The 72,089-nt window shown below is 44.6% G+C and overlaps 1 long non-coding RNA gene across 1 annotated transcript; it reads left to right on the top strand.

Annotated features, from left to right (window-relative positions):
- Positions 1-47,254: 47,254 nt before the first annotated feature.
- Positions 47,255-71,746, top strand: LOC138107419 (uncharacterized). Its single transcript, XR_011149509.1, has 3 exons — positions 47,255-47,372; positions 53,197-53,275; positions 71,465-71,746. It is a non-coding gene; the product is annotated as an uncharacterized lncRNA (long non-coding RNA).
- Positions 71,747-72,089: the final 343 nt, after the last annotated feature.

The raw sequence follows: 72,089 nt of genomic DNA, 5'->3' as shown, positions 1-72,089 counted from the left end.
ATTCATCAATCTCCTAGGTTTTACTATTTTATCCTAACTTAAGATAGTTTGAAAAAGTGTTAGCAATATTATAATCATACCTTATACTTTTACGTACAAAATTATTACATACAAAAATGTAAGAATTTAGTTAATAATATTAAATGGAGCATAATATAGAATTAGCTATTGATTCTGGTAGAAACCCTGTTATTATTTCAATTTATGTACTTCTGGAATCATTAGTATCCTCATTTGTTGGATTAGGTACCACACTCATATATAAAAAGTATATAAAATGATTACATATCAAATCCAGATTCTGATTAATAACAATATTATAATAACAGGGTGTAACAATAAATTCAGAATGCCCATCATTGTTTGAGGTCATCAAAACAAGTCATCCCACAGTGATGTTCTCTATCCCTTTTCACCCTCTCTAGGACAACAGTGAATTTTCCCCATCATGATGGACAGTGATTAATGTTTTTTGATTATCCTTTTTCAGCTGTACCAGTTTGTGTAGACCAGAATGTTCCAACAGTTTTTAACCAGGGTAACGTCCATTCCCACAGGTGCTAATGCATGACAACACCACCTTCAAGCTGTAGAGGGACCCTTGTAGGCAGGTACCTACTGTCCCCTGAGATCTGTTGTGTTTGCAAGTCCACACTTCAGCAGCCTCCAAGGATATTATCCACTGTAGCGTTCCAGGTGTTACCATCAGGATGATGACCAGGAGCAGCCATTGATCTGTAAAATAAAACAATATATATCTTGGCAGATGTGCCAGATGGGATAGGTTAATTTCGTCAGTTCAGAATGGGGGAATTATCCATTCACTGATTCTGTGCTAGTGGCCATTAGAATCTGTAGCCACCCAGGCTAATGGTCCTCAAGTGTCCATTAGAGTCATAGGTACAGTCCCAGTTTGGGGTAGTTTGATCTTGACTGGTTGGAACACCTTTAGGTTGTCCTGGAAGGCTTGACCATTGGCATGAGCTTTGACCCATCATATGTGGAATGGTTGGGACTGAACCTGTGAAAATAACCATTTCCAATCTTCCTTCTGCCACACCTCTTTTCCATTTACCCGCCAAACTAATGTTTTCCATTGACACAACCACTGGCACCAGCCCAGATTGCAATAAGAATCAACATATACTGTCTTTCTTTCTCTCTTACTGCCAGCAATACAGCTTTTAACATTCCCACCAGTGCACTTCCCATTCCTTCTTCTACTACTTCCATTCCTGTCTAAATGTTAGAAGCAACTGCTCTGTACTTCCATTTACCATCAATGCATTTGGCTGAGACATCAACAAAACAGACATCTTTAACTTCAGAGTCTGATGTCAATGCAGGAACATCAAGTATAGGACTAGGTTTATACGGCTGTTGTGAAGCCAGCATATCTGGGGTCACAGCTATTTAATTTTGTAGGTTTTGTTGTCCCTTCAGTTATATCCATATGATCCATGGGTCCTGAGACATGCAAACCATTTGTGTACTGTTGGTCTTAGTGCAATCCCATCTGGTGAAGCACTGCCCTTCTTAATACTAACAGGTTAAAAGGTCCTTGGACTTGCAAAGGTTGATGCTGTTGACTTTTTCTACTTGTTTAAGAGCTCAGATCAGATCCCTTTTCCCAATCAATATGTCTCTTACAATGTATCCTACAATGCTGTGGAGCTCAACCTTAGTGGTTGGTTGCGTCCATGTGGACTTTCCTGGAACATACTACAATAAGTCCCATGTTCAGCAAAACCCCATTCAACTATTATGGGACCATTGGGATGAACAGGACCTAGTCATTGATATGTTTTTAACTCTTCTATCAGTGTTTGCAAAGCCCGTTTGTGACTATCAAGCCACTCCCAGGTCTGTTTTTTCCTCATTAACATCTTGCTATTATAAAAAACCCAGGAACATTTCTTCAGTATCCCAAAGTACCCATGATCTTTTGAAGTTCCTTTTTAGTAGTAGGAGTGGGTATAGCATCCAATCTTGTAATGATTCCACATGGGATTGCAGCCTGACCAGCAACCCACCAGGTTCCTGGAAATTTTACCTCTTTAGAAGGGTCTCGGCATTTAGGAGAGGCATTTCCATCCCCTTGTCATTTAATTTATTCCATATATCCTGTGCTGTTGTTCTTACTGCATCTTCCTCTTCACCTGCTGTCAACACATCATCAGTGTATTGATAGATTTGTACTCCTTCCAGGATTTTTATTTGTTGAAGGAGTTCAACTAAAGCATTGAGTGCTACAGTAGGTAAATACTTACCCTGTGGGGCAGGCAATTAAAGGTGTATTGTGTTCCCTCCCAAGTGAATGCAAATTTGGGTTTGCCTTCTTCCTGAAGCAGAACCATGAAGAACATGTCTTTTACATTGAAAACTGCTATCCATTTATGTGCAGCTGCTTGCAGAGCAGCAGTGAGATTTGCAATATTTGGGACAGCTGCACTGAGTGTTTCTGTGTTAGCACTGAGCTGTCGATGACGAGTTGTTAAGCGCCAGCTCCCATCTGGTTTTCTTAGCAGCCAAACAGGGTTATTATATGGGGAATGTGTCCTAAATATATTACCCCTTTGTTCTAAATTTTTAATTTATTCATTTACCCCTTCTTTGGCTGCAGGAAGAATAGGGTTTTGCTTGATATTAGTCACAGCAGAAGCAGGTAAAACTGGAGCAATTTTTAATAGATTAGTTTTTCTTTTTTTTCCAGAAAATGTACTATATGGAGCTTTTGTGGGCCCAAATGAACAGACATTCCTGTTGGGCAATTGCCAAACTTTTCCTTTAATTTTATCCTAAAATGTTTTCTTCATGATCTGCAATTGCAGAAGTGTGTGAGGTCATTCGTTTTTCCTCAGGCAACCATGAACAGACTTTGACAGTATAACGTGGTAATTAATTTGTTCATTGAACCCTCTTAGATGGATTCTCTTTCTTTTAAAACTGAAGTTTAATTTCTCAGCATTTCTGGGATGATCAAAGACAGCTGAGTTCCTGTGTCAATTAAAGCTCAAAGGTTTTTTTCTAGCTCCTACTGGTAAGTAGATATGGAGCCCACCCTTATCAGACCATTGAAAGAAAAGAATGTCCTGGGTGTTAAGGCCCAAAATTCACCCAGGGCTTACAGGTTGTTTCCCTTTTGTGTTTCAAAAGGGTTGGGGGTGTGTTTTTCCTGCGGAGGCTTTTCGCTACACCTCAGTATCGCTTTGACCAAGTCTGCTGTCACCGCGTTGGGCCGTCCCCGCGGGCGGCACGGGGAATTCCCAAAGCCACTGTGTCCTCCACAGCTCCTTTCGCTGTTCTCGCAAGTGAGCGGGAGACTTTGATTTTTCTTTTCTTCCGGGTGGGTTCTGTTTAAAAGTCCTCACCCATCTTTCAGGAGGTCTCTGCATTCCAGACTCTGGGGTGCTTTCAGTAGCCCGGGTTTGCTCTCCAGAATGATTTTCCTAGCCCATTTCTCTTGCATAGTTCACCATGTCGTGTAAGAGATCTGCGCACATAGGGATAACTCTCCTTGGGGCTTCTGGCTCTTGTAAAGCTCCATTATATATTACATCTTTTCTGATTTCATCTCATCGCTGCAGGAAATACATTTTTAGTATTGTAGGGGCTCCATTTAACAGAGGTTTTAATAAATTAGGGTCCACCTCTGTGGAGATCGGAATGTCTGCGTGTGCTCCTCTGTGCATTTCATCAACTGACCTTATGGGTATGGAAACTGGCTCTCCTCTGTCCAGAATATGTATCCCACCTGCCCAATATGCAACCCTGCTGGTTATTGAATGGAGTTCATTGGCAGGCTCAGGTCCCAGGTTTAATAAGACTCTTGAACGCCAGAACCCGGAGCTCTCACACCCATCCAGCAAAATTCCATCTCCTCTGGAGAGACTCACTCTCCACAAATACTCAGTGGCTGACTCCCCTGGTTTTTGTTTATATTTGTCATGTATATTTATCCATTGCAGGGGATCTCAGGGAGAAGTTCTGGCTGTGTTCCTCTTCTGAGCTCCTTGAGGTCCTTCGGACACTTTGGGTTTAGTTATGGGACTCCTTTTTAACTCTGGAACCCCTTCCTCTCTAAGAGGTGGGGGTTTAATTTTTTCATTGGAGTCCCATTCAACCTCATCAGCATTTTCATCAGGGCTTTCCCAATTATCACCATCCCAGACCGCAGGTGAAACTATCAATTCTTGTAATTTTTTAACAACAATAGGTTTGGGGGGTTTTAATAATGCCAATTTTAATACTCCTTCTAAGTTTTTTTGTCTTTTCCTTAGATTCTTTTAACTGTTTTTTCAATCGGTCATTTTGATACTGTAGAGAAAGTTCTACAAGTTTTCTTTCTTCTATTTCTTCTCTCAGATTATTAGTTTCTTTTAGCATTTGTTCTCTCCATTGCCATGCAGCCTTTAGGCATAATCCCAGTGCATGACAGATAATAGCTTTTCCTTTTTTATCTTTCAGTGATCGTTTTGTATCTAATTTCTCCTGTATCTTTTCCCACTCATACCAATTGTCCACAGGCCAGAGATCATCAGCATCAATGTGTATGCTATACCTCCATAAATATTCTGCAAAACCTTTTGTCTCTTTCTCAAAATCATCTGCCATCCTGACAAGACTACACCAAACTGTCGTGGGTGGATTATGAGCTTCAGCCAAAGTTTAGTAAAGAAGCTCTGCTGCCGAGCCATGAGAGGACTCCCTTGCCTTCTAAACCCCTCAGAGAGAAACTTAGGGGTGGCTGGATCCAATCTCAGCCTCACAGTCTGTCAGCAGTTTAAACAACTTTGTCCAGCAGAACTGAAAGATGGCAAATCAGTTTTATTTATATAAAATTTACTATTTATTACGACAAATTGTTGTAACCGCTGGACTCTGCCTAGCAGGCTGCTGTTCCCTGAGAGCTCAGCTGGAGTTACCCAAGGCCATGCGACCAGTCACATCCCGGAGTCCATTTCGGACAGCCCCTCGATCTGGCTCCAGCAGCCAGCAGCGTTACAATGCTGTGGTGGTAAAGAAGGCAGAGAAAGGTCTCCCATGAGGATTTGAGATGGTTTTAATCACACCTGGTCCCCACGATGTTCAGAGGTAGAGACACAGCGAGGCCTGGGTGCGGGGTGGTTTTGTCAGGGCCCCGGGGGCGGTCCCTGGGCGGGGTTGGGGTACAGGAGCAAATAGGGAGAAACCAAGGGAGTGGCCAGGGCTAGGGAGGGAACAGGGGGAACACACAGAATCATGGGGTTAGCAGGCCACCGCAACAAAAAATTAGACAAAAGATCTTCCTCAGAATTATTTATATATGGTATGAAAGTTAAAACTACTAGTAGTGTACAATATAATATAGTGCACGATACTAAAGCAATTATATTAAAGCAATTATATTAAAGCTGGCAAAAAGAAACAATTTTCACGTAGAGATTGATGTAACTCACCAGTATCAAAAGCCGTGGGCAGGTCTCTTTCTCTTAACCTCGAGGAGTATCCTTGGTGGGTATTCCCAAAACCCAAGGGAGGAATCTCCACACACACACCAAGGAGGAATATGTTAGAAGAACATTCCTATTTGCAAGTGGGACTGGACTTTTATAGTATAAACACAACCAATTCCCCATTTTAGAAAGAGGTGATGCAGGTCCTGTGCTGCCCAGGGCTCCCCCACACCCTCCCGAGGCCCTGCCTGCTCCTTTCTCTTCCAAGTGGGACTCGGAAGATGTGACGGAGCAGTGGAGCTGGCGGCCCTGCGGCTCAGCCTCGCTCTCTGTGCCCAGGCGCCTCCAGAGTGGTTGACTGTCAACCATGTGTCTCCAGGTCAGCTGTGTCAGAGTAGCCCTTTTAGATAAGGATGCTTTACCGTATCTGCCACATCTTTACCTCATTATCAGGATGAATCAGAGGGGGTTTAGAGTAACTCAACATCAAAAGTAGCACGACTCCCCTCCCCCCTTCACTACCCCCAGACCACCACTGATGGCCTTGCAAACAGGGCGTTGTTCGGGTTCCTTGACCACATTCCAGGACAGAGAATCCTGCTTCAGCAAGGACCTCTGCTGACCACCAGAGGAGCAGCTGTGAGGACACAGCCCCTGCAAGTGTTCAAGGCCAGGCTGGATGGAGCAACCTGGTCTAGTGGAAGGTGTCCCTGCCCATGACATGGGGGTTGGAACTGGATGGCCTTTGGGGTCCCTTCCAGCCCAAGCTGTTCCATGATTCTTTGATTATTGCTCTCTCTGGGCCTTTGCCTGCTATTTTCCTCCTGCATTCCTGGACCCATGGCAACGAGGTCTGATACTGGTGACTCTGATGATACTGAACACCCTACTCCTCTCACTCCCCCCCACAAAAAGAAAATTAGGTATATGAGATAGATCCTGAACACCAAGTATTGCTGCGTGCTGTGGCTGGACTCACCAGCAGGGTTTGGAGGGATGTCAAAGCTCTCTCAGTGATCTCCCCATCATTACCACCACTTCGACAGCCAGTCTGGCTGGAGCATCACTCCTGGCAGAATCTGCACAGGAGAAGGATGCTGGAGCCTTCCTCCCTCTCTGCATCATCAGACCCCACTCAGGGAATTGCTGAGGCCAGAGAGGGGACTGGGCTTCCCCAGAATTTGCAAAAGAGCTGAGTGGAGCCAGGCTTAGGAGCTGAAGGAGCAGTTTGGTCAAACAGCCCTTTCTGAAACACAACATTCTGTGGCACTGACCTCTCTGAAGGCAACGTGCAGCAGACCTACAACAAACAGGCATCCACAGTCACCCCCATACCCAGTAGCCTGAGAGGCTCAGCAAAGCTGCAGTATTTCCTCTTTTCTGCTCCATCCTTTCTGCTTCTCTTCAGGAGTACAGCCAAGTCCCATTCCTACCTGAAAGCAAATAAGACCTTATTTCGTAACTCAAAAAGCAATGACAGGATTAACTCTTCTCTAATCCTTCTTCTCTAAGAGGTACTGAATTCCCTTTTCATCAGGCAGACTGCAGTTTGACTGCCTTCACCTTGACTAACCCTCTACTTCAACGCTCTTTATCCTCTATTTTGATTCCTTTGCACCTCCTTTAAGTCTCTGCAGTTGCCATGTCGTTTCAAATATGTTACCTGCTTTCAAATGGGCCTCATTTCCACTGCTTGAGTTGTTTGAACTTCCAACAGGGACTTGTTAAGCCAAGCCTTATTAACATCACACAGCACAGACCTAAGAGACTTTGCCCTCACCACATCACCATCAGACACTGGGTTCAAGAGAGTGAGGGGCAATTGCCACTCATGCTCAGAAGGCAGCAGTCCTGACACACTGGGTGCTAACAATAAGTATACAGTCATAGCTGGTTACCTGAGTACTGTCAAGTTCTCTGTAGAATCCACAGGGAGAGACCAGAACTTCCAGAGGACAATTCAACCTTCTTAAGATATATATTGTTTTCTGTTTGTCTTCATTTCCTCAGTCTCATCTACCTTCCTAAAGATTTCTGCAGAACTGTAATTTTGTTCAAGGTGGCATTTAAGGTAAAATATCCATGCAAATTAGATTAGTTCTGGATCGTTTGATCCCTTCCCAATTTCTGAGCAAACACTGCCAACCATTTTCAGAAGTGCCAACACCTGATGAACAAACCACTGTTATCCTTGCTGTTGCAGACTTCTTGTCTCCTGAGACGTAAGCACACAGCCAGCATTATTCTACACCAGTTAAATAACCTCATTTCACAGGTAGTTTACACCAAGGGAAAGCATATCAACAGGTGTTTTAATATCTGAAAATATAATTTCCAGTTTGGAAAAGTGAGATCTCTGGGAAGTGGCATTAAGGAAAAGGTAATTAATGCAACTAAAGTGAAGTTTACACTGAGTTTTGGGCTTAAATTCATAGAATAAGCATTTGTGGGAACCAGACTACTTTTGCAGGTGACACAATACCAGGCTGCTGACAGTGCTCCATGTCCCCCTGCATCCAATGCCTCAACAGCAGCCACACATGCATGCCTGGCACAAACCAAGGGTGTTGCTGTCAGCAGCATTTATCATAGCACAGTGTCTGTGCTCAGGGACATACAGGCAAAGCTGATATTCATCCTCTGCATGAGAGTAGTCAGAGTTTTCACTTGGGGAAAAAGTCCTGTTTTCTCTACTTCCTTTGGCCCCTATTCCACAAAACTTGCACCCACAGCTTCTCTATGCAGGAATGCTTTAACTCACAACAGTAGAAGGTTATTTCAGGTGAGAAACCTCCCCGTGACTCCCATGGGGTTATAAGGTTGGGAGACAAGGCTCTAGGCTTGTGAATGGTGGAGGTTTTCAACCCATTAAGTTTGGAGGGAGAAAAATGAGAAAACAGCAGCCTTCGTCAGGGCTGGGGGGTGAGAGCCTTTCCCTCTCACCTCAGTGAGTTGTGCTGTCCCTCTGGGATCCATGAGGATAAGGATGGACTGGACAACAAGGATATCTCTTCTGGGAAGGCAATTTGCAGTTTATCCTTAGTTATGTCAGGTGAAAATGAAATGTGTCTCAAGAGGGCACAGCCTTGCCTACCTATTTAATTACTGCACAGGGATGTGCTTCAGGCAGCTTTGTAGCTCACACAACAGGTGATTTTGTACAATATGGAAGCGAAATCAGTGACCAAACTCCCACGGTCAGAACTCTCCAAGAGCCAGCTGCCACCTCTGGATGCACAGACTCATTGCAGTATTGCCTTTCCGTGTCCCAGGGGACACACAAACATTGGTGACAGAAGATCTCAGGACACAAGGTCACATAAATCTGGGCTGCACAAAAAGCCCATCAGCCGAGCCAGGCTGCTGCAATGAACCTACAGTTCCCGACATTTACTGTTCCAGGGCAAAGCAGCCATAAATGCTCCATTTAAATTCTGGCTTTGAAAGGCTTTTATTTAAATCCAGACAGACGCTGCTGAAACCAACACAAATGGCACAAAGACACACGGCTGCCTGGCATTTTCCCATGTGATGTTCCAGTTACCCCCTCAGAATATGTGAAACCCAGTGTCCCATTTACCAGAAATGGTCTGGCAGGGCTGAATTGGCCATGACTATTTATGGCAAAGGCCTCTCAACTCAAAGCATCCTCTCAAAACGCAGCACACAGAAACCTGCTTGTCCCCAGAATGGGGGGTACTAACCACAGTGCTAATGAATGCAGATGCCAGAGCTGACTCTCACCCTGCTAAATGGCCTGTGAAGTTGGGTATTTTACTTTCTGGGCTCAGGACGGCACAGAAGTAAGGTGTGGCACTTCTCATGCCAAGAAGAAGCCCTGTGGCCCCCTTGCTTTTGGAGGGCATGCCAGGAGCTTGTGGTGCTGGGAAGCTGCAGCAGTAGCCCTCGTGGTGGGACTGGACTGGATCCCACGACAGAACCACAGCTCCTGCCTCGAGGTTTGCAGAATAATAGTCCTGTTAATTAATGATTAAACCAGTATCTCTGCAAACTCTGATTGTTTCTGGTTTGCAGTTGGCATGGATTGTGGTTTGTTGCCCTTTTTCTTCTAAATCGGTCTTAAGGTGTTCTCATCTTACTGAACTCTTTTTCATTAAATACTTCGTTCTTATTGAACTGACGGCCCAGCCTGTCTGAGTTTGATTTCTACTCACTTATTAATATGCTTAACTAAGTATTGCAAATAAAGGGAAGATGGGTAAGGGCAGTTCCAAGTTGGTGAATTGATTGTGGACCTCTTCCACCTTCAATCTTCAGCTGTTGCAGCACAAAAACTAATCTTCCCTGTGAAATTGAAACACAAGAGCCTATGTTGTTTATGAGACTGTTATCCTCAAAAATGAGGAGGTGATGACCAAAGCTGAAGGAAGGACAGGCTCTCCCTCATATCTCCGCAGGATGGAATGCAGACATGAGGAGAAGAGAAGGATCACCACTGAACTTTAAAGCCTAAAAATACCTAAGTCAGAGAAAGGTCTGTAAATCCTTTGGCCCTTAAAGATGTCGAGCCTTGTAGTAAGAGAGAACAAAAGGGCAGTAGGAGCTGGACAAACCTTGCCAAGTATGGTTGGAGCAGAGATGCAGGGGTATTCCTGCTGCCAGTGCTGGGAACAGTTGTGATTTACAGCCTCCCCAATGCATCTGTGCTTGCAGGGACACAGGGGATGGCTGGGACAGGGAGAGCACCAGGCTCTCATCTGCCTTTGCACTGCAACACTGGGCAGGAGCAAGTCCCAGTAGTGGCCCAGAGGCTGATGTTAGGGAGTGCCACATGCCTGCATATCTGCAGTGGTAGCTGATGCCTTGGCAGCCAGATGATTTTTAGAAATACTGTGGAAGGGACTAGAGAGATAGGTGCTCTCTGGTTTTCATTCTGGTCCTTCAGCTGCAGGCTCAGGAGAGGCTGCTTCACCTTGAACTTGGTCTTCTGACCAGTGAAAGTGTTCATCTATCAAGACTGGATCCAAGGCTTTGTGCTGCGACATTAAACAAATGGAGGTAAAACCGTTGCTGAGAATCAAAAAATGAGCCTGAACTGAAGTAGGCTCTTTTTATTTAATGAAAATGGGCTTTTCATGAGGCGATCAACCCCCAGTGGCAGGCTGGGGTGGCAAGTGCCCCACCAGATGGGAAATGCCTGGCCCTGGCCCCAAAGCCCATTAACACCCCTGGTCTGTGAGCAATGCCTGGACCCCCACCAGCAAACATCCCAATGTCTGTGTGTCCCAGTGACATGCACCCATTGCTTCCCAGCAGCCTTTTTAACATACTTAATCTCCTTAGCCAGGAAGACAGCTGTGTAAGAAGTTATGTGTTTGAGCAGCCCAGAGTGGGAGGTGTCCTGTTCCCCAAGATGCTGGCAGAGAGCACTGTCCCTAATGACTCCCTGCGGGAAGCAGTAGAACATGCTGACCCAGAGCAGGCAGCAGCCAGGACAGCAGTGTCTCTGGGGAAGATTATTTTAGTGTTTTCGAAGCCATTGAGCTTTGGTTGAACTCAGCCAGTACCAGAATTCGATGGGACGAGAAGTGCATCCTGCTGACAATGAAAATTAACCTATTAATGGATTTTCTGCAACCTGAAAAGTGCAAAATAACTTATGAACCCAAAGTCTTCTTATTAAAACCAATCTGGTCCATTTCTTCCACACAGCCAACTTTTTTCCCCAAAAAGTACTTAGTTTCCTATTACCACAAGACAGGAAAGTTTAGCTGTGGTTAGAATAAGCTTCCCTGATTCACTTTTAGTTATCCTGGCTGTAGCCTCCTTGCACAGAGAACATGATTTAAATTAGCAAGAAGACATGAGCATGAGCTTTTTTTCTGAAAGCCTGTGTGCTCTCCAAGCAACTTTTAAGAGCACTTCCAGTGCTAGCCTTTAAGAGAGACTTTATCACACTGAGATTAGAGGATTAGAATTTAAAAAGAGTTCCTAGACAAGCCTGGAAATATACAAAAAGGTGAAGAAACATGTTAGAAGAAGAAAAAGAAAATATCCATTGTGAATGTGGCAGCATCTGTTTCTAAAAATTGTAGAAGAGAGTGATGTTCAACACAACCTGATAAAGTGTTTCTTCCTTTATCCATTATGATTTGAGAAACAGAAACCATCCAAAATGAATTTCATCTGTCTGGATTAAGTGGGCTGCACGGGAAGTTCTGTTTTCTGTCCCTGAACGTCAGGCATTACACAGCATGAGTGTTCCCAGCAGATCCTTGGCATAAGCCTTGATTACCTTTCAGCAGGAAAGCCTGCTCGCCCCGGCAGTCGCTCTGCCCAGGGGGCACAGTGCAGGTGTAAAAATGCAGAGGAATAAGCAATTTCAGCATTGTGATACAGGATTCTTGATAGCTGAACCTGTAGTTTATTAATGGGATCAGATAAGAGGCTTAGAGCCTGCCTAGGTGAAGGAGGTATTTTTGCTAATGAAACTCCATGTAAATCCTGCAAGTGCCTTGGGAAGCCTTCAGGCAAATTTGATTCCGCTCCTGGTACTATTCTTCTTCTGGGGTCTGTTTAGAAAATATGCAAGTACATAAATATATACCCAAAGCAGGTAGGTAATGACAGCTCTGTAAATGAAAAGGGTCTTTTTTACCTCTCTGAGGTATGGATCTGGCTGGTGCCCAGGATAGATGGTGTCCAGGGGGTGTAGGAACTGAACTGTAAGAGGTACAGATGCTCTTCGATGGTGTAGTCAGGGAGTTTGCATCAAGAGGATTTTACCAGGGCAGGACTGTGAACCTGGGATTTAAAACATGCTCCTGGTACCCCTCCTGCTTCCGGCTCTCTTCTGGTGACATCTGAGTGTTGGAAAGAAAGCTTCCATTGAGCATGGAGAAAACTTTCAAACAGAAGGGGAGAACATCATCCAGCTGCATCTTCCCATGGTGACCTCCCATGCAGGCACCATCCAACACAGGTGACAGTAACAGCACTTACCTCCTCAGCCAGTTTCAAGGCAGGAACAAACACAACTAGACCATCCCTGGTGAAGACTTTTCTGACCTGCTCTTTTTTTCCCCAGTGCAAGAGGTTCAGGATCTCTCCAGGACTCTCAATCCACAGCTTCAGCACTCTATCATTAGAAATATTTTCCTACTATCTCATACAAATATTGTTTGTGGCAGTCCCATCAAATATGTTTTGCCTAGTGCTACCAGCCAGACAGAAAAAGTTGCTTGCTGTCCTCCATGCCATATTCAGAGACTGCTCCACACTCCTATCCCCTCACCCCTCTCTTTTCCAGAGGAACTTGTCTGTCAGTGTTCCTGGCTCACATTTCTTAAACCTCTGTCACAGCTGCCCATCCTGGACAGCAGCCAACCTTTAGTGCACAAACCCAAGACTCATCAACAAAGAGCAGACCAAAATCACAGCTAGTGATGCTCTTACCAATACAACCCAGAATGCATTTTCCCTTTTATTTAATGCATTTTCCCTTTTATTTCACATTTCATATTCTATCTAATAAAAACTTGTGCTTGGGGATGTTTGGGTTGGGGTTTGGTTTTTGTTTGTTTGTTTGTTTGTTTTTGGGAGGGTATGTTGTTTTCCTGCCTCCTTGGTATTTGCACATTTGAACCTCCCTTCCCAAATTCAACATTTTATTTCATTCAACTTCACTGGTTGTGCTTTTCCCCTGACTTGCAGATTGTTTTGAGTCCTGCTGAATACCTCAAGTAGATTTGAAAACTTCCCTTGGGAGGCTTTATCCCTTCACAAATGAAAGTGCATCCTTTACTCCATCATGAACTCAAAGTAAAAAAAAATTGACTAAAACCTGCAGTTTTTTTAGAGAGCAAACTATTCACAGCTTGCTCTTCAGTGCCATAAGCCAAGAAGTTCAGCACCCACCTTGTTATGATTTAATCTCTTTCACATTCTCTTAGATTGTATGTAAGAACATCATCTGGCCAGGACAAAAGCATTTCTGGAGTCATGATGCCACATAGCAGCTACTTTTCCCCTGTTCTCAGGACCAGTTACCCTGTCAAAGAAAGGAGTCAGGCTGGACTCATGTGACTTGTTCCTGAAAAATCTACGTCTGTCATATTTGCATTTTATTCTGCTGGTGCTTATAAAGTTGTAAATACTGCATAGAATCTTGCTAGGTACCAAAGCAAGTCTGTCTGGTCTGGCTTCTCTCCATCCACAACTTTCTCCTTTTTCTTCTGATGTTTGCTCTTCTCTGGCCTGTTGGGATCTCCCCTTCCACCCTCATTTTGCACTCAAAGATAATTGTTCATGTTTCAAGGAGCACTTCAGCTGATCCCTCACTTACCCTTGGGTGATTGTCATCTGCCTCTCGTGTTTTATCTAATTTCTCTAATTTATGCCTTCCATTTAAAACATTTAACTGATTTAAACATTTCAGCACTGAGGAAATTCCAGGGAAATACCAAATGATAGTTATTATGCATTGATTTATCAGTCTGCTGACTCAGGAGAAATAATGGCCCTTTTAAGTCCCATACTTTCAAAGGTACTTTCAAATGCAGATAACCATTAGATTTATTTTGTCTAATGATAGTTTATAACCCTGTTTGGAAGATAACATTTTTGTTGCAAAGAAGTAATGAAAGGTCAAGTTTGAATTTCCGCCTTATGGAACTGTGACTCCTTCAAATGCTACTCTTTATCATTTATAAAGCCAAAATCTGCTGTATTTTTGTTTTAAAATACTGGTTTTTTAACCCAATCATAATGGAAATTCATAACTTTGTTTCTCAAATCACTCAAGCTGTTACCATGGAAATTATTCTATATGGAGATGGGTCAAGAGAAAATAATCTCTCAGAGAAGATTGCTACTTGTAAAGCACATAAATTATAATAATTTAATCAAAAGCATAAAGTAGTCAATCTGAAAACCTATGAAAATATAATAATTCAATTGAACTGCCTGATCTTTCTCTCCTGCACATATCTTCTACACTATTGTTAAAAATCCATTACTAATTAATCTCTAATATGGTTTTCCAGGACACAGCCCAGTTGGCTACTGAAAGTCTTTTGCAAAAGAGATGAGAAGGGGTTGATGCTGGATAAAAAAAAAAAGGCATTGTTCTCACTCTTGCTTGTCACTTCAAGATAAATGTGATTTCTCTTGGATATAGAATCCTTTATCTTTATGCCCCACTGCAGTGCTGTGGGAAGGCTTGCAATGCTTAATTCCTATCTCAGATGTGGCTGCACATCCACTGTGAGTATTTTATCTCCAGGAACCTCATCTCAAGTTCAGTGAAAAAATCCAAAAAGCAACAAAGATCTTTGTAAAGAAAACATTGTTTTTTTGAAGTTCATAGTGGATGCAGATACCAGCTGAATTGTCAACTATTTTGCTGTTGAAACTGGGTTTTATATTAAAGTAAGGAAATCCCATATTAATGTCACCAAGGAATGACCTGATGATTTTGGTGTAAAACAAATGCATCACAAAAGCTTCATTTTACTTTACTTTTGTTTTTCATATTATTTCCCCTGTGAACCCTTGAGGTGTATCTGCCACATCCGTGTCCATGAGCTGCATTAGCAGAGACTCTCCTATCTCACTGTTTCTTCCCTTTAGAGTGTTTTACCTGGGCCCAGCTACATTTTTATCTGAGATCTCTCCAGTGCCCTTCACCCAAGATTGACCAAGGTGTTATGTTTGAAAGGAGCTGCAATAAGAGCTTGGCAAAAATTCTTCCCATTTCAAAGACAGCTGAAACTAGATGGATTTATTGAGTGATTTGCTCCTGGCTATCGATCCCACTCTGCCAGAACTGGGTAAAAATCCAAGGCACCCAAATCCAATGTTATCCTTCAATTCACCTTCTAATGCCTTGTAATGTCAGTTTCCAGGGTGACCCATGAATGTGTGATACCTATTTTCACCTAAAATCTTTGGAGCAAGGTGAAAGGGGAATAAAACTTGAACAAAGTTACAAAATACAGAAAAAGAAAAATGACAAAAATAACACCCAGTGTCTCTGGACAGCAGGATTAACCAAAAAGATATGAAAACTTATGATTAATGTCACTAGAAGAGGAGAGGTGATTTTTCCTTGCAGAAAGGATATAGGGGAAAATATAAACTGAAAATAATGTAATAACAGAGTTATTGGGTCATTGTTTTCAAAGCTCAGATGGACAGACTTTTACCTAAAATGGTGATATGATAGCTAGAGAGAGAAATGCAGGAAAACAAGGATGTCTGTAAGATAAATCCTAAAATAGCTTGTGAAGGCTTTGAGCCTCTTGGTATTGACAAGGCATTAAGTGCAGACAACGTCCGTCCAAGGGTGTGAAGGGAAGTGGGGGTGGGATGGAGAGAGGTCTAGCATATTTTTTTCCAAGGTCACACGTCCCCCCCACACTGGGGCAGACCAAGTAAACACAGATGAGTCAAAGGCAGCAGCAGCTGCCAAGACTGTTCAATAGCAGCAGTGATGAAAATCCCAAAGTTTGCAGAATGTTGGGAAAGGCTGGAGAAGGGAGACTGGCTGCTGCAAGAAGGCAGCTTGTTTCTGCATCCTTGCTCAGCAGCTCCCAGCTCTCCCCATTAAAGGTGTAAGGAAAACCAGTGAATCACTTCTAGCAGAGATGTCCAAATGTTGGCAGCGCAAATGTGCTTTTCCTCTCTGCTTTTCCCTGCTGCACTTAGCAGACGGGGGGCAGAGTGAGGGACAGCTTACAAACATACACTTCAGCTTGGGAAATTTCCCAATTTAGGAAAAACCCTGGGCATTTCTTTCAGTCTCACTGAAGTCAAAGGAGAAGACACATATCGTAAGAGTTTTATATGAATTCCCAAATTGGATCCAGATTAATTTAGTTGTTGACTTTTTAATCAGACAAAGCATTTCTGAACTAATCAACAAAGAGAGTTATTACTAATACGAATCGACCACACAGTTTCACTTTTTTTACTTATTCTGACATGGCAAGTCTGAATATAGATTTAGGTAAGGCTTAATAACAGGTTACCTAAAGGATGCTTTAGGGTTCCTATTTGCCAATTGCTTTTTGCTTTTAATAATAATAAATAAAATAATATAATAGAGGAATAATAAAAATAATAATAAAACCTCAATGGTATAGGAAGTGCTACAAGAAATTCAGACCAGTAATGATCTTGTACTAAAATACTAAACCATCTCTGACCTCTGAATAATTAATTGTTTCCAACAACCAATTTAATAACTCTAAAGAACAGTGAGGTGGTGGTGATACATCCTCAAATCATTCACATGTCTAACTGAACATTGTCACATAACATTCATCATTTCATGTAAGAAGGCAGTCTTGTCCCCAGAGGTTTTGCATTTTCCTTCCTTATTGACCTACCATTGTAAAGTAGTATTGTTGTAAAGAGCACTATTGATTTTCAGAAGGTCTTTAGAAAAGCAGTATCTTGGCTTCATTAAAAATTGAACAGCTTATTATAGTGATATGTCTGGAAGAGAGCTGAGATGGTACGCATTTAGCCTCCAACTGACTAGAGAAATAGGGAAAACTCTGTAAAAATGTGTAGAAGTCCAGCCTTGGAGTTTCGGACCTAGTCAAGCTTAGACCTGCAGCTCTGCAGATATCTCCAGAGCTGCTGCCTGTCTGTGGTGGTTCCTGCACTGCATGGGCGACTCAGGATTTTACCACAGATTTTCTGAAGAACCAGATCTTCTTCATGTAGTGCCTGGATACATCAGTTTAGCTGGGTTCAGTCCACCTTACACTCAAACCTGCTTCTGTGACCCTGCCCTCCCTGGCTGTCTCAGGGTGCTGGGGGTTGCTGCTGTAGCTGACATTTGCCTCAGGATCACAATACCCATCTTCGATACCTAAAAGAGAATTCCTGGCAATGCCTCATTTTGGTGTCCCTTGGGCATGCACACTATTTCAAACCCCAGTTTAAAGCTCAGCTCTCACACACAGGTGTAAGGTCCCTAAATCGCTTCCAGAACTCAAAGTCAGATGTTGCAGCGTGTGGCAGCAATGATGAACAGCCCATCATCAAGGCCTGTTTTTTGGATGCTCAGCTGGGTCATTCCTACTGGGTTTTAGCACCTTCAGGAGTTAGGCAGATGTGGTGGCTGATTGACCAGTGGTACAAGAGACAGAGAGAGCTCTTAGTAAGACAGTCTCTGGTGCCAAAGACTTACCGGTTATGGTGCTCGGTGATGGTAATGTACCCCAGTTCTGATTCCACGGCTGGCTCCTGGTGTTAGCCACAACCCCGTACTTAAGCCTGAGCTGTCACGTGTTCAGGGTCATTTTGCCTCTAGAAACCTTGACAAGTTGTAGCAATAAACTGCTTTCTGTGGAACTCTACACAAGGACCCTTCTCAACTCCTTGCCGTTGGCTTAATATTACTGAAGCCATCCCTGTGTCCGTGTGCTCATGCACGTGAGCCACAGAGCCAGCAAGGAAACCAGTAATAGGCAGAGCTTGAGAGATAAGTTCTCCATGGCTTTCCAGGGCTGTCTGGTGTTTAAACTGCTCTGGTGAAGCATCTGGTACTTATGAGAGATCAGCTGAGCTCTGAGTTGGCAATTTGGTCCCTGTATGACCCAGCGTTTCTTGATGTTTATTGTCCTGTCTGATGTTTAAGGCTGTAGAAATGCTACATAAACCTCAGAGGTAAAGAACAAAGTAAAAGTCTCAGATGGGATTTCTAAAAGTTTTAAAACTTATTCCATCAGGCCATTCCCAGCAGGCAGAAAAATCCTGGCTGAAGAGTAAAGGCTCCTGAAATGAATAGCATAAAAAATGTCTTTTATTATCTTGCTTCAAAGTACAGATCATGACCATTAAGTTATTTGGGGCTACAAGTTCCAGACCTCATTCTCCCCTCCCTTTTAATCTAACCAGCAGAGGAAAAGGCTGTAACACAGCCTTTAGCTCAGCATTTAGCACAAGGTAATGCATCTCTCTCTAGAATAAATCAGAACCCTTCCAAACCTCCCCAGCAGACCGCCAGGCAGATTATTTCAGCATCTGTGTGATGTGCACAGTGACAGGCTGAAGACAGAGGTATTTGTCAGCTGTCTCTTTGCTGACCTTTAGATACGAGCAGCCTTCCCCACTTCTGGCCACCGGAAAGGGAAAGGTCTGCACTCAAGACATGCCCAAACTGGGAGAAAGCTGCAGCTTCTGGCTTCCCTTTCCCACTGTGCAGGGCTTCTTCATCAGCAGTGCTGTGGAGGGTGGGATCCAGTCTCCATCCCATCTGCACAAAGTCACACTGATGTCATTGCTTGGGTGTCCAATGCATAAAGCTAAAAAATGCAAGTGTCTGCTGTCCCTGGTCATCCTGGGAGGCTCAGCTGAGGGGCTCCCGGCTGCTGGAAACCCTCTTATCTGCCAGGAGTGGGGAGAAACACATCTGGTCACTCAAAAAGCAGCATGTATGTGTTTCTCTGCCATCCCAACAGGCACCTGGGACAATCCTTGTGGGCATCCGTGCTGGCATTCCCAGGGACCAGACACCAGGAGTGATGGCACAGACCCTACTCCACATAGCATGGCTGTAGGACCCTTCTGGATGCCAGGAGGCACTCATACACACCTACTCTGTGGGTGTCTGTGTCCCAGACCCCAGCCTGCCTGCTGGTATGCCTGCAACCTGAAACTCCTATTGATTCTCTCTCTCTCTCCAGGGATTTGCCCTCTCTCTTCTGCTGCTTTGCAGTGATGGAATTCGTTGGAAGTTAGCACCTTTAGTGCATCTGCATCAAATTTGGCTGAAGCTTCTGAACAAAGGTCTCAAAAAAGTGGGTCCTGGTCCTATAGGAAGAAAGAGAAAAACAGTAACAGGTATATTGATGCTGTCCAGGAAAAAATATCCTGACCTGTATGGCAGACAGGAAGGTGCCTGGGGCAAAGCAGCAAGTTGAGGAGCCAGAAGAGGTCATGTCAGTGCTGACACCCAGGTCATGGGTGTTCTTCTCCCTTTCCTCTACCTCCACCCCAGCACTGGGGCACATCAGACTGGTCAGCATCCTCATCCAGAAAAGCAAATGAGTGGCTTGCAATGGCATTAGCACTCCAAAACAGCTCAGGCAAGCTGTGATGAAAGATGGAGTATGAAGTCTACAGGAGCAGATGGTGCTGAGTTATTGGGGTAGAACAGAGGGCAGGCCCAGAGAACTGGTAATTAAAGGGTTAAGGAACACCACAGCAACTGTGAGAAGCAGGAGGGTACCTAAGGCTCCAGCAGCTCTCACGTGGGTGTACACACAAGCATCCCCACTGGTCCCAAAACCAGTGCTGCTTACCAAGAGTAACCAAACAAGGTGTTAGACTTTTGGCAGTAGCCAACTCTCCCGTTTAAATGAGTTAAATCGATTCCTTGCTTCAGAAAAGAGTACAGTCTGTTGGGCTCAACAGTGGGAAGTTACTTATGGAAATAGAGAGGGGCATAGATGAAATATAAACTACTTAGTCTAATATATTAGCATATTTTTGAGTGATGACTGATCATTGCCTTGCAAACAGCTTGCCGCTACATCAGCCTTCCTCAGCAGCAAACATAAAATATGAGCTGTTTGCTAATGTCATGTTCAGGTTTTATTGAGCCTCCAGCACTCATGTTCCGAAGCAAGCCATGGATCACCTCCTCACCTGCATGAGGCTGAGTTGAACTGGTGGTTTTGTGAGGTGACAGCCATCCTCTGAATGCCTCCAGCTGCCCTGCAAGTGAGCAGAGAGGGTTCTGCACACCCTGAATGTGTCAGTGCAGGACATAACCCGCAAAGGCTCGTTGCCCGGTGGTGCTGCTTGACTTGGTGGGCCACAGAGGGCCATGAGGCAGCTCCTTGACTCCCTGCCTGGTGCTTCCAGCCTCTGGCTGGGCTGGGGTTCGGTCAGGTGAGGCTGATCCAGCAGCACAGCCAACTCCCTCCCACCCTCAGGGCTTAGATTAACACGTGTGACGGGGAGAGCAGGTGGAGTTGGGAGCACACAGAGCGCCCGAAGCCATCCCTGCTGGCAGCGCGGTGACTGCCACGCACCAGCTGCTGTGCCACTCTCATCAGGAGGTGACAGGGCTGGGAACGCCAGGCAGATGGCCCTGTGCTGGGGCTGGTGGCTCTGCAGCCTCCATGGCGCTTTTAAGGAAACTAATTGGTGATAAATGTGCCTGCATGTGTCAGCAGTGACACCACAACCCTAATGCCATCAGCCAGCACCAATGGCTGCTGAAATTAGCCTACTGGGCAGTGGAGTGGTCAAAGGGACAGCACCTTGTGGCTCTGCTCTGCTGGAAACACTGTAGGGCAGGATAGAACAGGAGATTCCCCAAGCTTTCCTTAAGAAATGTGTGGGATTGCTTGAGGCACATGCTGGGTGAGATCAAGGCCACAGGGCACCACAGGGCCCATGTACCATGGCTGTGCCCTGACACTGCACAGCCAGACCCACGTATGAAGGCTGAGCAGCTTTACAATCCAGGACACAGCAGGATTTTGCAGGGACTAATGCTCCCATTGTCTAGAAGGAGAAAGAAAGAGATGCTTGGTGGTTTAGGCATCTGCACCAGCCTTTGCCTTGGGTCTTCGGGACTGGTGTGTTTGGGATCACTCCGGCCAGAGCATTGGCAAGAACAGAGAGAGTTCTAGTGAACTCTGAGCTGCCACTGCCTAGAGGTCAAAACTGTGTCTAATTTTGCCAGGGCCATCCCCCAAAATGTTGCAGAAGTTAGAAATAAGAGAAAAGATAAAAATGTCATGGGGGCATAGTGCAGGAGTGGAGCTTTATGTGGGGACACAGAAGTGCAGCTCCTTTGCAGCGGTGCTGGTGCTCCCCAAAAGATCTTTGGGGTACAGTGCTAAATATGAGGTGTTTATAGGCCATTTTTCCCAAAAGCTTTCCCAAACATGCCTCTGGTAAGCTGAAGGCCAGCGATGGCCACACATGCAGGCTGGTAGGTACTGAGAGAGAGATTTGCTGTGGCTGCACCCTCGTCTTTACAACACAAAGGAGGGAAACAGCCCTTGCACGAAAAGAATGCAGCATTTCCATTAAAAGGCAGGACAAAAGGATGCGAGACAATCTGTGTGTGGCCACAAGGCAGCACATTTGAGACAAAAAGGAAAGCTGTATCAGTGCAACTTTCCCAGACAGGCAAGCCATAAATCAGAGCGCCCTTTCCGTCTCCTGCATCGAGCTTCCCTTTGCTGCTGCAATTTCGGCTCATTCACTTCCTCCCCTCCCTCTCCACTGCTTCTTTCATTACCCACTACAAGACCTATTCATGGACATCCCCTGAAATGTGCCATTTGTCAAGGGAGTTGCAGTGCTTGCTTTCATTTCCAGCTACTGGACATTCTGAGCCAGGGGCCCAGTTTTTGGTAATAAACATCCCCTTTGTTGAAAAAAAACAGAGTTAAAGTGCCAGCAAGCAGTGTCTGTCTGCTAGACAGGGGGCTGGTATGGCTTTAGCCAGCTATTGAGATGTCTTTGTGCCATGTTGCCATAGCTACCCTCCAGCTAAATAGGGAAAGAGCTCCTTTGTCCCAGATTAAGACCAGCAGACTTTTGGATCAGAGCCTGATGGAGACTGGGGAAGGAGCTTGTCTACGGCTGCAGGGACTCTCCTGCATTGTTGTTGTGTGTGCATTAGGTTGGGAAAAAAAGGAGATAGGGAATTGCTTGAAATACATTGATTTTATATGCATAGATATGTATGTACACATATGTTCACATACTTTATTTTTATACACAAAGGAGGCTGTGGAAAGGTGCTGACTGAGGGACAGGTTTGCCAGCGAAGGAGGTGTAACATGACTAAAAGGACTCTAAATAAATCAAGCAGGAGCACTTGCAGCATTTGTCACAGCCACCAGGGATAGCAACCAAATCCCTTAAAAGGGGACCACAGGTCCTGACCAAACTGTATTCTGAGATGGGTGTCCCAGAAATCTCACATCAAACTAGCTGGGCCTTTGCTATGCAGTTATCCGTGATGGCCGTGCAGGTCTTTGTACATCTGTCTTTGCAAACTCAGATGTGTGTGGACTGGGGCAGTGAAGCATGGCCAGACTGGTCAGCAGGGCGGGCACAGAGCTGGGGACTCAGGATGTGCTGCAAAACTCCCGTGGAGAAACAAGAGGGCATTGGCCTATATGTTAATTATGAAGGGGATTAGTCCACAAATGATTTTCCTCTGCCTGGACTGGACATTTAGCTCAGCTCAAGTGAGGCTGAATGTTCCCCCACTGCACTGAGGTAGCTCTAACTCTGAGTTTTCTTTCTGCCCATCATCTTAAAATAGCCCTATTTCTTGAGGGTGCTCACACAGCAGGGAGAATTTCAGACCTCCTGAGGCTGTGATATCTCAGTGACACAGACTGCTTAGGGACTGAATTTACATGAATTCAGAGAAAAAGGACAGGATATGTTTGCATGTTTGGATGTTTGGATAACGTGCAAGCTAACTTTGAAAGAACAACTGAAGACATGGAAGTAAAGGACAAAATATGATAAAAATAAATCCAGGATTTACCAAGGTCACTTGAGCCAGACTAACATGATAAGAAAAGAAAAAAAAATAAGAGCAAACAAAGTTTTCCATGGGTTTTTTTAGACAAGGGAAATGCTTTAGATTTAATCTGTCTGGACTTCAGCAACACTTCTGATAAAAGAGCCACATGGGAAATTATTGTTTGTGTTGGAAGAAGCAGGGACTGGTATTTGAGCTGAAGGTTTGTCAGGAAACAGCCAAGAACAAACACAACAGGTTCTTCTGAAAGGAAAATGATAGGAGCAGGGGGACATAATGGGTGAAATTGCTTGGAGCCAGCTTTAGATAGTTTTCTTCTGGAGCAAAAAACAAGAAAGAGCTAATGATATTTGCAGACAATACACAGTTGGGAGGCATCAGCGAATTGGGAATAGCATAAAATAAAAACACACTGTGTTTGAGAGCTGGATCAGGAGACCTGGAGTGAAGAGTTCAAAGTGCCTGGCACGCACTAAGGCTCCCTCTACACTAATTAATTAAATCGAGCCAGGGAAGTTTATAAACTGCCCCGTGGCCATCGGCGAGGATAAATGTTTATGTGCTTCCTGGCACTGTTAGACGGGGCTGACCAACTCCCTGCTAGACAATGCCCAGGCATGGTTTGGGGATTAGCGCCGGCCAGGGACCACTTCCAAGGGGCTGTAGGGATGAGGTCACTCTGGTTTGGAGATTAGGAGAGTCATGGATGCAAGCCATGCCACGCCGTCAGGCCCTGGCTCACTGTACTAGCTTGCCAAAAATGTGACCTAAGAAATTACAGTGTTTTACTGTAAAGTAGAGTGTGCTGATCAAACACAAAATGTGCACCAGACAGCAAATACAGTCACAGCTTGCATTGGGAGAGAGGCTTCTGTAAACATCCTTTTGCTCCTTTACAGCGTTTTCTGAAAAAAAGATTGGCCTCCTCTAGCCCAGAGTCATTCCAAATGGATGGCATGCAAGGAAGAAATATTTGGGGGAAGAGCAAACCTGTCCAGTAAGAAGAAGTTGAGTGAATTTGGCCAGTTTAGTCTGACAAAACAAAAGCTAAGAAGCAATTAACTTGTGCTGTCTATTAATACATCAAGGCAATACACACCAGAGGATGAAAAAAACTCACAGTTGGCACCAGTACAAATGTGTATCAGCCAGCCACAGATAACTTAAGCCTTGAAATTAAAAGTAGTTCTAATCACTGGAGGAGAGTGCTTCGGATACAACCGGAGGAGCAGGAGGAGCACTGGAGGCAGGAGTGAATCTTGGTTTAGGAGGTGATGGCTGCACATCAGGGGATATGTGTGACACGGTGGCTTGTGACAGCAGAGACTGGTGCCTTCTGAGAGATTGGCCTCACTGACCCACAAGGACCCCCAGTCCAGCTTCTTCTCTTCCTAAATAATTCACAGGAAAGTCTGCCAATAATGACCACCAGAAGTGATGCTGGGCCTAATAGTTCCCACCCTCCATTGAGCTCTTTTATTGGTCACACTGACCACAGCCCTGTGCACATCAGATGAAGCAGGGCTGTTCAGGAAAACAAGTGCCAGTTGCTGTGCTTCTCCCTGGATTGCTGTGTGAGCATGTGGCTTCCTGAGAGACTTGGCGTCACACACATTATTAGAAATTAAAGCATGAAAACAAAAGAAATGTAAATTGAAAAAAAGGGGTTCCATAGCATGTGTTATAAACTACAGCCTGAGGATGGTTTAGAAGGCAAGAAAATGCGGTAATTGCTCTCGCAGAGCCAATTTACTTCTTTCTGCTTTTTCCATGCTTGCTTGTCTCAACAATTAGTAGTGTTTTGTTTATTAAACCAGTGATTTTCAACTGTGGTCTGCAGGTCCTGGAAGGTTTCTGGGCTACTTGGAAGCAGCTGTGCAAAAACTATTTAAGAAAAGGAAATGTGGGAGCCCTACATTTGCTAGATGGAAAGTCTCTGTTGCAGAGAAGTCCAGATCCCTAACCCTCAGAACTCAGCTGTCCCCAGACTTTGAACAGGACTGCATTTACACATTGTCCAGCACAATCGGACTGTCACTCATCCAGCCTGTAGGGATACATCCAGGGGTATAGCCTCTCTAATGTAGCCCAGAGGTGTAGGGCCCACCCTCAGTATTTCCACAAAATAACATTGAGTCCCTGTTCATTGCAGAGGGGTTGAAAGGGATTTTTCAACCCAAACAATTCTCTGATTCTATGACTGCATTTATATGCAGCACACAAAGCCTGCAGATGGATAGGAAATACATATCCATGTGAGAGAAGTTGGAGAAGGGCCTTTGCACGTCAAAAGGCAGAAAAACTGAATTATTTTGTCTCACAGTACCTCCTGTGCTCTCACAGCCTCTCAGGGATTTGGGGAGCAGTTGAGAAGCTCCAACTGTTTCAGAGAAACAAGAGGAGGAGGAGGTGAATGATGATGAGGAGGAAAGGCAGCAGTACAGCAGCTGCTCTGTTTCAGTGCTTCTTCGGACACTTGCCTTTTGGCCAAGTCATTCAGCCCCCACATGCAGTAGTCATAACTTTGCATAGTTTAGTTTTTATCTGTTATTTAGTCATGACCTGATGACAAAATCAGCAGCACAATTCAAATCCTTCAGTAGGAGTACCAGTAGCTCTGAGATGTCTCCTGAGACAAAATTTACAAATCCCTCCCACTTCTTAGGCATCAGCTGCAAAGTTTGCATATAGATCCAGGCTTATTTGGATCCAAGAGCTTGAATCCATTTCTAATATTTGCAGTTTGAAGCCATATGCATGTGCCAGCTTCCCTTTCTCTAAAGCTGCCAACTTATAACATGTGCTACTGGAATAGATGAACTGAGGGAAGATGAACAGAGGTATCAGGTCTGGGCTAAGGTGAAGCAAGTTGCTGTCTTTGTCACTGATATGTCTCTGACAGGGACAAATAGTTTAAATCCCTTTTTCTATATCCTGGGCCACTATAAGGAAAAATGTTCTTAAGAACACAGGACATTTAGGCTACAATGACTGGAACCTTACAAACAGGCTCCACAACTGTGTAGGTCTTTTAGACATGATGGATTTCAAAAGCATAAAGATTCCTAAATACTTTGGTATCTCTGGAGGTGAGAACTTGCATATACATTCATATATGTGCAGATTTCTTCAGCAGCATATCTATACCACAAAAGAAGTTAGTCCCTTCACTGGAGGACAGCAGAGGCAGCACATTGTCCTAGCCATCCACAGGAGTGGAATGGATTGCAGAGGCCATGCAGCTTGCATTAAAGCCCTTGCTTTATGTTTTGCCACCACAGTTGGCTGCCCAGAGAAGTCGTGGAGCCTCAGTCTCTGTAGACATTCTAAACCTGACAGGAGATGGCCCTGAATCCCCTGCTGTAGCTGGCCCTGATTTGAGCAGGGGTTTGGACTAGATGATCTCCAGAGATCCCTTCGAACCTCAGCTCCTCTGTGACTCTGTGATGGATACTTCACAGAGTATATGTATATGTATATGTATATGTATATGTATATGTGTATGTGTATGTGTATGTGTATGTGTATGTATATGTATTTTACATCATATATAATATACATATATGCGCCCCCTCGGTGCTTGGATACATAGCTGAGTTGCAGAAGCTCAATGAATTACCATCCATCATCTGATGCCAGTGAAGCTCACACACTCATCTGCAGAATCTTCACGTGCAACACAGTGTAAACCTCTTCTATTGAGGTCCAAGATCGGTCACTTTACTTCTCAGCTGATGGGCTGAGAGGTACTCCAGCACTCTCTGCTCCAGAGGTGGGCTGCAAGGGCACACCTGGCCAGCTGCAGCACACAGTCACTGTGGCTCAGCTGGCATTAATAAGCTGGTAGTAATAGGCTGAGTTGTAACAAGCTCACCAGGCTCTGAGCCTTGCATGTATAGATTTAGCTACAGCGATCTGTGTTCACTGGAGCTATGAGGAGAGGAGATGAAGGTTTGTTTAACTTGACCTGATATAGATTCAAACCCATGTAAGGAAACAAGATATAAGCCTGTTCTGCCCCTTGCTGGAGCATATTTCACCAATACTTCTTGTGATGTTTCTCCCTAGGCCTTTATGTGACAAATTATCTATAAAATTTTGATGAATAAATAAAACTTTTTAAGATATCAAAAATAAAACTGAGCAATATTGCAGTAAAGTGCAAAACACTGTTGCTGATGATAAAAGCTCCTAATCTGGATTAGCTGTTGATTTTAAGCAAAACAGGAAACAGCTCTTCAAGAAGGTAGCAAGGTGATATTGGGAGCCAGACTCATCACTGAGCTCCATGTGCTTTGTATCACACTGAGACTCAAGGCCAGACCTGAACATCACTGGGACTGCAGTGTGGCTGGAGTAGATGGGTAAGGCTGGGCAAACAGGCCCATCAGTTCTCAAGAGTTTTACACATTTGGATGGGGTGTTCTTACAGCTGCATTTCAGACACCACAGCAACAGCCTCCTGAATGCCACATCGGCTGAGCTGTGGGATGGTACAGTGGCTGGCCTGACCTGTCAGAGGAGGAAGTTTTCTGCTTACAGGATAGTGAGAGGAGACTCTAAGATGGGGCTTCTGCCCTCAAGCAGGAGCTGTATGCCCTCTCCTACTGCCTGGCTCCCCATGCAGGAAAAATTCACATCACTTCTTCATCCCTGACCTCTTTTAGTATGTTCTAGGATCCAGAAGATCTCTGAGGGCAGAGTACCTCTTGCCATGCTCATAAAGTGCCCAGATGCCACAGGACTTGTATGGCAAAAGCAAAGGAAGGTGCTTGCTAGGAATTAGAGCAATATTGCCTGCCTCTAACAAGAAATTTTGCTGGTCCTGTCTGCTGAAAGCGTGTATACATAACATTCTGGGAGGAGACATTTAGTCAATACACTTGGTGTGGAAAGCAAAATGTAGGTAGGAGCAAGGGATGAAAGCTCTCTTAATCATTGTAATTGATTTTCTGAAATGGCTCCATGTTTGTTCATAAGAAGGATGCAGTGACATTCTATGTTTATTCAGTGTCTGCTCTGGGTGGGAGGAGATGGCCATGCCAATTAAAAAGTTCAATTAAAGCTGCAACCTTTCTGTTCCAGAGATGGGGGCCTGTCATCTGCCAATTAATTTTCATGAATAAGTCATTAAAGCTGGAGCTGCTGAGGACTTATTCAAACAGCTCCTGTTTGCAGTGCATCTTCCCTACTTGCTGGAAATCACTGCAGATGCAATATCAAGGCCTTGAGGTGAAACTCAAGAATACAAGTCTAAACAGATCAGAATTATATCTGTGATGTTTTACTGCAGTATTGAAATCTCCCAGCATCAGGGATGTGCTGCTATAGTCCATAGCAAGATTAATATTACTGTGTTTCATAGACTTGTCACACCCAATAAATCTTCAGGAGCACCCAACTCCATTTTTTGCCTCCTTGCTCACTGTGGCTCTTACCTCTGTGGATTATGTTGCTGTATCAGAGAGAAGAGGTGGTTATCACCTCTGAGCCACGGCTGCCTGGCTGTCCAGCTGCCTGGGATGCACCAAGTTCCTCAGTGACGGTGGCATGAGAGAGGAAGTAGAAATGACAGCTTATGACCTTGTTTTTACTACCTCATAAATTACTTCTGTGTTCAGATGAGTAAGTTCAACTCTGAGTTCAGGCTGCTTTGAACTACCTCTGGAGGGTACTTCACTCCACATGATCCACATGACTCTTCTCACAGTTGGTAGAGGAACACTAATCTGTAACTTAAAGTATTACCGTTTGGGAGGTGAACTCATGAGACATAAAAACATCCCCATTTGTTAGAGATTTGTTAGCTCTTGATGGCTATTCTGCTGCTTTCCAAAGTAATTGAGCCATCTGTGCTGAAAGGCTCTTTCATCTGGACCAGGTGATACCTGAGTCAGCATTTGGGTGCTGCTCATCATCTCTGTGGGTTCCTCCAACCAATGTTTCCTTCACTAACAGGATAGCCATGGCTCTTCCAAACCAGCCTACAGATGAGGAGAGACTGGCATTAAAGGGGAGTAATGACACAAGAAGCAAAGATGATCTGCTTCCAGGAACAATGGCCAGTCTGGCTTTGTGGGGATTTGCCATAAGCACACCAGGCAGATACCAGTGTTGTTGGCTTCACAGCCTGCTGAATGTCTGCTACACTCTGCAGATGAAAAAAACCAGTCATTTTGTGGAATTGAACAGACCCCAGCCCCCTCAAATGTCAGTCCAGAGAAATTTAACATGCTTGTAGATGCAGATAAGACCAACTCTATGGGTTTGTGCTGGTATCTGTATGGATTTGTGCCCATATATGTCTGTGCATACAACTACTTATGCCCATTGCCTTATACATTAGGAGTCAAAATTCAGTAATGTGGAAGTTGGCCTAGTGATTTCATTGGCAGTGATGTTAAAGAAATATTTAAACATTAGAATTATTTAAACTTAAAAACTTTAGGAAAATCAAGTTGGAGGCTGGAATGGATGTCCACTCTGGCATGACAGGAAGAACCAGACAGATGAGGTTGTCAAAGCTAATTTTGGGCAGCAACTACAGGACTCCCACGAAAATAAGTGAAAAGTTATATGGCTGATTCTTCTGGTCTGTTCCTGTTTTTCTCATTTACAGATGTGTCTGAATCCTTGAGCCTCCTTTGAAAAACTGATCCAAGCATCCAGGCTGTTCAGAACAGCAGAAAGGCTCTGTGTTAGAGGTTGTGTAACACCAGGGTTGGAGAGCCAGAATTCAGCTGATTCAAGGAGGTACAGCTGGAAGCAGTGAGGTGAAACTGAAAAAGAGAAGCTGCAGATTAAATGTCAGAGCTGCTTTTTCCAAAGCCAAGGTCTATTAGCCTGGGGGACAACATCCAAAGAGAGTTACGGAATTCCCATAAATCGGCCCTTTTGAAAGCTTTGCTATACCAATAACACTCAATAAGAGATTTTTTTTGGAACAAACTTAGGCTGGCAGAGAATCAGGAGGTGAATTAATAGATCCTTTCTGGCTCTGATTTTTATAACTCTTCACATTAAATCCTAATACAAGAGATTATCTTTATAGCAGGCAATAAAGGTTTTCCCTGTAGATCACTACTTGAAAAGTACATGATGCACATCTTTAAAGTACAGTACAGTAAATTTTATAATTTCATTTGATTTCAAGTGGCTGGAGTACCCTATAGCCAGCTTCAAGTTAATATTCTAGCAAGAATCAATGGCATAATTAAAATTTATGGATGTCCCTCATCAACAGTTCCATATGACCAAGTTTACAACATGGTGGTACTTGGATAAATCATTTTGTATTTATGGATGGCTCATAAAAAGTCATGAGGAGGACTTATCCAGAAGGGATGACGGAGTAATTACATACTGGTGTGGTTTTAAACATAAATGTAATTTGTTATTAGTGCTGTGAGCTGAAACATGCTTGACTTAAAGGGACAGTGCTGTGTCAATACAAGCCTCATGATACTGCCTAGTGTTTGGGGTAGCCAGTCTCATATCTCACCTTCAGAAGGCCATTGCCTCTCAGCTTTTTGACTCCACTGGCTTGAAATGTCAACATGTGTAGAAAGCCCTAATTGTTAGAACTGTTCTGGGTTGGTTTCTTTGTCCCAGTGGAAAATGACAGTGGACATGGATGTCAGATTTAAGTGCCCAAAATCAGCTAACAGATGGCTGGTTTTCACTCTGGAAGGCTGGCTGCCTCTGAGCAAACCTGATTGCTCATGGGTAAGGCCAGGACTGTCTGGTCACCCCTCTCCAACTCCACAGCTACCTTTGGGATGTTTTTCTGTGCCAGTCAGAGGAAAAAGATGCATTTTGTCACACCTTTCCCAGCAGGTTGGACTCTGCTTTACCCAGGTCATTTCCTAGTGTTGAGTAGCACACGCCTTAACCTGGCTTAACCAGGTGAGAACTACATGGGGTGGAGAAAATCCAAACTACACCCACCCACACCAAAGTATGTCCTCTGAAGAGAGACAGCTTTCATTGCAACTAACCCTGCCAGTGCCTGCAAAAGCAGGTGGGTTTGAGGAGTGCAGTGGCTTTGCCAATGTTGGCATTTGGGGCAGAGTGGGACATAGGCCCCCAGTAGGCAGCAATGCCCAAGGAGGTGTGTGGGCTGATTTCCTACCTCAACTTCCCTCTCTATGTGGGAAAACTTGTGTCCCAACCAAAGGCAAAAGTTTGACAGGATGGGGGGAAACAGACTCAAGTTGCACCAGAAGGAGTTTAGATTAGATATTAGGAAAAATTTTATCACTGAAGGAACAGGCTACCTAGGAAAGGGGTGAAATAATCCCTGAAAGTGTTCAAAAGGGGTGTGTGTGTGTGGATGTGGCACTTGGGGATATGGTTTGGTGGTGAACATGGTGATGCTGGGCTAATGGTGGGACTCGATAATCTTAGAGCTTCCAAACTTAGCGATTCTATGATTCTATGATTCAAAATGCAGACTTAGTGCAGCTGGACATTGAGCCTCCTCTTCCAGCCCATCTTCCCAGGTATTTTACCAAGGACTGTCCTGCAGCACAGGCAGATACAGCCTTTGATTCCCAGGAGAAATAATCATCCTGCCATGTAATTGTAGAGCAGCATCTTATTCCTGATTAATGGTAGTATAAATGAATTCTGATAAATCAGTAAGGAGAAATTAAAGATGTGCAAGCTGAACGTCACTGATGCAACTCACTGTCTTCTACTGCAACAAATATTGTGTGATCCCCGCAAGGGTTATGTCCACTTTACTCCTAATGCTTTTCACTGCTTCCCTTAAATAGAAGTTCAGTTCTGATAAATAACAGTTCTGATATCTGCCTATCTTCTGATGAGTGTCTTTCTTAAGAGGCAAGTAAATGAAGATTTTCTCTTTGCTTAATATGCAACCCTGACTCCTTTTGCTCACAGTAGAAGGATTTTCATGGGGTCACACTGGCCAAACTGTAATTACAAAGGATTGCAAAACACGGAGAAGATTATGTTGCTGGTCTTGAAGCAATTGAGGAGACAAAGAAAGAAACAGGTCGAAATGGAAAAAGCAGGGAGGAGGGAATTAAAGGATGAATAATTAATGTTATAATTTGCTACACTGGAATAGTCATCTCAATTAATAAAACCAATAATGCAGAACTGTCATTTAACAAATTCCTTGTAAACCTGCTGTGCTCCTTGCATGTGCATTTTTGGGGAAGAAGGGCTCAAGTTGTTGGCCAAAGCTGAAACAGCTCTAAACTGAGCACTTGCCTATTTAGTGCTATTGAAAGTCCACACTGCTCTCAGGGAGCAGGTTTGACACACTGAGTCCTGCCATTTTTTGAATGAAAAGCATGAAAAGCATGAAAATGGCTGAGCTGTGCAGCCAAGCTCTGAGCATGGGCTTTGAAGATGCAGAGTGCCTTGGAGGTCAGAAGGAGCAGGCACAGGGTGCTGGGGCTGAACAGGTCTGATCACCATCTGCAGAGGCTGAGTAGAGCCATTTCCTCTTCAGGCTCCATCAGCCACTGACAGACAACAGTCTGAGACAATGTGGTCATATTTGTGCTACTTGGGACATAACTTGGAAGCATGAGCAGGCCTTATGTTACACATGTCAATATTTCAGCATTTTTTGTTATTGTGAGGCTTCCTCTCTTTGGGAAAGATACTCATTCCAGGTACTTGTACTCTGATAAGACAGCTGTGTTCAGGGCCATAGTGACCACTGCCTACACCAGCTGGCTGACAGCCTGCAGCCCTGCTATGGTGCATGTCAGTCTTTTGAAAGCTACAGATAAACTCATTGTACTATTTATCTGAATTTATTTAAGCACAAAATAACCTGTCAGAAGGAGTTTGAGTTTTTGCTGACCTTCACCTGTTACACAGCTCCAAACCTGGCAGCATATTTAAATCTGGAGTGTAAACACAGCCAGCCTTGCTGTGCTCCCCTTCCAAAAGACTGTTTAGGTTTCAAAAACCAGCCATGAGCTGAAAGAATTTGTTCAACCAACTCATTGTGTTTCCTTCCTAACTGCTACTAATCTGCTCAGAGGAAGGTGCCTTTTTTTTTTCTCCATGCTGGAGGTTGTTATATCAAGGCTTAAAGCTGCCTGCCGGGAAAACAATCACTTATGAGCTGAAATACACTGAAAGTGGCATTTTGCCAAACAAAATGCATTGCTACTGTCATGCCAGGGACCCTCTCACTTTGCACATATTTAAGCATCCAGGAAGGACTTAATTACAAAGAAGTTCATATTCTTTGGGGGATGTTGAAAGTGTTCTTGGCTGGGTTTTTTTGTTAACCTCCTCATGAAACTGAATCTTCCCTGGCAGCTTTAAAGCACAGGGCTAGTGGCTTTTCTTTCTGTCCCACAAGTTCAGTTCAATCTCCAGAAATTTCTTGTTCATTTGGAAACATGTTGAGATTGCAATCTGTTTCCAAGGACAACCACGTTCCCAGAGCAAATTTACAGGCTCCTTGAAACGATGATACTTATTTCACAAAACACTGAGTATGAGAGGAAAATTAAAAGCCCATAAGGAAACTAAAATCCCCAAATTTGAATTGTTCTGGCTGATTTCAACAGAGGCACAAACAGAGTAGATATGGATCTGGGGCCTCCCTCTTATCACTGAGCTTGTGCTCTTGGCCAGGTGGTTGAGTGCTTCTTAGAGATGGCACAGCAAGGTTTGTCCCAGCACTGCTCCCTCTTGACACCTCAGCCCTTGATCAGGATCCCCCAAAACACTGTTTTTGCCATAGCATTATTAGGATAGTGTATGCCATCGGAAGTATGTTGCTGGTGAAGTTGGAAAAGATGGTGGTGGCTGCACCTCTTCCATGCAGTGGTACCTCACCCAAGTTCTGACAACAAGGAAATGGTTACTCTTACTTGGCTCATCCCTTGGTGGCTTGAATTGGGGGTGATGTTGTAGCTGCTGCTGAACCAAGTAAATTATTTCCCTACAGACAGGATGGACTCACTCCAGACTGCTCCTCTGCTGATTCAGTATTTAGGCCTTCCTCTTCAGCCGTCCTCTTCAGCACTGCCAGACAGGAGACAGCCCTACGAGAGGAGCCTGCTGAGACACCTCGCAGGGCAGTGGGAACTTGTTCTTCAGTGACACCCCGGATGAAAAGGGGAATCCTTTCCCTCATCTGATGTCCATTTGGAGGGCAGGTATATGGAGAAAAGGATCATTTTCAGTTTTGTGATATTTTTGGAGATTTTAAAAGAAAAAGGCAGATCAAAATAGCCTGTAGCAGTAGTTAGTGAAATACTTGCTTGAACCACGGCATTTCCAGAGTAATCGTTGCTCTGAATAACAGAAGCAGAGATTCGAAGCCAGTCTCTAATTTTCTGAGTGAACAGTGTATTCATTCAGGAGTGACAGACTACAAAGCCTACTGTGAAGCTACAAATCTGTATTTCACCGAAACTAATATACTTCCATTAAAAACTTCAATTTCAAAAAGCTGATATGCAATGGTTAAAAAACAGGAGTAGAAAAATTCTCAAACAGTTCCATTTTGGATTTTCTCTCTTTCAAACTTCAGGATACTGTGATAAACTTGAGGCCTCTTGGTATCATTTGTAATGTCTTAGACGCCTCTGGTTTAGAACAAAAAGCATTCCTGGGGATTAAATAGCAGCCCTTTGTCAACATTTTGGTGTTTCCACTCAGTGAATACAAGGATTAATTCAATGATCCAGCCAGCTCAGTTCATTGCCAATAAGAACATTTTAAATACAATACTAACAAGACATTTTTATTTCAACTTTTGACCTCAAGGTAGCAACTGCAGTAAAGCATGAATACAACTGGACATGGCTTGTAATGGAGGCCTGAGTTATTTTCCAGCTAAATGGCAGCTGGTATGTGTGTGTTTGCAATATCTCTTGTGGGAATGCATTAAGCAGAAGAGTTAACTAGTGTCAACTGATGATAATGCCTGGTGCTTCCTCTGGGGAAAGCCCTAGAAATGGGCTGGGTAAACACCACACAGACTGCAGACACTGTGGCATGTTTGCTAAGGGGACCTTCAGCCGGCAGTGCACAAATATTCTGGAGAAACTGGGTGCTCCTGAATCAACAGGCCCTTACTCCAGCCAAATGTGAAATTGTTTCTCCTGGAAGAGATAAAGGCACTGGCAGAAATGATGAGTTATTAGGTTAGTCATCAGCATCAGCTTTGCAAATGCAGCCAAATTCCAGCTGACTGTGGTTAGCCTGGGAAGACTGCACACAGCAGGTAAATGAGGCAAATAGTTGATGAGTCAGGGAAGTATTTTTCATACCTTTTTGAACAGGTCAAATATACAGTTTTCCCAAGTGGGTCATTCCATTGTACTTTGCCATGTATCAAGCATTATTACCAGTTTATTTTTACCTGATGTTTGTTTTCTTTTATATATTGAAAAGTCTTAAATCTTAGTCTCATTTGTGTCTGGAACATAAAGGGCATATTAACCATTTTCTACCAGGAGAACCTGGGAATAAGCCAGAGAAGCTCCTCATGGGTGGGAAAGATGGATGTTTTGACACATCTTCATGGGATTCCTGATTTGCACAACCATTATCAGTGCTTAGCATAGGTCTCAGCTAAAACCAAGGTTCACAACGTGTTGTACATACCCCAAAGCTTTGTACACCTATATGTAGTAAGAAATCACAAAGTTTCAAAAGAGCTTTGGCCCAAGTCTTCCATGTTATTTGGAAACTGTTCTCGAGTTACATACCAGAGAGATTTAAGGACCTGCCCTGAAGCCTCAGTTGATGATGCACAGTTTGACACAGGAATTATGGCTCAATTTTGCAGCTTACAAGCTGATACAAAGAAATTCAATGGCTTAGGCAAGGTCAAGCAAGAAGTCTCCCCAGCCCTGATCCACAAATCCAAAATATCAATTGCTGAGTGTGGGTAATGGATAGGGAAGGGAGATGTCAGAGGCCAGTGTAGGAAAACAGAACAAATGAGGAGCTGAGTGTTGAGACCGAAGCTGACAGGAGAAATGGGTTGCAATGAGGGAGATGCAGGGAGTAGCCTGGATAGGATGGGAGCTCCTCAGAAATGATAGAAGGGGTTTGTCTCCAGTCCTGAGCCTGCATCCATCAGAGTGCCTTGCACGTACTCCAGAGCAGTGCAGACTTTGACTAAAGCCAGGCACATCTCAGTGGAGGGAGCCAACTGGGAGCTTCATCCCTAGCTAATACAAACCCACTCCTTTGTGGTTTCTCTAAGCTTTATTTATGTACATAAATGTTTTTATTTTTAAATTATATATTACTGCTTTTATATTTTATTATTTTGTTTATAGATTATATGTAAGTTTATGTACTTATTTACATAAACTTTCTTAAGGCAGGAGCAATTTTTTAAATAGAGGTGGTTTACTGCTCCATCCCTTCACACTGGATACCAACTGAGCCATCGAACAGGTGGGGTAAATCCACCCCAAAGGGCAGGTGGATGGAGCTGAGCTTTTCCTGCACAGACCTGTGATAAGTGTAATCAGCTGGAGCTGACACTGCTTAATCTGGGCTGGCAGGAAGGCCATTTAGCAGCGTGTCCTTGACATGAGTATCTCTCCTCTACAGTTATCACAGAGCCTAGATTCACTGAGTTTCAGGGTGTGCAATGTAGTTCAGAAGAGGAATCTGAGTCTCTTGGCCTTTCCCTGTGGGAATATGTGTGTGCAGAAGAGGGAAGATGGATCTCACCCTGCTCAGAACACGTTATTGATCTTGAACAGGGAGGTTTTCTTTGCTAGGTGGGGGGATGCAAAGCTAAGTAAAGAGGATTTCTTTTATTATGGTTGTTGCTTTTGCATGGATGTTGTTCTGGCAAAAATATTGCTGTGGGTTTATAAATTATGTGTGTCCAAAAGGAAGGACTGGTAAAACCTCCCTCTGTCCTCATAGCAGTGTTTGCTACAGGAAGATGGATTGGCTGTTCTTTTTGACATGAGCGATGAGGCCAGGATTTTCTCTCATTATAATTGATCATGTAAGCAGACAATAGGAGAAGACACTTCTCCAGTAGATCTGTATTAATCCTCTCCAGTGCTGCAATTTGTTGCTACCTGTAAGTAGAAGCTCTGAGCTGTGCCTGAAGCCATCTCCACAGCCTGTGCAGCCCTGTCTGCCCCCTCCCTGGGCTACCCAGACCTCTGGCATGCAGAGGTTAAGTCCACCATTGTATCTCAGGGGTTATTTTTGTGCAGCCTGTTTATCTTCAGTCCCAGGTCATTAATAAGCATCCTTTTTCAAATACTCTGGACATCTGGAATATGGTTTGCTTGTCTTCTGAGACAATGATATCCTTTTAGACTGGTGAGGGAAGGATGAAGACTAAAGATCCCCTTCTTTGGAAAAACACAGTCTACATGTTATTCTCTTTAATTCATTCACCTGTCAGCTGGGATTGCAGGCTGCTGGAGCATTGAAGCAGGTATTTAACTTTCATGCACATGCACAGACCCACTGGTATTGCCTCCCTGTCACCACCACTGCACAATGTTATATTTGCACCCTAAGCGCAGGCAGAGCCATTTGGAAAAAAGCAACATCTGCTCCTTTTATACAAGACTAACTACTCATATACCTACATCATGGCAGCAAACATGGTAATCTTCAGCTCTTTTTATTTCATTTAATACTTGTTTAAACAAGATTTTTTAATTTTTTTTAAGAAAAATAGCCAACACAAGGGGTTCTTCAGTTGAGAGCTAGGAAAATGCAGGAAGATTTCATGGGTCTGTTCTGCTCATGGGGGTCAGCTGCAAGGCTCTGGGAGAGCAATTTTTTTCTCTCATTTTACACTTCTTTTTGAAAATGAACCAAATTCTAGAAGTGTTATTTTCCTATGTAATAACCAGAGAGGGAATACCCAGATGGAGCAGGCATCATGATTTGGGTGAAATGTACCCCTCCCCTCCTGGCCTTATGTGTTGCTGTGCTATAGCACCTACGGTGGTTAGTGGGATGGTGGGACAAGGCTCCCAGTCCTCTAAACCCTCTATCATCCCTGGGAAGTACAGACCTGTCTGCTGACTGTCAGGCAAACCCCACACAGCTCAATGTACGCAATGGTTTAGACCAGCCCCTCCTGATGGGTTCCACTTGCAGGGGAGGTCACAACGCTTAAAGTAGGTGGAAGACAGGGAAAAATTAGTCCCAGGATTTGCAGCCAGAACTTGAGTCTTGGCCTTTCCTCCATCATCTTGTTGAGGCTGGAAACTCCTGTGATGGGCTCTCTGTCTCTGCAACCAGCAAGTCATGATCACATCAGACATGTGGAGCTACTGTCAACATTGTGCCTCATTTTCTACCTATAGAAGCTTTTGCTAGAAACATTTTAATGAGGCCTTTTGGGGCTTGAAGCAAAACACCAAAGCTGCCTGTTTATGACTGGCAGCTAACAGAGCATCTGGCTAATGATCATCTATTGATCATTCGTTAATGACTCCTAAACTATGAAGATTGAAACCTCTCAGTTGCATGCTCTGCAGATGTCTGCCATTGCTGCATCATGCCATGTACATGTTCTGCAAAATCAAAAAGCTTTTTGGGCCCCCCTCCGCCCCCTCAGGCCAGGAGGGAAAGGAGAAAAACCCCTTTGTGAGCCATCTCCAACTGAGCCCTCCTGGCCCAGTGTGGCCTCAGAGGAGCGGTGTTTTATAGACTTCAGTGGTTGCTTTTCACCATTCCTCTTTGAGAAGACACTCTCTCCCACAGAAGTAATGCAGAAAAATTGTGCCTGGAGCTGGAGTGGGGTTAGGGGTCAGCAGGCAGCCCTGTATGACTCAGGGCTGAGGAATGTGCAACCAAACCCTGCTCCTGCAGCAGGCACAGTCCTCCCACGGCACCCCCCCCCGGCACTGCTCTCTGCACAGAATCCATCGATCTCCTTTCAGGATGAGCACCCTGGTGTCACCTTGGCTAACTGGAGCAGCTCCCATGTCATGCTGCAGTCCAGAAATGGCTCCTAGGATTTTCCCAGTGCTCTTCCCCAATGTCTGGAGCAAATAGAAGAGGCACTGTGTTTGGGGAGCCTCTTGGTCAGGTTCATACTCCCACCCCAGAACAAGTGATGGGTGATGAAGGTTGCAGATGTCTTTGCTTGAAAATGCATCATCAGACCAGCTATTTCAATCAGGAACAGTCTGTTAGCAGTGGTTTGTAACTCCAGTCATCCTGGCCTCTCATCCCTTCCAGTCTCACTGACAGAGACTTCTGTCACCTCGGTTTCACCAAACTCATTTGCCCAGCTGTGTAAAATTACCCAAGTTTAAGTAACCCTGTTGACCTTCTAGAGAAGGGCTGCTCTGTGCTCCCTGCAGAGAAGAAATCCCTGGAGATGATGATGTAAGCCTTGGCTGGTCAGAAATATGGTCTTACTTTCCACAGCTTTTTGCCAGATCGTATCTTATTTTACTGCCTCAAAATCAGAGAAATATTAGTGAATATTATTTGCTGATAATGTCACTGGGGCTTGGCTAGTTCTCTTACTCTGTAGGAACTCTTTGTGGAAAATGCTCATACCAATTGCTAACATCAACTGAAGCAGTGTGACAGATGATGTAAAAGAAAGTTTTATGAGTTTTGATTCTCAGAGGTGCCCCAAAACCCACAGGCTCACCCAGGGCCTCTTTCAAGCTGCACTGTGAAGCAGGGGCTGATTGAAACACAGAGCCTGTACCAGCAGCTGTATGTGCAGGACCAGCTGTGGCTCTCGAGGTGGGAATGAAGGGAGGCTGGCAGTGCATCACTGAGCACAGAGGGAAGGCAGCTGGTGAGATTTTGAGAGTCAAGGGTGGTGATATGTCCCTCTTTTCCTGCCAGGTCAGTGTCCCTTGAAAAATGTGCATATAAACCCAGATCATATTTGCACTGGGATGATCCCAAACTAAAATGATCTATATGCAGTCAGGAGGGGTTTTGTGCCAAAATGCCCACACAACCACAACATGCCTGGCTGGTGCTCCTCACAGCCTCAAGATGCTTTCAGATGCTGAAGTAAATTACCCATGGGCTGCATGTCCCCTGATGGATCCTGTGCTTGGAGTTCATGTGAGGCACATGGGTGCAGCACAGCCCCCTCCTCTCCCACCTCCTGCTCTGGGTCTGCACCCCTCCTTCAGAACCTCGCTCTCCTGTCAGGTCTTCCGCTGATTCCAGCTCTCCCTGCACAGACACATCACATGCAAGAGGTGCACTTTCAGCCTGGCTGCAGCGCTTGTGAACTGCGACTGCTTCACAACCGGCAAAGGGATTACCAGGAACAACTCTCATTTTCTGCGTATACCTGTAGAGATATATATTACCCCAGCTGAATAGAAGAGACAGCTCCACCCCCTCTGTGGGACTAGAAAACTTCTCATTGTTTCTACTATATTTCATCTGCTGTGAGCTTGGCTTGTCCAGGATTTATCGCAGCTCATAATGTGTTTACAATGAGAAAACTCCTGGCATGCTCTTTTCCAATTACCTAGGTGGGATTTATCACTCTAGAGATGGCAAATGATGTGCAGGACCTCAATAAACAGTCTGCATTTCTGTGGCATCTGAATAAGAAAAGCCCTTTTGCAAATGATACCTTTGGCTTTAGAGTTCCAAACTGTTGCAGACATCATGGATCGAGGTTTACTAAGCAAAACTACATTTGCTGGTGACTGCTCAGGTACATGTGAAGGGGACAAGTTTGCACTGGCTTGTTGGGGAGCAAGGCTCCTCTGTACGGAAATGAATCATCAAGGCAGACAGTTTATGGTCTTTTGGGAGTCTGCAGCGGCTTTGAGTTTTAGGGGAAAAGCACAACTCACACGTAACCTGATTCCCTAGAGAAATCAATACCCCCCTCCCTCTCAGACCTTTGACTGAGGTCTTGACCATTTGCAGTCCTTAAGAATTGCAGGACACCCCTCTCAAGAGCTGCACCATTAATTAAAGTCTCTCATGCACATTTCAGCTTTGCACTCCTGTACTGTGTCCCTGGGCTCTGCACTACTGCTTTGAGCAGCTCTGCAGCACAGCTGTACCCTGTGAAGATGTCACAGCACACCCAGAAATACCATGGGGCTGCATCTCACTTGTTGCAGAGAAAGGACTTTCTCTGACAAAGTTTCACAGATTAATAGCATCAGAGAAAACCAGCCTGAAAGGGAATTTGAGAGGTCACTATGCAGATCCCTTGCTCCAAGACAAGTTTGACAGTGCTGAAACTAATCCTGACAGGTGCTTCTCTAATCTGTCCTCAAAAAAAAAAAAAAAAAAAAAAAAAAAGACAGACTGTGCTGCGAAGATTTTACAGCTTCCCTTGGGCATCCAACTCCATGCTTCAATATTTTAGGTTGAGAAAGTTTTTCATGATTTCTAACTGAAGTCTTTTTTGCTGTAGTTAAAATCCATAATCTCTGACCCCTTTCCAGGTGGACGGATAATTCCCTTCCTTTCCAAGGGCATTTTTGCCTTGTTTCAAACATTTATCTTTCCCTGGCAGTCACCTGTCACCCAGACTGATGTTCCCCAAGTCCTTTGAATCCACAAATCGTGTCTTCTAGACCTTAAATCATTCATGCAGCTCCTCTCTGAAGCTCCTCCAGCTTCTCCCTCCGCAAGTGCAGTAACAAAACTGCATATTAGGCCCCATCTAAGTCCTGGAAAATGGCAATGCTCCATTTGTCATGGGGATCAGTCCTTGAAGAACAAGGTGACCGAGGGATGACACTGTTCAGAGATCTCACCACCATCACGAAGCAGCACACTGCCTGCACACTCACCAGTGCTGCAGGTGTGAATAAATACCCTCGGCATGTGAGTCACGAATGCAGTGGCTGTGAGGACCTGCTGACTGTGAGGACCTGCTGGCTGTGGCTGCTGGCACGTCCCTCACCTTGCTTGTTAGCTGTTCTGAGCTAACAAATTAAAATGAGCACTGAGATTGTGCCTAAGATGTGGGAAGGCAGGTTTTAGGAGGCTTTTATCATTTTTGCAGAAATTACACTGGTCTGTGACTGTGTGGGTAAGGAAGATTCTAAACAGCTCACTCTGCAAAGTCCTTTCATGTCCCTTAAGAGTGAGCCAGGCTGAGAAACACAGACTGGTCCTTGTGGGCCCCAGAATGTGACTGCCTCTCTGCCTTGGTACTCCCAAGAGCTTCAAAGCAAAAGGAACACTTATTTACTAGCATTGACTAATGAAGAGAAACCCATGTAGGATTGACTAATGCCATCAGAAGATGCTTCATGCCAGAGGAATATAAAAACAAAAAAATGTGAACTAAGTTCAGGTAACAGATCCACCAGAAGACAACTTTTGTTTCTTTTCTTCTGAGATCAGATCTGTTCCCTGTACAACTGCATGAGCCCTAAAATGTCACAGGAAGCCTGATGGGAATGAGAGGTCAGAGCCTGGGGAAGGAAGGTGAGAATTGCATCTTTCATAATGACTGTGACCTAATGCTGACTAAGTTTTTGAGATTTGGGTGATTCCCATGTAAACCTCTTGTCCCTGTGAACCTCTTGCCATGTCATCCTATATTGAAAACTGGGAAGCATGTTTCTACAAGGGATACAAGTGTCTCCCTAATTCCGTCAAGGTATGGTGCTTTTCAGACATACAGAGGCATAGCAAAGCAGATTTCCTTTTGCTTTCAAAGGATTTTAGTAATTTCATTTACATTAAAAAAAAATTACATTAAAAAAGTCCAATTTTGTAAAGCATATGCAAGCAAAAAAATAAAAATACCATGTCAAAAAAAGCATACCTTTTTGTAGGTGCCTTGTTTCAATAATGCAGCAGACAAGGCCTCAGAGTAGGCAAAATTTCCTTTTAAGGATCTCAGTGCTTATGTATTTAAAAACAAAAGAACTCTCATAATTGTGCTTCTTAAACTTCAGTTTTGACTACACTAGTGTAATTAATTTATTAAGCCATGGGAGAATTAATTGCGTTAAAAGTACAGGCTCCATGCTGTCTGACTATACAGTAATTGCCATTTCATTTGACTGTTAATGGACATCTTCTTCCTAAATTTTTACCTAAGAAGGCAATGTAGCCCACCAAAAAAAAAAAAAAAGCATATTTTTGGTGGAGTGCATCAGGCAGGTATCAGAAAGGTCAATTAATTTTTTACTTTAAACAGTGACTGCCAATGATTTAAGTGCTGAAGCCCTGAAATGCTGTCTCTGTGCTTAGGTTTCACATGATTCCCTTTGCTCTGCTGCTTTGAAAGTCTGGTTGAGAGCCAGAGAGAGATGTTTCTCCTCCTAGGGCTTTGGCATGTGCCCCGTCCAGGATCTCCATCCTTATGTGGGCAGGATCCAGCCAGCAACTTTCCCCTCATCACAGGGCAAAGAATGAACAGTCAGCCATAGGGCTCATGTGAGGACTTTGGCATGAGGACGTGCTGTGGCATTAGCTGAGGGACACTCTGCAGTGCACTGACCCTAAGTAGGGCAGATGCAACTCAAACTTCCACAAAAGTGGGCAATTTTTAGATCCAGAACTTCAGCCTGCAATCCTGCCTTGCCCTAGGGCATCTAAACCCCACCAGTGCCTCGTGTTTTAGCTTCTGAGTTTCTGCAGCATCTAAGTGGGAGCTGGCCCAATGCTCTGTTCTTGGTAGAGTTAAGCAGATGGATGTGTAACTCCTGCCTTAGCCCCAGGTCCCAGAGCCTTCAGAAGGGCTTAAGAGTTGGGGCTAAGGCAGGAGTTACACATCCATCTGCTTGGCTGCCTCAAGACCTGGACGTCATAAGATTTCTCAAACACCGTGAGCACTCAGCAATCAAGTCCAAGAGAATTGTATTCCCTCCATGAGGAGCTGGCAGAGCTCAGCTCAGGACCAGCTCAAATAAGAGCACACTCAGATGCATTTGCAGACCCAGCCTCTGTGCTCCAAGGACTAAACTCCACACTGCATCACTCCAAGGGTGTGTCTTGAGTCATCTCTCACTGTCACCTATCCCTCTATCCCCTGTGAGACCAGGGCCAGGAGAGCATCTTTTGCTAATTGGCAGCTATTTCAATTTCCAGAGACACTCCATGGGTTACATTGAAGTACTAAAATACTAGTGCAGACAAGATTTTTTTTTTAAAATAGTTAACTTAGGAGAAGCCAGTGAGGGAGAGGGGAGTTGTAGGCAACACCTGCCAAAATAATGACAGGCCTTGGTGACACCTTAAAAACCACTGCTTTGAGAGGAGATGCCATGGCATGGCTCAGACCATGGCCCACTTTCCTTTGGGGACAAGTGGGACATCCTGGCCTGTGACCCCAGCACCTGTTGAACAATTCAAGGTGATAAACTGCTTGTCCTAAAAGACCTGCTTGTAACTAATTAAGATATTGCCTTTTCTTTGAGCATGTCTGCCCTCCAAAGCCCAACCCGTATGTACAGCAGCTAAACAAACCTTCAAAGGTGTTGAGTAGGTAAACACACCTTTAAAAGTGGTGTGCATTTCCTAGCAGAAGCTGCCCCCAAACAATGTTTTCCCAATGACTCAGGAAAGAAGGCCATTAATTTTATGTCTCTAAAAATAATCCTGACCTCTGCGTGCCTCTGCTCACTGGCAGCTCTGTGTTTGCAGGGTGTGGTACCATGTGCCTCTGCAACAGCATTGGGTGTGCACAGGGCAAAGTGCTGCTCCTCTGTGCCCAGCTGGCTTCAGTGTCCCACACCTCTGCCAGCCTTGGTCATGGCATTTGTCTTTGCTGCCACTGCCCTGCACTTTCCTTCATGATTCAGATCTGGACTATGCAACTGATCTTGTGCAGGAGTGGTAGAAAGTGCAGGCGTCCAAAGGGGATGATCCCTGAGGAGGCCACCTAAAAACAGAGACTAGACAAAAATAAGGGAATAAAGGTAAGTATTTATTTGAAAGGCCTTCAAAGGTACCCCCTGGGGAGCCAGAGGCTACTGCCAAGATGGACCCCAAGATGGACAACGGGTCACGAGTTCTTCACACTTTTATAAGTTTGGTTCATTTGCATATCAGGGTTAATTCTCCAATTAAGGCTTCAGTTAATTATGTCATTTCCCCAAGCTTGCCCCCCCTTTTAGAGGCTAGGTTTACATTTTGAGCCTGAGTGTCCTTGGAGAGCAGGCCTGGAGAGGCTTTGTTATGTCTACCTAGCACAAGAGAGCAGAAGTTAACAGGCTACAAGAAACTTCAGAGTTACACACTAGGCAGTACAGGATTTGAAAAATATAAAAGTTAAAACCTAAGGCATCAGGGACAATGGTCTATTCCAGCTGGAGGGCCCAAGCAGAAGGCCCAGGAAAGTTTATGTTGCCTTAGCTACAGCAGCAACTAGATGTCAAAGGCCACTGGAGTAAATGATCTTCTGATCTTTCCCTTACTGTGGGTTGGGTTATTTCTTCCTCTTCTTTTCTTCCCTGATTGCTTCACTGTGTATTGCTGAGCAACATTCAGAGTCTTATGCTTGGACATTGCACAACAACATACACGTGGCACAGGGTTGTCATTGACCTGTTGGGATTCTATATTCAGGCAAAGGGATTTCTGGGGAGTAGCAATACATATCACATCAGTAGTTATAGATTCATCAAACTTCACAAGCTGGCCTGGGGTGTTTCTGGGATAGAAATGAGCGTTTCCGATTTCAATGGGTGTATGTTTGCTTTGGTCTTTTTTCACTGAGAGCACTGGAATAACTTTTGCAGTCTATCTTACTTTTTTTAGTTTGGGCTAAGGTAAAACATTGAATTTCTGGCCTTTTGTTGTTCATTACTATCCAAATTTCAGATGAAAAGGTTAAAATCTTGCAATTTAGAATCCAAGATATCTAAAAACATTTCTATGGTTTCAGAGCATTTCATTTAATCACTGCTGGATTCATCTCACAGAGCATTAGGTGCCTACAGCAAGATATCAATATCTGAGCCAAATTCCCTGCTCTCGTTTTGCAATACACAAATGACAAATAGGTGTTTTCATGTCATGGTTCATCAGGTTTATTCCAGAACCCCATTTTTGAGCAGTCTACTTAAAGCTCTCCACTGTCTGTAAGAGGATTCTGGGCAACTGGGTCTAGACTCAGCCACCTCCTTGCCATAGTCCAGCATCCTTGCAGATTCATTAATGTATCCTTCATAGTTTCTAGCTTCTTCTCCAAAAGTGTCTTCTGTAGGTCTTGTGTCATGTCTGGCCAGTCCTGTCTGGGTATCTCAGACTGCCCAGAACTCCTCAAAAGGCATGAGGACCCCAGATTTTGACTGTGGTTGCTCAGATCACACATTGGCCAGTTGAGTCTGATCACAACATCCTGATAATCCCTTAAATAAATGCTTAAGAATTTATTGCAGATGGTGGCACAGCTGTCACCTCCCAGCAATGATCTGCTTTGAGTCAGGATCATCATTAAACTTCATTTCCCCTTGGTTGCACAGTGCTCTATGGGTGTTACTGTTTATGACACTGCACTTGAATTTGTCTGGCTTCGGTTTCCAGCCACTGTTTCTTGTCATGTCCTTCTCCATTAGATTTAAAAATCTGTTTAACATTGTAACCTTTTTATTGACTGTAACCTGAGTTGCCACTAAATCTTGTCCATTATAAATCAAACTGATCACTTTAAATCTTTTAACATATTTTTCCAGGTCTACAAAGTTCTTTTTTTATTTCTTCTGAATAGTAGCTCCATTTTGTTAACTCTCTCTAGAAATGCACGTGCTAGGATGCAGATTTCCTTCTACCAGCCACCTCAGAGGTAAGTGTGAGTGCATCATTCCAAGCAGTTTTCAGAAAGTGGGGTGAGACTGTCCTCTCTGGAGGGCAACACTTCTGGTTTGAACCTTTGGTTTTGAATTAAGTGAACCACCATCTGTACGAGGCTGCATTAGTCACAAAGCACAGCGAGCCTGAGAGCACAGGGAGGCAGATGGGAAAAACATGGCAAGAAAAGTCTGCCAGGAAAGTGCCTCTGCAGGCAGATCCCTCCATCAGTCAGACCCCCAGCAGGGAAATAACAGGAAACTCCAGTGGAGGTTGGACCCCAATTTTCACACATGGACAGGGTAAACTGAGAGAGCTTTGACTGAGATGTGAGTCAGTGTCTCTAAAACTGACAAAGGACAGTAAACCTGGTTTGGGGAGTGTTAGTATGGACCAAAACAGGTGAGGGAGACACGTTCTTTGCAAATTTTTGCAAAAAAAAAATATTGCAAAATATTTACAAGAATTTAAAATGCCAGCAAGGCCCAAATGCATTCTGGCAGCATTTCCTCACCCAAAGTTTGTTGATGTTTAACTTCAGCTGCCCATCTAAATCTGCTTTGGGCCCTCTGGTTAACAAGATCCTGTGCTCAGAGGTACATCAGGTGTGCACTTGCTGATGCTGCCAGTCAGGAAACCAACCCAACATTTCAGGATGACAGGAGTGAATGGTGGGGGAGTCAGCCAGTGAGCAGGAGGAATCTGACCAACAGGTAATTTATAGTGCTTTGAGCCCAAGTTCCATGAACAGAAACAAACAGGAGCTGTGCCATTGCAGGCAGCATGTGTGGTGCAGAATAACAAGAGATCCTAGGGAGTGGTTGGAGAGGCCCACCTCCCTTCTCTTCCCCAGCTCCTCCTTTGTGGGACCGGTACCAGCAAGGAGAGCAATGCCAGCCCTCGGGGGCCATCCTGCTGACAGTGCCTGTGTTCAGAGCCCAGACCCCACGGTGACAAGGTGCACACAGCATTAGCACTTTGGGGCTGAACATTAAAATATGTGGCTGATGCTGGCGTACAATGAGAGGATGATATTTTTGTTTTGTGCCTGTTTTAGCTACAGACTCTCTGTTTGCCATCATGGAGGCAAATACCAATTACCTCCTGCAGGGAGGATAGATTACTCGATGCTGCATCAGCCACTACCACTGCTAGCAGGATAACACAAACTCATTTCCCAGAGGTCTCCAAACAGCTGTCAGAGAATAATGACTTTCAGTCTTACTAGCCCACACCAACTCTGAAGTGGTGACCTAGAGGCAAAAAGACTGAGTCACATTACAAATCCCTTCAGCTTTCAGATGTGCCTCAATTTGTTCTCTAACACCAAAAGATTTAATTAATATGGATTATCATTTTTCATGGCACTTCTCATTTGTGCAAAAATTGGTCTGAAGACCAATTTTCACGAACTCCCTGTCTTTAGGAATTTTGCCTCTGATACATATGAACACTCTTCCTATCAATATTTTTTATTATTTTAAAGCTTCAGGAATAAAATCTAACCACTCAAAACAAAAGTAAGCTTCCTTAATTGAAAAACAGTATTTTTACATGGAAGAGAAATAGATAAAATTACTTAATAATGTATTATCAAAGAACAAGACTTCATACTAAAAAGCAGCAGTTGTAATGACATGCCAGGATTTCTAGATTCCCCTCAGATTCTCACATCCCATTTCTCCTAGTTTTATGTGGCAGTTGAACTGAGACATCAATCCTTTGGGTTTGAGATTTCTTTTTCATTTCTGTCTGTCCTCAGTGTCTGGGGTCAGACTTGTTTCTCATTTATGCTGCTGTATGGAGAAGTCTCTCTGAAATAGCTGAGACAAAGCAAAAAAATGTGAAGAATCAGGTGTCCCAGCTGCATGAAATTAACTCAGGTATTATTTCCCCAGCAGACAGATTCTGATCCTGGCCATGCTATACTTAGACCACTCAAACTGTGGTCAGAGTCTGATAGATTTAGCATACATAGTACATACCCACAGCAATATATCATAGTGACAGTGATATTTCTGTCTTGCAGACACAAGAGAGGGCTACTGAAAGATGAAAAATTAGAAATTTTGTATCAAAATAATGAAACAGTTTACAAACAAGCAGTTTTTACTGGCCAAAAAGTAAACACAAAACAGTGTACTTCACTATGAAATCTAGATGAAAAAAAGGATTAGATTTTTCTGTTATCTTGACAATTAATATTCCAACCAGGCTGAGAATTTACAAAAGGATGCCGGTGCTTTGGTGGGTGCAGTTGGCAACTGACTCTTGGATGAGAAGAGTCATGTGCTGACATCAAAGGAGCAGCAAAAGTTCACTCAGGAAGCCCTCTGGGTTTAGCATTGCTTGATCTTGCAATTCTGTCCCCAATGATTTTCATAATCACCAAATAGCAAGTGCACAGCTTAATCCTTCCAGCAGCACAAATCCACTAGAGGGAAATCAATTTAGAGAAATCTCTATGGAGGTAAATGAGCCATCCTCTTCCTGCATGGTTTGTGAAAAGAGCTGGAGGCACTGACAAAAAATACCTTTATGCTTCAGGAAGGATAAGAGGAAAGGTCAGAGTGGCCAAATATTAACCAGAAACTGTTTTCTAGTGCAGACATAGCCTGGACACCTGCGTCAGTGCCAGTCATTTCAAGTTCCCTTTACAGCCAGGAGAAAGAATCAGGCACTTTTGGGGTGTGATATCAGAGGTGTTGCAGACATTAGGATTGGAGAAAATGCATCCTGAAGTGCCTGCAATTTCTCCATTGACTACAAAAACATTCCAGACTCTTAGCTCATAGGCAGAAATTTACAGTGTGAACATCTGGAGTTGGTTGGGCAAATCCCACCTTTCCTGTCAAACATTCAAAAACATTTCCATAAAGACACCAGGACTGAGGACTGCACCTCTAGCGCACTTGCAGACAAAGATACTTTCCCTTATCTGTTTACCAAATATTTCAAGTAGAAATTTATTTCTCTACTCTAATGAATAAAATAAGGACTTATTTTGAAAGTACATAGTTAAATACAATGCTTAATTTAGAGCTAATGCAAAGCTAGTGAAATAAATGGCAATGGTTTTTTGGTTAGCATAATGTGCTACAGAAAATGGTTGATAATGTTACTTGCTATGAAATAGAGCAAGTTCTCAAAAACTGTATTTGTAGGGCAGTCTGTCTGACAGACAGGTGACCTACTGCATCTTTTCCATCTGACATGAAGCTGGCATGACACAATAAAAACTGTCTGATCCAATATGAAACCTTCCTGTAAAAAGGTAACTTATTAGAATGATATGAGCATGATTGAATCAGTCCACTGAAATTTTAGCAGATCAGCATTTTGCATGTCTGATTGCAGTGATTCTGGAGACACATACATACTGCTTTTCTGTGTTCCCTTGGATGCCCCCATTGAAACTCTCAATGGTTCAATGAGGGGGAAATTAGACCCCAAAATTTTTCAAAGTGCCTTCCTTAATCCCATTTAAAATATAAAAAATGACATGAAATTTAGCCTGAAGTACAAATGTAAAACTCGAGTGCTGTAGATAACTGGGTTTAAATAGGTGTAGCTAAGCTAATGCTGCCCTACATTTTATCACCTTCACACCTTTCTTCATCACAGTCAGCAGTTTAAGCATTCCTGTGACTAAAGCCTGCTTTATGTGCTGAGTATGGACATGATTCAGTGTTGATTCAGTGAATTACAGTGTTTTGTAATGAGTCCCTTAGTGAGGTGAGCAGAGAGTACCACACTATGCAGCTCGTGAACCAGTGTGGGGATGGACTTGATTGCCTTGACAACAGTCTGCCTCTGTGAGGAATGGATCTGTGAAGGGAGGCTCCCCTCGCTTCCAGCAGCCAGGAAGAGCATGATGTTGGTGACCAGGAACCTCCTCCTCCACTGGCACAACCTGGCCGCAGCCGGGCTTTGTGCTGGGACAACCTGCCCTGTTTTGTGGGCCTACTCCAGCATAGCAGATCCGTCAGTGAGAGAGCCCTCAGCTCATGTTTTCCTGAGCATGAGGCATCAGTGGCAGATGGAAAAATGTCTGGGCTCCCGGATGGCCTCATCGAGGTCCCCATTAGATGGTGTTGGGTTCCCCTCTGGCACCAGCAGCAACTGTGCGTCTTGTTTTCTTTCCAGAGGCAGGAAATCTCCCACCTCGGGATTCTCTTGGACAGGATGGGTGATTTACTTTGTGCTCTGCTGCCCCGTCCTCAGGCTACAGCTGGGGAGTTTAAATAGAAAATTGTCTCAGACAGATTGAACACTGGAGAAACCCTTTTATGACCCAGAATATGCTCTCCACACAGTATTTGTTTCATTGCCAGGGGCCCAGACTTCCTGAGCTCCATCCCCTTTTCCCGGCTGGCCTCTGGCTGCCTGACATCAACAGTGTTTCCTTGCATGCCTGGGATGCTTGAAATCGTTGGGGCTTAACCGGGAAACAGACAGGATTCAGGGAAACAAGGGTGAGATTCAGTTTTCTTTCTGATAGGAGGAATTTGCTGCGGACACCACTTTGTTAGGAACGAGCTGTGTTTATTCCCCATTTTGCCAGAGCTCACTTGACCACTCTGGCTGCCGCAGCCACTGAAGCAGATGTTTCCTGCCCAGATCCTGCTCTGCAAGAACTGATGAGATAGAAGATATCCAGTTAAAAATGTGACTGCTTAATTTTGAGCTGTGTCTGGTAGCAAGAGACTACAGAGGTAGCAGCACAAATGCTGCCCAGTGGGTGTGAACACCACTGGTGTGGGCACAGACCTGGGCAGGGAATGCAGCCTGTTGTGTTCCCTTCAGCCCCAAGAGCCTCCAGGCTTTTTGTCAAGCCTCGGGTAGGATCTGCTACACTCCCAGAGTGAGGGTCTGTCTTCTACAGTGCATTAGACTGATACTTTCCCTACATAGCTTCCTGAAGCTAGGTAATTTGAGTAATGTCTGATTTAGCAAATAAATAGGACCAGGGCACAGGCTTCCATATCAATAGAATATTAGCTCCATAGCCAGCATGGTTTTTGTCCTCAGACCATCAAACACTCTCACAAGCAACTGCTGCACAGGGTATGAAATATGGACTACTCCCACCAGGCAGTTTTCTCTGCGTCTACCCTACCTGAGGTGGCCTCATGATGTCCCGTGTCTCAAGTCTCTGTATGATGGAGGGGAGAGCACCCCTGGCTGGAGAGAGGATCAGGGCTTGTGAACCTGCATAGGGAGCAGTCACAGCATGAACCTGGCGAGGTGCTGGTGACAACTGACATGTCAAAAATGATCAACAACAGTGCTTTAGAAATGACAGAAGCAGGTTGGAATTGGCATCTAGTTGGCGGTCATGTCCTGGAAGCAACTTGTCTGTCCAGCAGTGGGTAGGCAGAACACAGCCAGACAAGAGGTATCAATTGCTCTTGTATTAGGAATATCTTCCATAAATGCAGATTTCTAACATAATAACATGCAGATGAAAAACAGTGTCTTGGGAGAAACAGCCTGGCCTGGCTCTAGAGGCTGCATCCTCTGCAGCTTTAATGACTCCTATAACTACAACAACGAAAGCCCAGTTTTGGTGCTGGCAGCAATGCTGCTAGGGAAAGATCAAAGAACAAATATGTATGTAAAAAGCAGGCACTGATCCAAACTAGCAAATGCTGCAATGATACTTCCATAAGAAGGTTTTTCAGAGCTAACTGGGCAGGTGGATGACTGGGGAGACTCAGGTGGAGGTCCAGCAAATGCTCTGTCACTGGGGAGGGGTTTCTTGGAGCCTACTGGGCCTCAGTCGCAGAGAAACACACTTAGAGTGTGTAAAATGAGCTGCTATTCTCCTTTTCCAGCCAGGTTTGTAAAGAGAGGTCTAATCTCTTTAGATTAATTGAGCAAAATCCTCTACCTGTCACAGGCACAGCAGTGCTCTTGCTCCCACACCGGTACCATTGACCCCTGCCTGCACACCTCAGAGGACAGTGACACCAGCCTAAACTGCTTCTAGCAGTCTGAGACTTCCTCCCCTTACAGTTCCTGCCTTGCTCACAGCACCTGGCAGAAACACAGCAAGAACTGTTTGGTCAAACCTGCCCAAACCTACATGTTTACTGTCTTGCTGGCCTTACTTCACCTCTAGGAAGGATGCCCTGAACCCCCAGGCCCCTGCCTCTATCTTGTCACTCTCCCAAGAAAGGAAGAGCAAGCAGCAGGTTGAGTCTAATAGTGAGGAAGAGAAACTGCCTGGTTCTCTCACGCTGTCACCAGTAACAAAAAGAGAGGTGTGGGAAGCCTGCAGCACTTCTGTTAAGTAAGCAGGACAAAGCAGAGCAGATTTCTGTGTGGGAGCCACTTTTCTCTGTTTTGGAAATGTTTTTTTTAATGTGTCCTGCCTGATCCATGCCTTGATTTTCCTCCTATTGCCTTTCTCCTTCCTCTATCTCCCTTTTCCACTTTCTTCCTCCACCACTGGTGGAAGTATAGTGGAATAGGCTGATATGTAGGGATCTCTCATGGTTTGTTTTGTCTGAAGTGTCATCCTCCTTTTATCAGTCCATCACAGACATGTCGGCTCTGACTCATCAGCGCAGGCCCATCAGTCAGCAACAGCGCCTTGGGGACTCACACTCAGGTACTGCCAAGGAAGAATGAGCATTTGCTTGGTTAATCAGAATTTTGAAACAAACCATTGGGCAAGAGATGATAGAGAAAATATTTTCCATGCAAGCAATGTTTTCCACCATCGTTTTCTCAGATAAAAAGCAGGAATTGCTTTCAAACAGATTGTAGGGCACAGGTCAACAAAAATGAGCTGTTTATAATTTCTGCTGTCAAAACAGTGTATCTACGTAGATTTCAAACAGCCTTGAAATCCATGGTTATCTCTTCTGTGTTTGTTTTCCAGCTGAGACCTTAAATAACTTCTTAGATCATACCACTGTGCAGTGCACGTGTTCCAGGTCCTGAGTGCTCTGTTTGGTGACGAAACCTATGTCCCTCCATGCCACCAGTCCTCACCAGCCACTGGGGTGTTTACAGGCCCAGGGAAGAAAGTCTTGCCCATGGCAATATTCAGTAGCATCTGCCTTCAAAGCATCAGCGGTGATACTGGTACCAACCCAAAGATACCTGTAGTAGGTCTGATGGGTCCCTTATATCTATTTGTAAAATACATCCATGTTTTGGAAAGGTCATTTTACAGGGCTGGTTGGCACAGCTCAAATTTCATTTGTACCAATGAGACCAGGGTGTTGTCCTGGGAGAGGTGGCCATACAAGTAGGACACTAACAGGGACCTTGGGAGACCAGTCTGTAACTGTTCCATCTGCTGCAGAGTGCCACAGGCATGTCACTTAATCTCCTTCCCTGAACCTTCCCAGCTCATAAATAAGCATAATAATAATGTTATCTCCCACTTTCTACTTACCTTGTCTGTGTAGACTGCAGGCAGACTAAAGTTATGGATTTCCTCATGGCAAACACAAAAGGAGTGAGGCATTTGTGCCCTAGCAGAGGCTATAATGGAAGCAAATATAAATAACCTTGTGACCTGGGAAACTTGAGATATGCAGGTTTAGGCAGTCAGGCAGGGGATAGCAGTAACCCAGCCTGCAACAGCACTCCCCTTCTTAAAATGAAGCTCTCCACCACACCCCCAGGTGCCCATGCTGATTCCTGTTTGACCTCATATGGTTAATTTTCCATTCATCATTTCTTTTCTATCTTGATTGAGACTTCATTTTGGAAACCAAACTTGATACAACTGTGAAATATATGAGGGCAACTTCTTTGATGGAATATACTGACTCTGCTGAATTGAAGCAGACCATACCTACATACACCAGACAAATCAATGGCCCCTAACTAACATCAATATGTATTAATTTCTCTACCAGGAATGCTAACAGCAAGTTTCGATGTGGTGAAAAGCAAATATTGATCTGTTTGCTTGAAAGTCAGATTAGGCTATGTCCATAGGCAAATATTCCTGCTCAGAAGCAGAGGAAAGGTTGTTTCCCCTTCCCCCTTCTCAGAGGCAGCCAAATTAAAGAAAAAATCTGTTTGATGCCCAGTGAGTTTTTAATTAAGGAGTTACCAAAGCTGAGAGAAATAGACCCCTGGGGAGCTGTCAAATGACTTTGGTAGTTTTTGTTGCAGGGAGCCACAAAGGTTCATAAGGGCAGCCACCCATTTGTGCCTCTGCTCCTTCTGAGTGGGGAGAAAGTACTCCTGAGGGAAAAAAAGATCAAACCTCTTCATGAGCAGGGGCAAAGGTACTAAAAAAAAAAAATGTCTGAGAAAAAGCATTTCACATTTTAGTCTTCAGTTTGCACTTCAGCTCTGCTGCTTCAAGGAGAGCACTCCCAGCACCAACATGTCCTCCCCGTCTCCCTGTCATGTCTCACGTGGAATGAAGACTCATAGCCAGAGGAGAAGGAGCCCTTCACTCAGCATCAACAGCATTTCTGTCTGTGTGGCAGTCTCCTGCCAGCACCCAGAAACCCACACCAACTCCACATAAAATCTGTCACAAGATGGGTTGAGGGTTAAGGCAGGGGCCTCAAGCTGCACCAGAGGAGGCTTAGATTTGTTATTAGGAAAAATTTCTTCACGGAAAGGGTAGTCAAGCATTGAAACAGGTGGTCCAGGGAAGTGGTGGAGTCACCATCCCTGGAGGAATTTAAAAACCATGTAGATGTGGCACTGAGGAACATGGTTTAGTGGGGGACTTGTCAGTGCTGGTTAATGGTTGGACTTGGTGGTCCTAGAGGTCTTTTCCAACTTGCATGGTTCCATGATTCTATGGTTGCTGCAGGGTTGAGGGAGAGCTGCTGGATGGCACAGGCAGGCCCCCAGCACATCTCTGTGACTAATCCCTCATGTCTGCACAGGGCAAGATGAGCTCCATAAGAAGCTGACAAGCTCTTGGAGTGCTCCAAGGGTTACTGAAGGGAAAGGTTGCTCAGGAACTTGCCAAACATTAAAACTGACCATTTCTTGTGCTTTGTGCTGATTTTGCACTGCTGCTCGTTTCCAGCCCAGTGTAAGGTCTCTTCACTCCTGATGCCTCATACCTTTATTTTCATCTCCACTGGACTGGGGACATACAGCCTCTTGGCCTCCTGAGGCGGTGGTTCCCAGTTCCCGTGGCTTCAGGAAACCTCCCCATCATGCTCACAGGCCACAGGGAACACTCTCTCTCCACCTCTGCCCCTCACTGCAGCAGCCCTGTGGTGGATGGGCAGGCACACATCAAAACCTCCTCAGGCAGGAGGGGGTTACCCATCAGGGGTGATTTCATCCCACTTGACAGGGATGAAAAGCTGAATTAGGATCTAAAAATGAAGTTCCAGGGAATGCAATTAGTTCAAATAGGCTGCTAAATATCTCAGCAGCCCTCAGCTAGCAACAGCAAGTAGCAGGCCACTCTTTTGAACATCTTCCATGCAATTAAAACAAACCTCTTGCTTTTGTTCTGCTTATTTTCCTTTGCAATATGAAGGAAATCTACCAAAACTGGATGCAAATTCACAGCCTCAGTTTAGTTATGCAGAGAGAAAAAATTCAGCATTATGTCATCTTCTCACTCCAGAACCAAGGAACAAATGTAGTGTGAGGTTTGCTATTCAGAGCCACCCCAAGGCTGCTCTACAGTCACCTGGGCTGGTTCCAGAGTGACTGGTTCCCAAGATTAAAAGCTAGTTAAAATGCAAGCAATTATATTTCAATTATTGAGAAAGCAGCAGAAGGATGTTTCATCTTCTCATCTCTGAGCAAGGACTTGTGGTACCTATCAGTGTTCTAGTGAGGATCAGGTTTTGCTTTGTGCAGCACCCAGCACACACAGATCTCACCTGAGACAGAAACAATTGGGCATAACCTGAATAAGCCCCATCTTTAATCATGTGCTTCCTCTGGTTGCTCCATCTCTGCCTGTAGAGAGAGGCACTTGATACAGGGGTAGACTGGACAAGCAAAGGGTTATTTATTTCATCATTACATCAGGAAAAATGACAATTTCTCCTGTGGAGGCTGGCTCAATGAGTACTCTTTTTCTCCTCATCTCCCAGACCACATTTTATTTTACAAGTTCACATTAAAAAAGGTTAATGGGAGTAGCAAGCACTGGCTGTCATTTCCACTCCCCTGGAATGATTCACTGCATTGCTGTAATTCAGTTCAGTGTAAAGCTCCATATAACAGTAATACCTGCACAAACTAACTGCTTTCAAAATCTTTTATTTTCTTTTTCATTTTGAGCAAAACGTCTTTTTTTTTTTTTTTTTTTTGATTCTTCTTTGCTTGAACTTTGACTTGAATAAGCATCAACATCTGGAATTCAGCAAAATACACCATAAAGGGAATAATATGTCCTCAGCAGTTTTGCTGGAAAGGACAAACCCATTTATTACTCAAATGAAAAGTTATGATTGCTAAATGTCAGACGAAATTAGGAAAAAAAATTGAATGCTCTGTGTGTGTCCTTTGTGTCCTTGCTAGCTCCGTGTGTGTGGAAAGCTGTCCCTCTGTTATCACTGGTCTGTCTTTGTGCTTTTTTCTGTTGCTTTAAGCCTGTGAGGACTTTCCTTCTGCAGACACACTGGGTCTATCTTTTACCTTCACATGAGGCAGAGCTGCAGCTTTTTTCACTCAAATATGGAAAATACATCAGAGTGTCTGTGACCAGACCATGCTCTAATCAAGTTCCATTCTCATGGCCCCTTAATGAGCCACTCCAGGAAGCCCCCAGGGACGCTGGGAAAAGCTGAGGATGTGCAGCCAGTGGGGTTATGAGCACCTCGGGAAGGGAATGGTGTCATCTCCCTCTCTCTCTCCCCTCCCAGCTGAGCAGCCACAGCTGCTCTGTGATGGTGATGGCACGGGGCACCTGAGCCCCAGGACTGTTACTGACCAGATCCTTCTCTCTTTGCTTTGTTTTCCAGTGGGTAGCTCCTTGTTTCTGGTGCAAGCTCACTTTCTTCAGAGCACATGTTGAGGTCATGAAGTCACAGCTCCCATAAATCAGCAGAAGACAAACACATTAATCCAGGAACAGAAGGAGGTATTCAGCTAGTTCAGCTAGGGCAATTTTTAGCTTAGAAGACTGGTCCAAGGGTTGAAACACTGCCAGCCTGGAGAGTAAACATCACTCTCTGTTCCTTTTCATTTTGTACCAGGAGGTGTTTAGGGCCTTTGCAGCACAAAATCAAAATTAGGAAGATGAGAGAGAGCTTGGATTTATTTGCAGAATGTTGGAGTGGGCCCTGCTTCCACCCCTGCTTCTTCCAAACATCTCATGTGTGATCTCAGATGTATTTCTGATAGTCAGACCCAACAAGAGGCAAGACCCCTTAGCCTTAGTGACACTGCTGTGCCTGGGGTCAGACAGGTAACTTTTAAGCATGTGACTTACGCCAGTTAGTTCAAAGCTGGGTATCCCTGTCTCCATTTCAGCCAGATTTTGCATGCCATTTAACTGGAGGTGGGCATGGTTTTTGGCCCAGACTACACTGCAGGTAGTGCTGCCCTACTTGAAAGCACCATGTCTGCACCTACAGCCCAGGTCTGAGCTACTGTGGCTTCTGCTGCCTTTTGCATGTCCTTTCACAGCAGTGGTGATGTGCAGAGTCTCTTATCACTTGTGAAATCAAAAGCTAAACAGCTTACAGCCAAGGTGATGTGTTAGTAGGCAGGATTTAGGGTAAGCAGCATAATAGTTTATGTAAATAAGTGAGAGGTTTTTCCTGTTTATTCTCCTTCCCCATAAAGAAAATCCATACTAGCAAACTCATCCTGAAGGTCCAGGTTTGCAGGTTTAAGGCCTGAAACTTGATCACAGGTGCTGCTAAATTGGCAGCACTGACACAGCTCAGTTTAGGGCTAGGCCACCAGCACGGCCCTTGCAATCCTTGGGAACAGTTTAGGATTCAACCAGAGGTTGTTCCCAGATGGCTGTTTGGATGTGGGCAGCCTGACTGGAGATGTGGAGATGGCATTAATGGGCAGAAACCCTGCGTAAGGCTGGGGAACATCTCCTGGTTGTTTAAATTCCCCCGTGAGGATATACCCTAAAAGTGTGTGTGTCTGTTGGGATAACTTGGACCTAAGAGCAGCTCTGCAGGGAAGAAGTGACAAATTCACATAGGCCTGGATTAGACTAGAAAAAAAGCAACACCTTAGACTGTAGGTAAGTAAAATGACATTAAGTATAATGTAACCCCCACTGTGAGCAGGAACTGCTTAATAGGGTGAGTTACACATTGGTTAACCACAACAATCCCATCTCCATGGAGCATGGAGTATTATTTTAGCTACCACAATTACCCAGGGCTGTGCTTGTTTAAGATATCACTTCCTGCTACTGGCACGTGTTCAGTCTCAGCAGAGGGTGCAAGGGACCCTCCCTTCCCTGGCAGGGGGGGCCGATCCCGGGGGCATCCCCACCTGCCACCGGCTCCTGGGAATGAGTGCCTGGGAAAACAACTTGGTTTCCTATGCCATATTATGGCTCTCATCCCTCCAGCTGCTGCACAGGACAGGTAGCCAAAACGGCAGCATGTGCTGTCTGTTGGCTGCCTGCCTGCTCAGGGGAGGGCTCTGAGCTGGGCAGTGCCTCCGTCCTGGGCGGCTCTCACTGAGCCACCCTTGCCCCTCATGTCCCACAGCACATTAGGACTTTCTCCTGCCCATTCCCCTTCCCATGTGTGTCCTTCTCACCAGCAGCACTCACTCACAATTCCACCACCCATGTGTGACTTCTCTGTCAGCAGCAGCTCTGCCCCATCACTGCGTCCCTGCCACCGATGGGGAAAACCAGGGCACTGGGGCCTGAGCTTCAGCCTGGGCTCCCTGGCTGCTGGGGAAGCACACCCAACCAGCCTCCATTTCTCACTTCTTCTGCTTTGACAGATTTCCAGGACTATTCCTGTTGCAGACCGGGGATGCTCCTGGATTTTTGGCAGCTTTTCAGTCGGGGGAGTTGTTTCGCACCCGGCTCGAATGATGGGATAAGTGTGCAGTACCAGGAAAATGTAAATTTTTTATAAAATCCTTACATATGAAGACAAGGTTTTACAACAAGAAGCATGGAAATGAGGTGGCTGGCTGCTGCTTGCTCCCATTCTCTAATTTCAGGAATCCTGTTCCTTCCTAAGAAGAAGGAACACATATTTTAGATCTTACTTTAAACTAAAATAGACCCAGGATATAAGTGGGAGCATGGATTGCTCTCAGTGTCCTTCAGAAAACAAATCCATGAGATTCCAGTAAGAAGTGATGAGGCAGTCCTTCAATTTCTAATAATAAATGTACAGTCCATAAACATATGGTGCTATTGAGACAGAGATGCAGCACTTATAAATCTTGAGTGACTGCTCCACTTCATGTTTGGTATGTGCCTTACATCCACTGACACATCACATCTGGCCAAGGGCACCATAAATTTCATGAGTTTCACATTCTCTTAATCCTTTTTCTTACAAGAACCTGGAGGAATGCAGCATTTTCCCCAGTACATAGAGTGTTGATATTTATAACTCTGGACCTATCATGATGATTTTTGATTTTTTTTCCCTTGGAATCTTAGAATAGTTCAGCTGAATGAAAAACAAATCATCTTTCATTTCTTTATTTACTGTGTTTAAGTACCAGGGCTGAGAATGTGGAAACTATCCTAATAATGTAATCTCAGATCATCCTGGATTCTCATAGATGATTTATCTATGACCGGAAGGACAGCAATTCAGTATCCACTGTATGATCCACAGGGAGCCATAAAGAGTCTTGCCTTACAGAAATGAATGCCTGTGTTCGATCACTCTGCATAAATAACAGACCAGACCTGTCAATGCCCTAAATTTGCAGAAATTCACCCATCTGCAGTCACTAATCTAACCTGCAGAAAGGTACGTGTGCTCTGAGACCGGCAGTGCCTCTGTGCCCACAGTGACACTGGGCAAAGGCAAGTGTCTATAATTACCCTGTCCTTCCACACTCCCACATTTCCATATCATTCACCTGTTACCACTGTCACTGAACCAGAGAGTGGGCTCTTTGCAGAAGGAACCTTTGCTTTATTCCTGGCTTGTGGAGAGCTTGGCACTGGAGGAGCCTGTCTCTCCAAGGACTGGCATTGCAATGAGAATAACAGCTGTGGTTTGAATCCTGGCCTCCCTTCTGCTTGCTTACGTATCCATGCACGTACACACACATACCCAGACTCCCCAGGGCCCATTAGCAGCCCCTCAGGAGGCTGGATTCTGACCTAACTTACAACAATTTTATAATGACTAACAAAATTTACCTTGGTAGAAATTACTGCTGATTTATACATGTGCCAGAAACAGGCTCTGCACAGCCATTGCTGGAGTTAGTTGTGTGTGTTTATCCTTTCCAGGAGATGAACAGAAACAGGAACCTCAAATGCAGGTGTGAGAGGCACCAGAGACAGGCACTTCCAGTGGCACATTGGGAGAGATCCCTGTGCCAGCCTGCCTAGCTTTTCCCATACAGTGTTGGATCCTGGTCACACTCCTGCTTCTGCTGGTCCTGCAAGGAGGCCAGGGTGTGCACGGACCTGCCACCCTCCACTATTTCAGCTGGTGGTGGGGTCCGTGGCTCTGACCCAGGAAGAGGTGACTGGTCCGGAGAGATGGTCCCGGAAGGGATCGCCTTCCCGAGGCCCAGTGTCTTCCTCTCAGCTGCTGGCAAAAGAGGGCCCTTGCAGAGGCTATCAGCTCTTTAGTGATTGTCAGCTCGTGATTCCAGCTCAGCTCTGCAGGGCAGCCTCCAGGCCAAACCAGACCAGAGAGAGACGAGAGGCCCGTGTGGCTTGGTTCCGCACAGAGGTAGCTTTATTGTTGGTTCCCTCCGGCGAAGGGGAAAGCCAGGGACGAGCTCTCTCTCCTCACAGAGCTAGGTGGCTCCCTTTTATAGGGATACAGGGGATCAGCAGGGGACCAATGGGTTACAGAGGGTCTGGGACGGACCAATGGGTTACAGAAAGATCTGCATAGTGTCTCTCAAAGGATTGTGGGTCCACTTTTCCTCGCCATGACCCAAGAAGCGGCTGCCCCTTTCAGGGAGTCCTGCTGGGCGATTGCAAAATCTCTTGTCTCAGCAGAGATCCCTCCAGGGCAAGGGCTGGGCATATCCCACACTCCACTGCCATTTATTTCACTTCCAAGGCAGAAGGTTTTTTCCACATCAGGGTTATTTTTGCAGCCATAGGGATATTTTTTACCCCACACTGTGATTTGCTCATGCCCAGAGGAAGTAAGAACCGGGTTTGCCACTGGTTTCCCTGGGGCAGAGGGGTGTAAACCAGCTGAGAAAGGCTAATAGCTTAAGGAAAATAAGGGAAAAGACTACATCTCAGCAGCACATACCAGGCCAGCAAGATGAGACCCTCAGGCTCTGCCTGGTTTTCAGAAAAGGTGAAGGCAATTGAAATTTAAACTGGGCTAGCTGAATGCAGGAGGGAGAGCCTCTGGCCATAGCCTTGAGGTATCCTGTGGAGGAAGAGCAAAGATTTCGTACAGCCTGATCCTTTACCCCAGGCTCTTCCCAGCAAGGAGATCACACACCTTGCTCCATTAGGGCAGAGGGAAAGGCTCCAGTCATGCCAAGATGCCACGGGTGGTTTCACTTGCCCTGAATGTGTCACAAGGTCTCATGGAGAGTTTCACACCCCAACCACTCCCCCCTTCCCCCCCCCCCCCCCCCGCCAGACACGGACCCCACTGCAGCCATACCCTTAAGGGAGCAAGGTGAGGACCACCAGTGAGCCCAGGCTCCCCCAGCACCTCTCCAGCTCCTCATCCCAGAGGAGAACACTGCTAGAAAACTCCCAGCTCAATGCATGAAAACCAGGCAGCCACAGCCTGAGGGTCTCCTCTTGCTGGCCTTATGTGTCACCAAGGAGCAGCTCCCCATTCACCCCAGCACATCTCCGGAGAAATTCTACCATTACTGACTAAGTAGGAGCAGATGGGATTTACTCCAACCACACTGAGGAATCCCAGCAGACAAGTTCCCAGTACTGTAAATCAGCTATACAGGGGGAGATGCAAAATTTCTGGTTGGGAAAGGAAGGTTGAGCAGAAATAAGATCACTTACTGCTGCATCAGAGCATAAGATGGGATCTTTCTTCTTCCTTTCTCTTGTGTGTGAACAGTTTTAGATGGTGCATTTATCTGTAGGGATATAATTCTGCTTGAATGCCTTCTGCTTTGTCTATTTCCCAATCTAGGTGGAACAGATTAATTTTAGAATTCCACAAAGAACCGTTATCAGCTAAAAGATCCTCGGCGTTCTGAGATAAGGATTTATTCCAGCAGTTTCAAAACTGTATTGCTGCCCCTCCCCAGCATGGGGGTTTCTGGACTCTAAGATTTGGTCATAAATTGTGCAAATGCTCCCAGCATTTTTAATTAATGTAAAATTTGCATTTTAATGATGGGGGTGATGGAGCCTTCCAGCAACAGAAACAATTACATATCAACCCGATGAAATAGCAGCAGGATTGCTGCAGTGAGCACGCTTAGCTTGGTTTTGATGGATTCAGCTGTGGTGTCCCAGCCCTGCCCACACTGAATGAGCAGAGTGCAATACCCTGGAGCGAATACGAGGAGAAAGCTCCTGGGAGTCCTGCTGATCTGGGCAGGTGACACCGGGTGTCAGCAGATTCACCCACCTCTTGGTGGGGTTTGCTCAAGGAGCAGAGAGTGGAATGAGAAAGGAGCAGAGGTGTCTTTCCTTCTTTGTTCCCAGCACTGGGTCCTGGATGCTCTCAGGGAGGATCCAGGGGTGACCTTTCCCTAACACTGGGAGTATGAGAGAAGATATTCTGCACTATTTTGTGCTTTTCCAGATTTTCTGCCCTAAGCAGAGTCAAATGGCAATTTGGCTGAGTTTCTTGGTTCAAATCAGCATGAGATACAGAAAGTTATTTTCACCACTTTTGCAAACCCTCCATCCTGTAAAGCAATTTTCCCTTTTTCCAAGTGATGATGATCTGCCTAGCTGCATTTCAATATGCAGGTCCTGCTTGAAAATCTCCATTGCTTGGCAGTGCATCAAGAGGACAATTGCTGGAGTGTTTTGTGTCTCAGGGAGCTTGTCTCAGCATGCATTCCTCAGTGCAGGGCCTAGGCACTAGAAAATGCTTTGCATCCAGGAATTATTTATAAAGCAAAGAGGAAGTTTAAGATGACAGGAAACATTAAGACTTTCCAGCCTGTTGAACACAGGAGAACATAATACAGTTTCCTAGCAGGTCTTGCTGGTTCACAAGATATTTTATACATTTCCTCTCTCCGGATGCTATACAGTAAGTAACAAATGAATGGCCTGGAAGTGTCTTATTTTGCTGGATTTTTTCATTTAGACAGGGACAAATAAAATCTCAGTTGAGCTGAGAATTCCTGTCAGATCATCTCAATGCAATTTCAGCCTTATTTGTCTGACCACTGTTCTCCCCAACACATTGACCCCAGTAAGAGCATAAGCTCTGTTCATGCCCAAGCCCTTAGGAGCAACAGAGCAGATGTGGTGTCACAAGTGGCTCTGTATCAATATACCTGACTGCCTCTATCTTGTTATGAAGTTAAACACTAGGAATTGGATCTCCTCAAGTACTGATTCATCTCCAGACCATTGACTACCAGAAAAAAAAGGGGACAGAACCAGCCAGGGCAGCAAGAAGCAGGACATTTTATCTGCACATCACAACAGAAAAGCTTTTTCATAAATCTCCTAAAATGATACCAGAGTGAGGTTTATACTGTAACATCTGGAAGTGAGTCAGGCAGATTTAACCAACCACAGTAATGGAGTTTTCCTAGACCAACCTTTGAGAAGACCTTTAACTCCTGGCTGTACTGCATTTGCTAAAAACTCAGCTCCTCTTAGCCTAAATAGAAGCTCTCCTCTTCCCACCCTCATTTCTGTGGTCTTGACCTTGTGTGCAGCCTGTGTGGTTATGCTGGTATTATATGATTCATTCCTCTGTGCTTTCAGTGCCTCATCTGCTCACTCACCCCGTGTTTTTCCACTGCAGGGATAGAGGTGCATTACTTTTTGTTGCTACTGTGCTGTCAAATGCCATCTTCAGCAAACCTGCCTGCCACATATAATCTGTACCTCGCAAATCCTTCCTAAACGGGGATTTGCACAGCCACTTGCGAGTAAGAGCATGCAAGGAAGGCAGCATGGGCACACGCACAAAGAAGAGCACCCCTGAACTCCAGCCAGGTCATTACTGAAAAGTAGGCAGCTGTCTTGGGGGTTTATATTATGCTTAAGTCTTGCATTAGGTGCTCGAGTGTGGATTCTTTATTCTGGGATCTGTATCTAGAGCATCCTTGGTCTATACTTGGTGCTCACTTTTTCCATTCTTCTTGTTCTATTCATATGGGTGAAGAACATTTTGTTACTTCATATCTGTCAGGTCTAACTCATCTCTCCACTCAGCAGTTCTCATTTTACATCTCCTGTTCCCTACCTCTGACACAGCTATATCTATTTGTCATCTTTTATTTTCTTTTTTTCTATTAAACCTCATTAGTTGCCTGCTCACCCTAGCATTGCCATTCCCTGTGTATTTTCTTCTTTGGAATACCATTTCTGGATAGTTTTATTAGCTGTGCCTTAAAGAAATCTATCTTTTCCACTCTTCAGGCTCTGAGCTCCTCAGGCCAGGTGACTTTGTTAGTTCCCTTAATTCTTCAAAATCCACCCCTTTGAATACTGACAGCCCTAGCAAAGGATATACTTCTGTTTATTCTTCATGCAGCATAAGTTAGACCCACTCACAGTCACGCAAGCTGAGGCCATTTCCTAAAGCCAGTTTTTCCTCAGCCACAGCATGACCAACATTAGATACTGAAAATCATAAGTCAGTGTCTTCAGTCTGGTCATTAGTCAGTTAAATCCAAAACAGACACCAAGAAATAGTGCAGCTTCTTAAGTCCTAACGTAGTCCCAGTAATAGAAATTAAAAAAAAAAAAAAAAAAAAAAAAAAAAAAAAAAAACAAAGGAGAAGGAAGAAGGGAAAAATTCATGCCTGCCTTCCTGAGAAGCAGCAGATGCTCTGAAGCATGAAAGCAAATTCTTCAGTCTAACTTGCAGATTTCTAAATTTCAGTGAGTTTATGATATTATTTGCTACTTGACCCTGTTACCCTCCATTGGCCTCAAATGCCAGGTGCCTCTAAAGTGGAGGAATTCTAATATCAAAGCTAGTTATGCAGTGGGCTCCTTGAACTTCTTCTGTCCTTATGGGCTATAGAAAAAAACACAAGACAATTTATTACCGCACATTTCTTGGTATTAGGGAGTTCTTTGAAACCTTGTAGAGATTTTTCAGTTTGGCATCTCAACGTGTAGGGGTACTTATTTCTTACAATAGACAGTAAATGAATGTGAAAATAACTGATTTCTGCAAAGATCTGGTCATTGTTTTTGAGCTTTGTGCTTGAGAATTTGAAGAAACATTTAAGGTGATGGACACTCACAAAATGATAATTACAGACTCTCTAAGAAAAACATTTATAAAGTATAATTTTAAAATTATTTGCTTTCCTGGAAAGTCAAGGGACGGCAGTTTTTGTGAAATGTTATGAATATGTGTGCCTCTCGTATATAAAATCCAGCCTTGAAAAAGACAGCCCATAATTGCCTCTACTGTGAAAGATAATATGATCCACTTATCATGAACATAACATGTTTGTTTGGCTTACAAAAAAATGTGCTGCATTTAGAGGACCAACTCTACTTGGGGGCTAAAAGTTGGCTTTCAATCTGTGAACTCCCACCTGCAATAAGGCTTCTTAGGGATAAACTCTAATTTAATGTTGTATCACTCTAGACACACAGACTTAGAATTCACCATTAACCCTTATGAGAAGAATGGCTATTTTTAATCAAAAGTAAGGGAAAGTCATCATCCAGTCTTGTTACCTGATGAAAAGGGGAAGACATTTTGTGAAACAGTAGATTTGCCCCTTAATATGAAGTTTCAGTCATTTCAGTGCATTCATCATAAGATACATAACATTGATCTGCTTGAATTTTATCCCTTTTTTTCAGTTGTAGTTTTATTTATCTTGCTGTCATATGTACAAATCCTTTTCCTTCCTGGTGGGACATAATGCTACAGAGAAATGCCCAGGTGCAAAACTGATGACATTTCTGTGGGACTCTTACTACTTCCTCCCAAAAACTCATTAATGCAGAGCATACAGCTCAGCTTCTTCTCAGTAAATAACCCCTGGCTGGAAAGGACTGTCTTTCCCACTTACATACAGGACAGCCCAGCACTCTGTGCAACCTCTCTGGACAACCTGCTCCAGGCCTCCACTGTCCTTAGGGTGGAAACCTCTTCTCCGTGTGTTTGAACCTCTCAGGAACATTTTGTGACCACTCTCTCTTCTTGCTGCTGCACACGGCCAGAAAGAGGATAGCTCTGCCTCCTCCAGCAGACGCTGGCAGGTTGCCATCAGGCTTCCCAAAAGTATTTTTTGCAGACTAAAAAACCCCACACCCCTTAGTGTCTCACAGGACAAGTTCTCTGGCCGCAGTCCCTCACTGATGGCACTGAGGACACTTAGATGCACAATGCTCCATGGCCATACTCCTAAAGAATCTTCCAGAAAGCTCCAAATCCCAAATTTGCTAAAATGAAGAATTGTTTAAATGCAGGACCCTGAAATATTTATTTCTTGTGACTGAATCATTCAATATTCAGGTTATGTGGCAGCGTATGTGAGCTATTTTTGTGGGTAGGTGTCAATAATGGTTAAGAAGAGAAGCTGACATATCTCACTGCAAAATATGTTCAAGTAGGAAAAATTAGGTTTTCCAGGCTTATATGTATTTCTGAAAAACAAAAATTGTTTGCTTTAAAATTAAAAACTGGAATTAAAAAGAATTTCAAACAAATATTGTAACTCAAATTTGCAACTGCAGAAAGCAAGTCAGTTTTCGGTTATCATTAATGTAGGAGCTTTTTCCCCCTGCCCATAGGCAAACAACTTCCTTTGAGAAAAAAAAAATTCTAATGCACTTTTGTGAATAATATTCATGGCAAAAAGGTGGGGGTTTTCTCTAGCTAGCTTGTACAGAAGACATGATCACTCCCACTGCATGTCATAAATTTGCACAGTGGAGCACTCTCGGCAGTCTTCTGATGGGACCATTTTTTAAACTATAATAAGTAGATCTCCTCAGCCTCTCCTCCAGTCTTATCATAAATCTATCACACCAGCCCTTGGCTTTCCATTTCAGCCCACACATACCTGCCTCATCCCCTTGTACTTTCTCTAACATACTTTATTTGTGCATAGCAGCTTCTCTCTTGAGGATCTCACAGCTTGGGTGTGCAGCACCATCCCTGCCTGCCTGTCAGTATTGCCTTTCAGCTCATCTTCCCATGCAGCAGGGTAAGTGCCAGTGAGGTTGTACTGGCCAGAAGTTGTGAGAAACAGCAGAGATTGCATGAAAAGCTCTTCTTCAGGTGAGGTCCCCATGGCAAGGATGTTGTCCGGAAAGAAGGAGCAGAGGCTGTTAAAGCAGCTGGCGTTCCTCAACCTTGCCCAAGACAGGAATGCAAGACCAAGATTACAACCTTGTACAGATCTGGCAAGAGTTTCAGCACTTTTTTTCCACATTTTAACTGGAGTAAAGGCTGGAGCCCTTTCACTGCTGTGCTCCCTTTGGATCGAAGTAGACCCCAGCCCCCAGTCCCAAATTCATCTTCCAAACTTCTTACCACACTATCTGATCTTTCTGAGTCTGGACACACCATGCTATAGGTACAATAAATCGTGTAGCTCTCACCCTGAGAAGCCCAAACTGAGCTGACAACCCTCAGAGTAGAATCATGGCCTTGCACCTAATTTTAATCATCATGCCTTCTCTGGGGCATGGCCAAATCTCCTGCCATCAGAAGTCACATTCAGAAATGTTTCACTTTCTGAGAGTCCCTCTCACACCTCCAGCACAGCTGACACCACAGCCCCATGTAAACTCCTGCCTCCCCAGCCCCTCCTTGTCACATCCCAGCTTCCTGGGTCCCACAGCCACAGCCTTTTTGCTGCTCTATTACAGAGCCCAGCCATGCCACAACTGCACCCCCAGCTCCCACAAGTTTTCTGTAGTAGATTCAAGATGTGGAGAGCTGTAGTACCTACTGCCTCACCTTCCCATGCCCCAGCTTAGCCATTTCTCTGCAGTGCCACATCTGCTGGGCCCCAGGAGCTGCAGCAGTGCAGAGTCTCCAAACCATGTCCCAGGCAAGGCCAAGCCCCACAGGCAGAGCCTTGAGGGCAGTTCTGTGGGGCTGTGATCTCTCTGTGCTCACAATCCACATGCCAAGTGCAGCCCTTTGGTACAACCGAGCATCCACCACCACCCCTAGAAACCGAAGGAACTTTGCAGGAAACTCATCCTCTCCCTGGGAACCATGCAGTGGAGGCTTCAGGGCTTCAGGGTCAGAGTGAACAGTGTGCAGCAGGCTCCTGCCTCTTGCTACTGCCTTTTCCCAGGCACATCACCCAGCATCCTCAAGACTCTTTGTGAAGGATCCCAGAGAGGGCACCTCAGCTGGTCGTGAACCCAGTGTACTGACCCTGTGGCAGAAAATGAACAGGAAACTAAATTCTTGACATGCCCATGAGTTCTGAGCCCTTTGTGGGGGTCATTCCTCTAGACTGCAGCAGTAGCATCTCCTCTGCCCTGACTCAGGCTCCCACAGCATCACAGATGAATCACATCCGCAAACAGCTTCTCTCTGTTCTCGGTACTGGGAGTCCCAGACAGCTGGCTCTAACACAGGCAACAACTCTGCAGATGTCCACGCTCAGACATTTGGTTTCCCTGCTCTGGGCCAGCTGCTGGTGAGAAGCGGATCCCTATCCCTTCCCACTCCTTCAGCATTTCTAGAGCTGCCTGAAGGAGAACACTGAAGCTTTTCTCCAGAAAAGGGGGATCCAGGACTGGGCTCCAGCTCTGTGCTAAGTCCTCCACAGCTGCTTTTCCCTCACTTCTTCTGCTTCTGCACCACAGTGGGACAAGCAGAAGTCACAGTGCTCTGAATGGAAGGCTTCTTTCAGAGGTGGAGTCAACCCTGTTCAGAGAAGTCAAAAGGCCTTCTAAATTACCAAGTGCTTTTTTAGCAATCTGTAGCCTTGGGACTGGGAGAGGAGATGAGGAAGATACTTTTGAGCCACCCTCCTCACATTTTCCAGCTCTCTAGGTTCTTCATGACACCCAGCTGAATCCTAACCTTAAGATTTTCACCAGGAAATATTAGGATATTTTTAGTACAAGCATTTTCCATGCAACTTGTTAAATACTTTACTTTGAAAATCAAGTTCGGGTCACCTGCTGCATCCTGCAGGTGGCCATAGCTCAGCACTTTGATTGCTGTATGGTACCTTGTTGACAGCCATGCCGCTGGTCTCCCCTAATCCCTTCACATGCCACCCTCTTTGAATCCATGTCCTCTAGGAATGTTTCTCATATTGCAGTGCCTTGGCCTCTGTGTGTTTATTTGAACAGACAGCTACAGCTGGGGATTTTTGTCTCTGCACAGACTTTGAACAGCTGCTTGTGGTTCCACCCAGCCCAGCTCCCACCCTCTGGTGGGAAGCACGTCAGCCTGGGAGGAACAAAATAGCAGCAATCCTCTGGGTGTCACAGAGCTGCAGTGGGAGTGGGACACGGCCGAGCCAGACGGGGCGAGTTCAGCAGAGAACCAGCTGATGAATTGTACAGGCCAAATGTGGAGCTCCCTGAATGTCATCAGTGAAAAATGGGGGCTTTTTATAACACAAACAGAAGATGACCCTGGCTGGGGAGGGGCTGATGACATGGGAAGCAGTTTTGCACACCATGGCTGCTCCTCTTCTCTGTGTATGTCAGACACAGGGGAGCACCACTGAGGTGGATGTGCTCTTATTACCCAGCTATGTTCATGGCATTTATAGATGGGCATTGAGCACAGATGATGGCATCAGTATAAGAAATTTTTGCCACTTGGAACTAAAGAGTCCCAGGAGACTCTGCAAATATGAACTGTGCTCTTGTTCATGTAGCTTACTCCTGGCTTAACTCCAGTGGTTGAGCTGCCAATAAACAGTCCTGTTCTTCCACTGTCCCGTCCCTGCAGTCTTCTTCTTCCTCTTCATCAGTTTGCTGAGTGACACTGGAAGTTTTGGGGAATGGCTTTTCTGATCTGGAAATTAGGTTTAGTTCAGGTTTTAGGGCTTTTTGTCTGGGCTGATTTTCAAGCCTGATCACTGACCTGACCTGAGCAGGCACAAGGACACTGAGCTGACCCAAAGAATGGAGTTTAAAACACATGAAAAGACAACATGTCTGTGCAAACAAGGCCAAGGAGCAGACAAGATCTCATGGTTACAACCTGGCGCCGCTGCATTTTCCATGCAGTGCCTCAGTTTGTCAGTGTGCTGATGGTACTGCTGCAGCAGAGGTTCACGACTGCAGAAGACTTTCTCTCAGAGAACCATCTTGCAGGCAAGCCTGAGCCTGGACTTTGTTCTTTCTCTGGAGAAATGTAAAATCTGAATTGCTCTGAAGGAGGTGAGAAGATCACCTGGATTTCTTGCAAACATGATCCCAGACACACCAAGATTTTTTCCCTCTGTCCAAAAACCAGTAGAAGAAATTCAAAACATCTCTGTGGTAAAGCAGAATGCTGCACTAACACATCTTCAGAGTGAGCTGTTGTTCAGATGTTGTCCTTATCATGGAAAAAAATCAACAATGGTTTTCTCTTCTCTTCCACCTGCCCAACAGGTCTTCAAGGAGACACACACCCAGGATCAAAATTTTCTGTTGCAAAGAGCATGGTGATTTGAATCATCCTGATGTTTCATGTCTTCACAAAAGTAATGTTCTCTCAAAACTACTGCTTTGCTAAGATGTAATTTTTAAATTTTAAACTGTGATATCCAACACTGCAGTGAAAAACAAATCAAAAAACCCACTTCAAAAAAATAATAAAAAGATGTTTTATTCTGAAATTATGTTGAAGCCAGACACATCTACATAATGTGAATCTTCTCTTTTGAAGTAAAATTTCAGGCTAAATCAACATGGCTTTACAGTGTGTTTTCATAGCAAGTGACTCTTCACTAATGCAAAATAATTTCTCAGCAAATTAAACACCAAAATCAGGAATGTGGGAAATCCAGATCAGGAGCAAACTGAGAATGTGCCTACTTGGGTTCTTTGTTAATTAAAATGGATTAAGTCTTTGCTGTGGACTGGAGATTTCTCAAAGGTGGGGCAGCAAGGTGTTGTCTCTGGTGAGATTAGGAAATCTCTATTTTAGTTTCCACTGCTAATACCCCAGACAATATGAATGTGCAGAATGTGATCTAGTAAAAGCTTTCAGTCTCAGCTGAGGCTTTGCATTCCA

Source organism: Aphelocoma coerulescens, chromosome 3 (genome assembly GCF_041296385.1).
Source record: "Aphelocoma coerulescens isolate FSJ_1873_10779 chromosome 3, UR_Acoe_1.0, whole genome shotgun sequence".
NCBI lineage: Eukaryota > Metazoa > Chordata > Aves > Passeriformes > Corvidae > Aphelocoma > Aphelocoma coerulescens.
The sequence above is the reverse complement of the archived record's forward strand: the minus strand, read 5'-3'. Positions and strand labels throughout refer to the sequence as shown.